Here is a 63,832-nt window from a genome sequence, read left to right as displayed (position 1 = left end):
ACAAGCTAATCTGAGACGACACAATGCACATGCATTAAACCCCGCTTTCCCAGAGCCAGTCCTTTATATTGTGCACTCACAACTAGTGTACATATTGTATATTAGACAGTTGAACGAAAGTGGTGCAGTTGTTGAATTTTAAACATTGGGACAAACAATCCAGGGATGCCGGGTTCAATTCATGGCTAGCCAATAGAAATAACAAATACTAAAGGATTTTCCGGGAAAAAAACACAGACGAGTATAAGAAGCCCAAGAAGAGCTCCTGTGAGCAACGTTCTGGGGAAACAGGGCTTAATGCGTGATCGTGGCGTGTCCCAGATTAGGCTGTGCAGATCCAATCAGGGACACTTACTGCCTAGACTGGATATGCTATATAAGAAGAAACTTCTTTTAGACAAAAAAATGCATAAAAGCGAAAAGTGGCTTGAAAACGCTAATCAGCAGCAAATGCTTTTAGCCCAGTTTTCCCAGACCGTGGCTGGTGTGTATTGGTGGTTTATGCCATGCATTTGAAAGAGCAACGGCATCTATTCCTAAAGAGCTTGAATATTCATAGCCTTGTTTACCAATACTGTTTCTTCAACCTTCATAGCATTAGCAACAGTTATAAAGTCGTATACCCCGGACAGTTCTACCTGCCTACATGTCGCAAAGTGTGCCTTTGATCGTTATACATGTTGTTCCTCAAACATTTGGTAATACATATTGTACACCTGACAAGTAAATATTTAGAAACCCTTGCAGCTTTACACTTCTTAAATGGTATTAGTACGTCTGAAAATCATGGAAGAAGCGTGCATTTTATTTGCGTGTCTGTAATTTGTTGCGGAGAAAACTGCGCGTAATGCTCCTGGTTTTGGCCACAACTGCTTTACTCGGTTGTTACTGCATCAGAACGCGTGACAGATAAACTTGCACCAATCTGTACCAACCAAACAAGACATGGCATGTCTCGCCCTAAATAACAATACTTTATTTTAACATATATATCCAAATAAAATTTTTCTTTAATACACACTTATATAATCGCTAAAGAAATTTGAAATCGCACGCATTTCCTATACCCATAAAGCAGATATACAATGTACAGATAACCCGTCTTGTGTTATTTTATCAAATGTACAAAAATCGGTGTACATTTACTGTTTGTACAAATGTACAATTTTTGGTCTCGTTTTCTGCGAACTTAGCAAAGATGTGTCTTTGTTTGACGTGATCGCTTTGTGTCTCGTACTCTCAGGATTTCGCAGATGTGCCACGTGGCGGGCTCGTGCCTGGCACGTGCATTGCCAATTACGTCATCTATTTCTGAATCTGTGTTCATACGAGGACATAATAAAGCATATTTTATCCTTTTAACGACTGGGAAAGTAAAATATTGAAAGATATTTTTTATACAATTAACTATTCGACCCCAACAATAATCAAATTACCGTGGGTATAATAGATGGGCATAATGAGCAAAAGCAAACTGGTATATGCCATGGTTTGAAAGATTTGTTTAATGGTATGATGACTCACGCATTTCTGTGCTGAGCGGTTTTTCTTAATAAACATACGTATTCAAATTTAAAATTTTAGGTATTCGAGATCAAATTTGCGCATTGTACGTTAATCACAAATGAGAGCAATGACATCTTAGAATATGTATTTTATTTATTACACGTTCTCCGTTAGTTGACGAAGCCTCGAATAACGGAATCTATCTGAATTATAATATAGATGTTATTATGTTTATTATAAATAACGTCGTTTCGGCCAATATTTTTACAACGATGTCAACCCAAACGCCTTTGTTTCTGCAGCAGAAAAGTTTCCCGTCTGCACAGTCACGTGTCAGATTCTATGCGCACGCGCGGCAAAGAAATTTAATTGGGAAAGAAGTAAGGGACTCCGAATACTGTTCGGAGCATTTGAATATATCGATATTAAATTTCTACGATGAATATCAAGTTAATAGTAATTCATCCAAGTACTCTAGTCTTCTAAAGAACGGGGTTATTCATACCGAACAGATATTAAAACTTGTAAACATCGTTAATTCATATGCGCTATGCAGCACGTGATAAACGTGTGCCAAACATTTGCCGATTCCTGCGCGACAGTAATTAGTCCCGTTAGAGCGACCGATAGCCCGAAGTGGAGATAAAGTGACACGTGACCTGACCTTTTTATGATAATGTGTACCACCTGGCAGCCAAAAACTTCCCGACGCAAGGATGTTGCCCTGCCTTCTTGAACTGGCTTCCAAATATGACCACATTGCTGAGTATCGTTGTATACACAATACAGTACTCTTATTACCGATAAATACGAATAGAGGGTGAAGGTCAATATTTTATCAACAGAATTGGTGAAAAGACGGGTTTTGACATTTAAATACTGTGTGCAGATTTTTGTAAAAGCCTTCTTGTCAAGGTTTTTAAGCAAATGAAGAGCATTATTTTATGTTGTAAAATATTTGCATATATCGACCCATAGTTGTATATGGCAGCGATAAAGATCTATTTAATGAAGTTTATTGCTTTTTATGTGAGAAAAGTGCATCCACAAAATAGATTTAATGAAAAACAAACAAACTATTATTCTTTCAAATTTATGGAGCTTAAAGCGACATAAATGGTGTTCAAACGTAAATTAGCCGTGCAATTATATGATTAAATTACATTAAATTTCGATAGCGTCATTTGGAGTAGTATTAAATTTTACAAAATATTTAACGCCCAGATAATAGCGGGTGATGTCATTGTTCTGTTTAAAGCACTTTTTTCTTATTTAAAACTGAATTTTCCATTCGCATATAACGACAGCATTTTAATTATGCAACGACGCACACTTCCTTGTACTTTGTATTTTTCAAAAATCCTCGCTTTTTATAAAACTTTAAAACGCAAATCAAAAATGACCTTTCATCACACATATTGTTCGATAACAATACGGAATCCTATTGTTGTATTTACTTTAAAATTGCAATTTTAAAGCATCGTTTTAATGACGGAGATAATAAAACTTAACAAAAGATTCAAAACTTGGTGTCCCTAGCTGTATAATAGTTTCTAAACAATTGCTTTTTACTGTTGTTTCTGAATCTCAATAATTAATTAAACGTTAAATCGTCGTAGAATAATAATCGTACATGCATCTGTTTTGTATTTAGTGAAAATCTTCTAACAAATGCAGGTAATACAGATCTATACATTTATTGTTTTTAGGTCAGCGATCCTTTTTTGAGGATGAAAATAACGACTGGTTTCTTAAAAAAATACAGCGCTGGTAAAATATTATGGATTGGGTCATTGACTCACTGCATAATTGTATTGTTATTAGTTCTGATTGTGTGTGTGTGTGTGTTTTTAATTTCGGTTGCATCAAAATCCTTCTTTTACAGTCAAGCCTTGGCGTCCTTTAGACCTTCTGAAAGCCCTTCACGCCTATAATTGAAGCAGGGACGGGTTATTGTCTTGACTGGCGCGTTGATATTGCATTATCAAACGTGCTTTTTTCGCAAAATATATACGTGTAATTACAAGAGCCTTCGGCTCAAAGATGATAATTAGATTAATATTTAATAAGAGCGTCATCGATTACCTCGCAAGATAGTATAGTTACCTCACTAGTACTGCAAGAATTGTAATTAAAACTGACGGGGAGCAATGCATACCAATAGTTTAACGGCACAATTTGGTTTATTACGAAATAGACAAGCCAGTGGGGAAATTTGCGACACCCTTTTTTGCAACTTTATCGCATCAATATTTGATGCTGTTAATTTCCCAAACGTAACAATAACACATTATTGTTCTCGCTTAAACAGGATTCAATAAGAAATATGGGATTTTGGTACGATTTATCGTTGTAATCGAGCCGTACATTCATGATGAAATCTGACATCAACCGGAACTATCTCTGTTCAAATACATGTGTTCATAAAATACCAGCCTTGTATGTTAAAATAATAATATGATTATTTTAAATGACCTAATAATTGCTATCGCACATATAAAACTATTGAAAGCAAAGCTTAGCAACCGCTTTTCAGTAGGGAATGGGCCGTCCGCCAAGCAATTGAGAGGTCCCGGGTTCGATCGAAAACCGAGAAGCGTCGCAGAAGTTAAACAGAGAGTTTACTATTGAATACGATCAGATCCTTGACCAACATCTTTACTCATACATCGAAAGACTTGTCCAGTTTCTTAAGGTCATCATGTATTGACTCCTATTCGGCACGTGTTTCATGTTGACCTCTGAGAAGGTCACGTATTATCACGTGCTACCGGCGTACGGAGATACCACCAGTAAACTGCACGATATCTTGACGATCGACGAAGCTGCGTAGCTAGCGCTACCTCCATTTTCATCCATATTTAAAAAGAGCGTACATAACACGAGCAAACAAAATTCTACAAATATAAACATTCTCAGATGCTTATTAATTACCTAAATTCTACATTTTGTCTCGGCGTATCTCTGACCAATGTTGACCTTGACTTTTTGCGATAATGCATGCAACAGACAAAAAATGAATACAAATTATATTAGAGTTTTCCTAATTTTTCTAAATTTCGGGATTTCAAACTCCCTGTAATTGTAAAACGTATACCAATGATTATTGTATAATATTATTAAGAACTGTTGTATACCAATAACTGTTTTATACAAATAACAGTTGCATAGCAATAATTGTCGTATACTGATACCAATTTCTGTTGTATACTTATACCAATAACTGTTGTATAATTAGGCCTATACCAATAACTGTTGTATAGCAATAACGGTTATAAACAATTAACACTTTTATATAAATAACTGTACCAATGAAAGTAATATACTTATACCAATAATATTTATATACTGATACCAATAACTGTTGTATACCAATAACCGTTGTATACTTATATCAACAACTGTTGTATAATTAAACACAATTGTCAACATGTACGGTTCGTTTATATAACAAAATAATTGTTGTATTGGAGGTATATCCGCGACAGAATTCGCACTGGCACACAAGAGAACAGTGCTCGTACTTTGCACGATGCGAAATTGACTGCCTATCAAGGAAAATAGGGCTTTAGTGCACGTGCGTTAATTGTCATTACAGGTTAGCCTGTGCAGTTATTTTTATTAAGACTTAGTTCTAATTGCCTCTTAGAACTATATTTGAACAAAATCCGCACAGGCTCAATAGGGACAAAACTTTCCGCCTTTAGGCCAGCATTTTTTTATATTTGTTTTACGGGAAAATTAACCTTTACGTGTTTTATATATCTTATTACACTGTTGTAGAAGCTTTTTATAATAATAGAAAACATTTTTTTATATATATTTATATGAAAAAGCACCTTTCGCATGTATTATATTATATTGCTTCAATAGAGACCATTAACCACGCCAGGTGTGTAGTGTATTATAGTGATCGTTAAACTTTTGTTGAGTGTTAATCATATGTATGTTTATAACAAATATAGCATGCATTTGACTTAAATAAAAAAAGAATTGAAAACTTTTTAAATTGTTTAATAGCTTTAAATAACAACCAACTTTGTAACTTTCATCCATGGGTGGAATATGCACGCTAAAAAATACTATTTAATATACAACAGACTTGCTTTATATCATGATAATTTGTATCAATCATGAGAAAAAATGAGCCACATAACAGGAAATTGGACCTTAAGGCGATTGCGACCATTTTGGCTCCAAAAGAGAAGTCTGATCAGGTTCCAAACTGTTCAACATAATTGTCATTCAGTCAGTACTTCTAAAGATGATAAAACACTTTGGATCCTGATCCGACTGCGCTTGAATTGATCTTGATCCAAACTTTGTGTAGTGAAAGTTCTAGTACATAAAATGTGAATATTTTATTTAAGAAACCTTGAGTTACAGACTTATAAAAACATGTGCTGCATTTCATTTTATATTCAGAGAGAGTTATAGTGATTATATATGTAAAGTGAACACAAGAGGCATGACTACAATATTTGGTGTGTAACATCGTTATGAGGTTCTCTTTGAAGTTTGTTCAAATCATGCAGAAAATTTGCCCTCCCTAGGGGTTACTGTTTTGCTTATAAATATAAATAATATAATCATTTTCTGAAACCGCAAGGCCCTTTGGTTTGTTGCGTTGCATGCCAACCATATAGTGGTTCTTTGCTAAGTTTCCTCAAAGCATGTCTCCGTGGTCAAAACTGTTTGCGCTTCAGGGGTCAACTGATTTATATAGATTTATGTCTTTGATAATCCCTAACAACACAGACACCGCAAGGGTCAGGGGTTCAATATTTGGTGTGTAACATGTTAATGTTTTCTTCTTCTAGGTGTGATCAAATCATACATTTGGAGTTAAAAATAGCCCGTCCTTGTTTCACATGCTTAATATTTACTTATATAATAAAGAGTTAAACAATATTATTCTCTCAAAACGCATGGGTTAGGTGATAATTATTTTGTATGTGACATTGTATGGCGGTAATCTTCGTAGGTTTTGTATCATGTCCATTGGCTTCACATTAGCCCCAACAAAATATTGAGGTAAAAGATACCTAGTAGAAACCTAGATTTATTTCATTGAACATTTTCTTAAGTGAAAGCCGTATAAAGAATTAAATAGCACATGTAGCAGGGATTTATATTGTTCTAGTAGAATGACTCTGCTGACTGTATATAACTTACTCGCAAGATTAATTATATATAGAACACAACTTTTGAACTATGTAATTTTATATTTTAAAATAGTATTTTATTTTAAAAATTTCGTAAAAGACTCACAGTATTGTCAAAATAAAATGGTGTAAACTTTTGCACATATTATTTTGTTATTCTCTTATTCACAGTTTAAGTTCAAATGAAAATTTCTATGGAATGTGTTGTCTGTATTATTTTAAGGAGAAACAGCAATAACATGTTTTGGATATATAATAAACAGAGAGAGCTATATAAATGTGAAGATAATAATAACCCTTGGAACAAATACATAGAGCCGATTGAGCACCAGGGCCCTTGCTACACTTTGGGGAATTGGGGCCGGGGCCCTTAGAGGGGGAATTTCACGTCGTTTTAGGCGAAAAGGGGAATTTTACAAGATCTTTTCACCAATCATTCAACACTTCATATTGCTCTATTTTAATATAATTTACATAAATATACATTTAATCAAAGGTTTATAGCAAGATACCAGCTGGCAACATAGGTATAAAAGCAAAAAAAAAAAAAAAAAAAAATTTGTTTTGGAGGGGGGGAGGGGGGGAATTTTTAGGTGAAATAGGGGACAAAAAGTATACTATTTTAAGATGGGAACGGGGCCGAATTTCGGCCCCAAAAACGACCAAACGAGGGCCCTGAGCACATTTATCAACAGAGCCTGAAGTGTGATAAATTTATTTGCATTCCTTGCAGTACAAATCTTGCAGTATGAAAACATTATTTACAGTTGACAGAACATCATATTTCGGCTAAATAATAACTCATTTTTGAAAAATAATGTCAAGAAAAATAAATAAAACTTTCTTGTGACTTTGACTGACATACGAACATCGGGACCCAATGTTATTTTCTTCAGAAGCTGTGTTGCATACTTTTTTCTAAATAAAGAATATATATGTGTGGTTGGGGAATGGGATTATTGATGCAAGTACCTGTGGTTCAGTCCTCATGTTCATTATAAAGAAACGTAAAGTGGTACTTCTTGGACATTTTCGGAATGTTGATTTTTATCTATACAAATATTACAGGATATGCATTTTAATAAATACGCATATTTATTAAACCTACCCAGAACTTTTTAACACACCGAAAGTTATCGATGGTGAAACCTCTGCATCATCTGCAAAAACTCATTATTATTTTGAATTTCGTATCACATAATATGGGCATGATGTCAACAATAGTGTTCTGAAGATTATCTTTTCTAATTGAACTTGTTTCTGCTCCGTTTTTAATTAATTTGATTTTAAAATATGCTACATTTGTCTCGTTGATGTTAATGTCCGCCATTTCGGAAATGCAATATGAAAATCATTTGTTAAATACTCACCGATTGGCTAATAGCGTGTGATATTGGCTGCAAAAGTCAATGAAAATCGCTGACGCTTTACAAGTCGAATTGGCACAACGAAAAAACCCGTATTATAAACAAATTTTGAACAACACTTTCGGCAATCTGTGCAATTTGTTTTCTAGTTTTGGATAAAATACTAGGTCGGCGGGTGAAATGTAAATAAAAAAAAAAAAGAAAGTGACTTTTATTTTTATTTGTATTTGTCGAAAAATAGGGTCGGTCGCTCCCGTAAAACAGATAATAAAAAAAATGCTGGCCTTATTTATTGTTTCGTTTAAAATAAGTTCTTTTCTTAGCGAAAACCGAATTTAGGCGGAAAGTGTCGCCCGCACAGGTTAATCTGGGACGACACTCCACGCACATGCATTAAGCCCGGTTTTCGCAGACCGAGGCTCATTTTAATTTCAGTGGTTAGGGTTAGGGTTAGACATTGGCTGTGTTGCGCAGTTGGTACAATAAACTTCGAAATATTCACACTTTTAAGAAATATTATTGTTTATGATAACTCAAGCACAACATAGCAATCACCGGCATATGCATTGTTTTGAGAAGTCGTGCTTTAATGAGTCGCGTTCTGGGAAAACTGGACTTAATGCATGTTTATAGAATGTGAAGTCCGCTCATGCTAATATGGAACGACACGTATATGCATACAACCCCGTTTTCCCAGCGCGAGGCTCATGCGTATAATGACTGACGATTCGTTTTTATTTTCGTCTACAAACACTCAAAAACGCACACATGTAGTCCTGCCAACCAAGAGCTGCAAAGTTAAATTAGCTTAGATGTGCTATTTGTTCATAACATGTTCATCGCAACAGTATATACTCTAGGCGGTTACGCGTTAAGCTACGCACATGCTCACATTTGATACGGAATCCCCTTCGCCCTGTAACATGATATCACCTCTACACTACCTCCCGTTAAAAGATAAATTCGTTAGCTTTTATTACATTATGTGCGCCCTTCTTTTTGTTTGACTGTTTAACATATTGTTTAACATCAACAGATGCGTCAACTCAAGGCATGTACAAAAATAATTAGACGTAAACATGGTTAAAATAAACGAAAACAACTTTGAACTGTCTTGAATGAAATTTAATAAATAGTATTATTGCATTTAAGATATGATTTGCATTTTTGTGCATTTCATCGGTGTACGAAGCGTAAGGAAGATAACGCCTGATTGGTATAAACGCCATCGGCGTGAACGTTATACGGCACGTTACGCAAAGTCGATGCGGGTGAATTCCGCAGACCACCGGTAAATACGACAATGCCTCGCGTAAAAATCGATTAAGGACAACGACTTCCTACAGTGTGTATTCCATCTCTCCACTTATGGAAATATTTCCTATTTCCTCCTGCTTTTCGTGTACCCGTCTGCACCAAATCTGCCCCGTGGTTTAGTAGACGACAAACAACGGTTAAGATACTACATATCATGGGGTGCAACAAAAGAAATAGATCCAGAACATTTATAATGCAATAATCAACCTCCTTTGATTCAAATTGTTCAATGACCGAGCGTCTAAAATCCACCACAGGACCCAATATTTGCTATCAAATTTCAACATTCGTCGGATAAATGCACATAAATAAATTACAAGAACATTTCGACGCAATAACAAATGAAAAACTAATTGGTCAATGCGGGTGTTAACCTCCCGTTTCGGAATTTTTGCGAGCGCGTGAAAATCCTCACACGACAAACACAGGGGACATCCGAATGTCACTTCGTCTGCTGCCCCACAATTCCCTAGGCGCATGCGCGTCGTGGGATCTTCTTTTTGGGAGTTCGTGGACGCATACGAAAAGACAATGTGAAAATAAACTCGTAAAGCGATTACGACAATTGATCCCAATTACCATAACACCAATGCGATTAGCGCTAATTAAATGCAATTGCCGTTATAGCCTTGTTACAATACGATGTGAAACATGGAGTTTCCCAGAAATCTGACGCTCCTTAAGTCGCTAGATACTTCCCGGAAAAAGTAAGCGTTTGAGAGTCGCAGAGTTCGCTTGAAAGAGACGCTATCCTAAATTCAAAGTTTGAATTATATATAAAACACAAGAATGATGATGAACAGCAATAAATGATGAGAAAGTTATTTACATTGAACCATGATCAGACAAAAGTTTTGTAACTGAAAGTTGGTATTACTAATGTGTAGTTGTACACTTATATTTTTATAGAACGACCAGTGAATATAAATTATTATTATTATTATTATCATTATCATTATCATTATTATTATTATTATTATTATTATTATTTTTATTATTATTATTATTATTATTATCATCATTATTATTATTATTATTATTATTATTATTATTATTATTATTATTATTATTATTATTATTATAACCGTACTCTTTTTATGTCCCCCAGTCTATGTTTTGCCCTGTCTGTTTTTTTTTGGTTTGTTGGTTTGCGTCAAACTTTAACATTGGCCATAACTTTTGCAAAATTGAAGATAGCAAGTTGATATTTGGCATGCGTGTGTATCTCGTGGAGCTGCACATTTTGAGTAATGAAAGGTCAAGGTCATCCTTCAAGGTCAAAGGTCAAATATATGGGGGACTAAATGTTTCACAAACACATCTTCTTCTTCTTCTTCTTCTTCTTCTTATTATTATTATTATTAATGCGCTCCGTTCTGTCAAGTTATCAGATTTAAATATACCGAAACTCCAGTGTGTTTGTGTTATTTACAGAGTCAAGTATTATTATTATCATCATATAAAAAATTATGGAGCCCTTGGACCATCATGTTTTAGGCCGTATGAAAGCCGCAAGGTTTTTGTCTCCATAAAAAGGCATAAATATAAAACAAGCCGTTCAGCGGCGGTAACAAAAGCGATCACTACAGTATGCGTCCCTACAAATACTGTTAAGGCCGTACTAGCTATCGTCCGTATAAAGTTTCAACCGCTCGGCCTCCATTTCAAATGTTACTGAAGTGTAAACTCGATTGTTTTCCGGCAATGACACCATTCTCTTTGCATGGAGGATTGGAGTTCAAAAAAAGATATCTTTGAAATTGAAGTGAATGCACGTTGGGATCAAGGTTTTTAGCGAAGGCAGTACAATGTTCGCATGGAAGCCGCAGATGAATATTCCCGGCGAGTTGTTTTTTCTCCATATATTTTACAAATTACACCGCACGGCGGCCGTACATAAATGAAGCCACTATAGTTTAAGTCAATATACATTCATCTGAGGACGTAAACATGTTATTGTCTGTAGAAAGTTAAAAGCGTGCGGAATCTGTGTCAAATGTGACTGAGACTTAACCAACCATTGTCTTAAAGGGTTCTTTTCACGGTTTGGTAAATTGACAAAATTGAAAAAAGTTGTTTCAGATTCGCATATTTTCGTTTTAGTTATGATATTTGCGAGGAAACAGTATTACTGAACATTTACCATAGTCCAATATAGCCATTATATGTATCTTTTGACGATTTGAAAACCTAAAAATTATAAAGCGTTGCAACGCGAAACGATTGAATAATTTGGAGAGTTCTGTTGTCGTTTTAATTTACGAAACTACGAAGATTGCTCATATAAGGTATAAAATACTTCATGTGTGTATACCCGGCGGAATAGCCGAGAGGGCTTTTGCGTTTTTACTTCAGACTAGCTCCAGGACTCCGGGGGTCACTGGTTCGAGCTCTGGTACCGGCTACTTTTTTTTCCTTTATTTAAGTTTATTCTTGATATTTTACTGGAGCTTTTAAGATCCAATGTTTACATTTATCAATATAAAGCATTTAATGACAAACTTCAAAATATGCCAAAATCTGTGAAAAGGCCCCTTTAATAATATTTGTCGACTTAAATTTAATCCTCGCTCTGGGAAAACGGGCTTTAGCGCATGCGTGTAGGGTCGTCTCACACTAGCATGTAAATTCTGCACAGGCTAATCAGGGACGACACTTTCCGCCTAAAGTGGATGTTCTCTTAGATTTTACTACCTGTTAACGAAAAATATAATAAAAGCGGAAAGTATCCCGCTTGCATGGCATGCTAATATGGGATAACACTGATGCAAGACGAGTCTGGATTTTTGTTCAGAAGAAACTTTCATTAAACCAACATTTCCGTAAAGCGGAAAGTGTCGTCCCTTATTAGCATGTGTGGACTTCACAGCATTATCTGGGGTGACAGTTTACGCACATGCATTAAGCCCCGATTTCCCAGAGCGAGGCTTATTTAAGAGTGTATCAGTCGGGTACCTGTATCGTTATCTTTAAGCCAGTCATTGTCTGCGTGTACTCGAAATATTATAACTGCAAACAAATTCGTAAAATCGTGAGAAAAATCGTCATTGCTTATGAATCATCAATAATTCACAATGTTACAATGCTTCAGGAAATTAACCACGTTTTTGAACGTTTAAAGTAAATATTGGAGCAAGTAAGAATCAACAGCGTGAGCAAATCGCTCGAGACTGTTCTCACGCCATCTACATTCAATATCTTGAATCCTATTACAAACCAAACGTACAAACATTGAAAAAAAAGTCCTAGGTTTTCTTTCTGTATAACGCACCATACAAATACTATGGTTCTTTCTTTACGTTAAACGCCCTGCATGAATATTGTTGTATTTTCTTAACGTATAACCCGCCGTAAGGACAGCGGTGCTTATTACTTACCTACAACGTATTTACGTATATTGTTTTAATAAATAATTAAACCAACTTAATGAATATTGGTGTACACGTACTAATATCTATACTATCCGGATATTAATGCATTTTCTTTACGTATTACTCTTTATACGGATGTTGTCGTACTTTCCTTTTACGTAAAACGCACTACCGGTATACGGATATTTTTGTATTTTCTTTACGTATAACCCACTGTACGGGTTTAGTTGTATTTTCTTCATGCACAACGCACCAAACAATATAGTGCTTTATTTTCGCTACGTATTAAACGGAAATTATTTTATTTTCTCGGCGTATAACGAACTATACTGATTTTGTTGTGTTTTCTTCACGTATAGCGCACCATACATATAGTGTAATTATTCAATACGAATTTTTTCAACATATTTTAAGGATGTTGTTAAATTTTCTCTACGTATTACGCACTTAACGGATGTTGTTCTTTTTTCTATATGAATAATGCGCCATACTTAAAGTATTGTATTTTCTTTACGTATAACTCACTTTATGGACATTGTTGTATTTTCTTTATGAAGAACACTCACAGCAGATTGTGTTTTATCTTCTCACGTATAAGACACTATACGGATAATGTTGTATTATATTTTATTAAAAAAAGATACCTTTTGGATAAACAAGCGCGAGGTAATAATATATAACTGAAATCGAACGTCAAGAACAAGTAAGTGCGATTTAAAAAATAAAATAATCGTGCTAAAATCTTTTTCAACTCGTATAAACTCACAAAATGTAACAGATGCGCCACCTGTTTCCACACGCGGCCACGCTTCATGACACTGAAGTTATCCCCGCACATTTTTGTGACATGTAGAAAATGTAAAATTATAACGGTAAATATTAATTCCATGTCCCCATATCTCTTCCAATAAACTTCCTTATAAGGTCTGTTCATTCTGGCCAGTGTCGTCAATTTGCGGTGTCACACAGGCGATTGTATTAATGATGCAGACGAGAATCAAAATGCCACGCGCCAAATAATAGAAACATCTTCACGGTCGCGTGGTTGGCACGCGACACGAGCAGGTGTGCCTGTTACTAAAAATAGCATCTCGCTGGCGCGTGAAGGCAACTCACTATGAGGGAAAACCCCATATTTTATTCGGAGCTTGAATTTATCAAGCGCGTATCGATTATTTGTCGAGTTTGAACGCTGAGTGTCGCCGTAGCCAGAGTGTCACAGTTATTGTTTATTGCCGATCATTTGTTGGTGTTTACATCTCAAATTCGGATGACACTTGTCAATATTAAATATGAACGCTACTACTGGCAGTTAACGAAATAGTAAGTCTTAATACGGGAATTGACAGGTTGTGGTCCAGATGTTTGATCAAGGACTGCGTTTGTGATATCTTTGGCTTCAATCATTGATTTTATACGTATGAACGAATATACGAAAATCTTATTGTTTCGTTGTTTGTTCGCCATGTCGGATTTAAGCACATGTCTTATGCAAGCAGTGAATGTAAGATCTTCATGCATTTGGTGTCAAGATGATGATATATTTCATTCGTTATAATAATCGAAAAATAATTAAATGATACAAAAATTTGGTAATATTTGTAAAACACAAAACAGTTAGTTATAATATTTTTTAGACAACGTAGAATTAAGAAACATGAAACGGGTTAAATCCTCCTTCAATGAAATTTGAACATGTGAATAATATGTTACATTGAAACTTGTAAGACAATATCACACTTTATATTCTTGATATCTATTAAAGAATGGAAGCTATTTGTAGGGTTCGGTAGATATACGATTTTAATTCACGCAAAATCGATAATCTATCGAAATAAATGTATTTTCTCTTAATTGAAATCTTTTAAACCAATGTTTGCATTTTCGGGGTTACACTACATAATTTCTCGGGAATAATAACATTATAACGACAATATAACGCCGTCATTTAGAAGTAATTCAGGCAAAATGGTCCTACTTAAACTGAACATCAATTAAATTTAATGAAACATTTCCTGGTTTAGTGGAAATGGTCAACCAAATACATTCAATACGATCGAGTAAAATTATTACAATGAAACACTCCAATTCGCCAATATGGTAAAGCGATAAAATTAGCGCGAGTTATGGTGAAATGTTAGCGCAAAAAGTTCAACAAAAGCAGTTCATCCAGTATGTCTCAGAAAGACCAAGTCAACATCACGATGAATGCTCACGACTCCCTCAATGAAATTGACCCCAGCCCGCCCGACACTGTACATTTATCTATGAGAACACTCAGCCGGCCCGTGTATATATTCATTTGATCAAATTCACACGGGAGTGAGTGCAACACACGACTCGACAACCGTGGGTAAAATATCAGCTAAACGTTCACTTCTGCTTTCCCACGGTCACGCGCGAATCGCACGTGCCATGCAGTGGATTGTCGTCTGATAGTGGTTTTTTACTACAAAATGTGTAAATCTATATTTCGGTTTACGTCGAATATACGCAAACATTGTTTATGTATTTCTGTGAACGAACGATAAACGATAACGCAATATTACCGATACACGTAGGATTTAATAACCTGACTCCAAGTGTCAAAACTAAACTTAAAAGGCGTGCATCACTATAATTGATTTTGGGGAAATGTCAAACGAAAGATTTCCATATCGATTAGTTGCCATAACAGCGTCTACCGATGGCTGCGGGATCAATGGACGAAGATCGGGAACCAATGAGCGCGCGCGGGAGAACGCGCCAGCAGCCAATTAAAGAATAGCAAGCGTGTTGTCGTCTGCAGTTAATACGGAACTAACAATAGAAGGGCGGTGCGTGATTCGCTGAACGAGGGTCTTTAATTTTCAGCATCGCTACGACACAAGTCATACATACTTGGAACCGTCGTTCGTATAAGTCGGACATCCGGACTTCTTGTGCGATATAGATTAAATAATTGTTTTGTTTCTGTGCATCGGTATAAATTCGTACGGTCATTATGAAGCGGAGTATAAGTCATTCGGACGATGATGAGGACGATGTGTTCGACGAGAGGATTAAATCAGGGTAAATATTATAAATAACATTTGTTTTAATTTCAGTTCTGCATTCACGTGTCATGTTTTTATTGAATTGTTTGTGTATTTACAACTTATTGATTCATGCACTTAGTATAGAGAAAATACTTGTACAGTAAAATAAGCAATACGCACTTGGATTTTATTTTAGAGCGACATCATTTATATGAATAAATATTAAAATCGAAATAAAATAACTTTAATAAATTTAAATAGTTTCAAGGTCGGCGTCAGCGTCATACGTTGCGTGTGCGCGTGTTTCAGCGACGCGCGTGTTTAATGTTCGTTCCACGTTCACACGTGTTTGCGTTTTCGCACTGTTCTTTCCTACATGCCTGTTGACGTATTTTTTTAACGTATTGCACGTTCTTCATGTACAACATTTACGTGCGTTTGTGGACAAATTTTGACGACGGCGCGTTTGTTTACGCGGCCAACGTTCCGATGTGTTTGTGGGCGTAAAATTAATAGCAAAATCAGCGTGTTAGTTCACTATTACGCTTTACAAGTACGTGTAAAAGTATGCGTGATTGTACAACGAAGTACGTGTTTTTTTACGTGTACGTGTTTGTTTATGTGTACGTGTTTCTGACTTCAGGTCGCCGTCCCAAAGCTGTCAGATCACGGACAGAAAAAAGCGGCGCGGGGTAAGATCCGTACGTCAATCTTTAATTTTATTATAATTAATACATGTAATCAATCTTCAAAGGGACTTGCTCACAAATTTTCGTATTAAAAAAGCACCGTCCTTATATATGTTTACTTTCAAATCTTATATATGTTGCATATTACTATATCCGGTACTTGAACCCGGGACCTCTGCAGGCGAAAACTAATGCGTTTCGTCTGGGTCACGCAGACTTGATCATTTCCCAGTGACATATAATATCTATCTGAGTAATCAAGGTATTTTCCTAAATATCGAGGAAAAGCGTTACAAACGTTATGGTTTTACCAATTTTTTAGAATGAGGATAATCCTTAAATAAACCAATATTATAAACATTTCATTAGTCAGGAGAGTTATTTTGCTTTTTTAAACATAATGTATGTATTCTTTTTGGAATCTATGAAAATCATTTTGAAAATCGCCATTTTACCAAACTGTGAACAAGTCGCTTTAAAGTAATTACTCATTCACATGACGTCAATATTATTTCCGTAACAGTATACGTTGGCAGAATATTTATTTAATGACATATAAATGTAGACTATTTAATAGTGCACGTGTCGCTAGCCCGAATACTATGTTAGCTTCGGCAGACAATCTACCCTAACGGCATGGGGCGGAATACTAGTCAGTTATTAATGTTCATAGGTACAAACTTCATAGAAAACTTCGTTATAATCTAAAATATAAGATCGAAATGTAAGTTGTTTATAAACAGTGCTACTTATTAATGATTTTAAAGCATCAACGAATAACGAATACTACGAAGAAATCATTTATTTCAATACTTTTATAAAAACAGTGCATTTCTTTTCAGGTCATTGAGAAACGTCGTCGGGACCGAATAAACAACAGTCTTTCCGAACTTCGTCGGCTCGTTCCGTCTGCATTCGAAAAGCAGGGCTCGGCTAAACTCGAGAAGGCCGAGATCCTACAGATGACGGTGGACCATCTGAAAATGCTGCACTCCAAAGGTGAGAGCTGCATGATAAGCGTTTGTAATTCTCAGTTTTCGTCAATATTTAACATGAGATTAACACTGTCGTCCATCGCGAGGATATTTATGCAGCTGATATAATTTTCATACACATACATGTATACATAAATAATAATAATAATATGTATATAAATAATAAATATGATGATGATAATAATAATTATAATAATAATTATAATAATAATACATATATAAAACTGACGGTTATTTAAACGGCATATTGTCTGTTCCAGGCGTCAACGGCTACAACTTCCCGGATCCGCACAGTCTCGCTCTGGACTACCGCAGTATCGGCTTCCGGGAATGCCTGGCGGAAGTGGCGCGCTATCTGATGACGGTGGAGGGGATGGACTTGCAGGACCCGCTGCGGCTGCGCCTGCTCAGTCACCTGCAGTGTTTCGCCACGCAGCGGATGTCGTCTGTGAAGTCAACTTTCCAAAACTCAACGTGGAACTCGCTAAATTCTATGACGTCACACACGACCATGAACACACTCAACGCGGCGAATCAGTACGCCGGAAACGGAATGTCGACCATGACGTCAATGCTCCAACATTCCAACCCTGCGGATCAGATCGCCATGTCGACGCACGACTCTATTCCCGGTGTGTCCTCGGTTTCATTCAGTGACTCTCGTATCAGCCAATCAGACAGTTCGTTACATAACTCAATGCGGCTGCCGCTGCAGTCGACAATGGGGTCTCACGCGCACATGACCTCGAATTCCGGACAGTTGCTCAATCAGCAGTTTCACTCGGGGTTCCCGATGTTGAACATGAACTCTATGATGTCTCCAAACAGCGCGCAGTCGTACAATGCGGCAGCGGGAAACCTCAACCAACTGGGATCAGTAAAGCCATATCGACCGTGGGGCTCCGAAATAGCGTACTAGTGACATTCGGAGAATGCGTTCTTGTGACGCCGAGCCCAAATATCGAATACCAGCGATACTGGGACCGGAGATTCCCTATTTAAGCGACCTTGGCTTAAGGATCCAATGCAGGTTATACTTGTTCGGCGATTGCGTTCGAATGAAACTCGTACCTACGAATAGTGATATTTTGCTGTCTTTGGATCGCGGAATTGTCACTTTGGGACATGCGATCCCGTATAAGTCTGCGAAATCATATATAACATGTAATAGTGTGTGTTTGCTATATGCACGTATATCAACACAGGAGCTATTTGAAACTTGCGGTCAAGTGTTCACAATGAACGCTTTAACGATGCGCTGTGAACGCATGAACAAATGTGTAAATTGTATAGTGACTCTATACATGACTCATTTTTAAAGCAAGACTTTGCTCACCTCGACCAAATGACATTCAACAGAGCGGATCAGTTCGTCACGTAGATTCGTTATTGTTAATCATTCTATGGATTGCACAACAACCAGAAGTAAAGTTTTCATGATCGGAATCATTTTACCCACTTTCTGGGAAAACCGGGCTTAAAACATTATTTAATGTATCGTCGCATATAAGCTTGTGCCAACTGCTCAGCTTATCTGAGGCGACACTTCACGCACATGCATTAAGCCCAGTTGTCCCAGAACGTGGCTCGTTTTTTACTCCTACGTCATGTTTTTCGAGTATATATACTAAGTGACGCCGGAACCGTTTTTCAGAAAAAGGAATGTATGCAAATTGAGGACACATCGAATTGTTTTATCTCGAAGAAATAACAATCGGCTTTTCGAATTCCGCTGTTTGCATATTTGTGTAGAACACTATCTTATTACAGTGAATTGTGTTACAAAGAATAACTATGCAATTTTGTATTTCATTCAATATCAATCTTTTTTCCACTTTATATGTTTTATGCAGAACTCACTGATAATTATACTTGTCAACTCCAACGGGCTTTAAAGTGCAATATTTGTCATCATGCTTTGTTGTTTATATATGAATTCGAAACTACTGAATGAAACAACATTGTTGACAATTCTTTGTATACAGTTATATGTTAATTAACGGGATATGCTTACTGGTAATTTCCCGCGTTTTGAAAGTGCTTTTTCCGAATTTGTATGTGCTTATTTTCATTATTTATTTTCTATTTTGTTCGTTTATTTTATTATTTTTGTTTTGTTACTTTTTACACAACTGTACATGATTGTAATCAAATATTTGACAGAAGTGCTTTTTAAATACATGTGATAGAAATAAAATGTGCGTTTTTCTGAGTGGTTAATTCATGCAATAACCGTTTTGGTTTTTAAGCAATATTAAACAACTCCGTGCACAAATAAATAAAGCTAAAAGGAAAGTATTTACTCATACGGCTCAAATATGTCTGTCCGACATCAGTTTAGAATTGTTTAAAGGGGCCTTTTCACAGATTTTGGCATGTATTGAAGTTTGACATTAAGTGCTTTATATTGATAAATTTAAACGTTGGACATAAAAATCACCAGTAAAAAAAACACAATAATCCAATTTAAAAAAGAAGAAAAAAGTAACCCTTAACTGGGCGAAAACCACTGACCCTTGGAGTGCTGGATCTTAAAGTTTTCCGCTTAGACCACTCGGCCATCCGTGCTCTAGCTATGTGGAAGTGTATGTTTTATTCTATATAAGCAATCCTCGTAGTTTCACAAAATATAACGACAACAACAGAACTTTCCAAATTATTCAATCGTTTCGTGTTGCAACGCTTTATAATTTTCAGGTTTTCAAATCGTCAAAAGATGCATATAATGGATATTTTAGAGCAAAGTAAATGTTCTGCAGTATTACTGTTTCCTCACACATATCATAACTAAAACGAAAATTGGCGAATCTGGAACAACTTTTTATTATTTTGTCAATTTACCAAAACGTGAAAATGACCTTTTTAAAGGGATAATTGCATAAAAAAACGTAGGGGACGTCGTGTTTTATCTGTAATAAAATATTTACGCCCTGGTATTAAGGCGACCTTATCAGGTTTATGTAAATTGACAAAATTAGAAAAAAAAATGTTTCAGAATCGCAAAATTCTGTTGTTGTCGTTATATTTTGTGACACTACGAAAATACATCTCTCATTCTGTGCGAACGGGTGGCCGAGTGGTCTAAGCGTTAGACTTCTACTCCAAAGGTCAGTGGTTCGAGCCCAGTTTAGGGTTACATTTCTTTCTTTCTCTAATTGTATTCTTGTTTTTACATGAGCTTTTTAGATCAAATGTTTACATTTATCAATATAAAGCATTGAATGACAAACTCTAATACATGCCAAAATCCTTGAAAAGGTCCCTTTAATTCATGTGCGCAAAGTGTCGTCCCAGATTAGCCTCTGCAGTCCGTTGGAATTGCGTTATGAAGATACCTCATTTAATCGAAAAGTATCATAACAGCAGAAAGTTTCGTCCCTGGTTAGCCTATGCGTACTTCAAGGGTTAATCTGGGACGACATTTTACGCTTCTGCAGTAAACACGGTTTTCTAAGAGGGATGATCATTTAATTTAGTTCTAACGTTTGCAACGTGTGACACATAATTACGCTGGTCACCCCAGATGTGCGAGAAAACGAGTGTATGCAACACCTATACGAATCGGACATGTCCAAACGTTTTTGCACTAATCAAATAACTATCTAATCTTACATTTCACAGAACTGTTTGTTTTCAAGACATATACAAAAAAACGATGACAATTCTCAAAATGATATTACTCGTACTAGCGGTCACTTACTCGTACTAGCGGTCACAAGTCAGGACATAGAATAGTATTAGGCTCGCTCTGGGACACGGGGCTTAATGTACGTGCGATAGGTTTAGTCCCAGATAAGCCTGTGCAGTGCGCATAGGCTGTCGTGGACGACCTTTTCCTCTTGAACTTGCGGAAGGAAGAAAATTCCTTTAAACGAAACAAACTATTAAAGCAGAAGGTGTAAGCAGAAGGAGGGAGACATGGGTATGCTGAATCTACTAAATCTGCAACTGATGTCTTACCCTTTTTGAATGAATTAAACCACGAAAGCGAAAGAATATCAATCATTTTAAAGTTTATTCGTTGAAATATATTTGCGCACAAAGAGCGGTAAGAAGAGTTGGTGCATAGGAATAATTCACAACGGTTAACTCCCCTCTTCTTTCAATGCGAGTTTGCGCGAAACGATGGCAAGATGCTCTCTACCATAACTAGGCAACTAGCCCGTATGGACGGGCGATCATTATCAAAGTATATGCACACATTCCATAGAAAATATCTCTGCTTCTCAATTAGAAGTGCTCTTGATTTCATCTTTGGTTGTTCATCTGACTTCATTCAGTTTATGTTGCTAGTTTAAAGAGAAGACACGCGGAAACGTGTCTATATAAGAATATTAGTCAACTTGGTTACGGGCGGAGACACATGGGCACACACACGGTTAAGCTTATTACAATAACGTCAATGAAGTTAATATATTTTGAGACCAAGCACACTCACAAGGGTATCATGTAAACCGTCTACGCAGTACGCACAATACAAAGAGAACGCTTTTAGTATAAATTACTATTTCGTTCAGTTTTCTTGAGGGAAGGATTTCCCCTATCAATTTTGAGATCACATTTCAAGGTAACTAGGACAAACGATACATGTATTACAAAATCTCATAACAGTTTCACATATTGATGACTTTGATTCATGTTAGAGAAGGGTGGGGGTAATACAAACATGTTTTTATGTAATTCTGGGACTAGTGGTACGATGCTGGTCTAAGAATCGATGCTGGTCTAAGAATCCGAAGGTCCCTGGTTCGAATCCCGCACAGCCACCATAATTTTCATGAGAAAAAAAAGCACACACTTGCTCCTCTCCACCAAGGAGTATAAATGGGTACCTGTGAGGGAAATAAGCCAGTGTGCAGACTGCATACTGCGCCAAATGAAAACGGACTACTTGTATCACATTGATCTGGGGGTGGGGGGGGGGGGGTATATGCCAATGTCGAGAAGACTATTAACCCATGCATTTACCATTTATGGTAAATTAAGAGTGCACAATTGTACAGGACTGTTTCATTCAAGGTATTATAATTACATAAAGTGTGTTTTGGTGCCAACACTTTATTGAAGGCGAGAATTAATCAAAGATTTGCTGTGTATCTTACGAAATATAAATGTGACAGTTGTAAAAACACAATGTATATTATAACATTAACCTTACAAAATGTTTGCCTCGCCATCGCTGCCATTGTCAGAGAATACACATGTACCAAGCATGTTGCAGTCAAACATGGCGATATCTAACGAGGCTCGATTGGTCATTGGCGGCTCCGGTACTACTTACATGTACCTCGGGTAAGTATACTTAAATGTTCCCATGGTACATGAAAATATACTAATACGTACCCGGCCAGTTAAGACAATACTCGAGTTTTATTCCCGCCTCAAATCCGTTGTCTTAAAACGCGCTACGGAAAACGAAACAAAATTCTCTTTGATAAAAAAACTTCCTCATGCTTTTTTGAGCAGGAGTTTTGATAATATAGAGGCCATTTTACAAATTATTGACCTTGACATAATTAATTTGAAAAAAAAGCCACCAACAACCAATATAACGTTAGAATTCCCTGGTACGTTTCAGTATATTTTCCGTAATCGGGGTACATTTAAGTATACTAAGAGTACCTGATGTACATTTAAGTAGTACCCTGGCCGAAAATGACATATCAAGCTCTAATGAGCCCTTGGCCTGTATTCACCAAGCAATTCTTAGACTTAAGTCTAACAATAAAGAATATTCTTTAAATTGATATATTCAAGAATTTCTTTAATTTTGATTAAAACTTGTTATTAAACACCTCTATCTATGGCATTCTTCATGTAGAGCAGTACCAGTGGAGGCAAATATATTCAAACACTGCATGCATTTTTCTTGGTTCCAAATCTTTCTTTTTTCTTAATTAAGTCTAAGAATGGGTTGGTGAATACAGGCCCTGTTTGGGGAAACTGGACTTAATGCATGTCCATAAAGTGTCATCCAAGATAAGCCTGTACAGACCACACAGGCTAATAAGGGAGAAAAGGCATGTTCGTTAAGTGTCATCAAAGATAAGCCTGTACAGACCACACAGGCTAATAAGGGACACCACTTTCCGCAAAAACTGGATTTTTGTCAACAAGGGATTTTCTTTAAGAAGAAAAATTAATATAAAAGCGCACGTGTCGTCCCATATTAGCCTGTGCGGACTTAAAAGACTTTAACAAGTAATCGTTACATGTATGTACAAAGACTGTTTCCGCTTTTACAAGCAATCGGTATGTAGATTTTGAGATTAGTGCACACATTCCTTTAACCAATTCCATGTCCCATTATTAACCTAACAGACTTGCATAGTAGCAGAAAACTTTACATGTATTTATATAAATGTGTAGGTTTCCTATTTGTCAAACAATTCACTTATTTAGATTTAGCCTCGATCTGGACAAACGGGGCTTAATGCATGTGCTTAAAGCGTTGTTCCATATCAGCCTGTGCAGTCAGGAACAGGCTAATCATCGTCAACTCTTTTTGCTTTTACGTTTTTTTTTTCTTTTAAGGAAATCTCTTCTTAGCAAAAAACCCAGTTTAAGCGAAGAGTGTGGTGACGGATTAGATTGCACAGTCTAATCTTGGATGCACATGGATTAAACATAGTTTTCCCAATGAGAGGCTCACTTTCATTTTGATAAAACAATAACTTCTTATGTTCATGGTCAAGGTTGCACTTGGCCATAACTTTGGACAATTGTTGTCCAGCATCTTACAATGTCTTACAAGTGTTGCAACAGGCCTTCGGTCAATCCGAACACATTATATGCGTCATGAAAGCAAACATCTAGTTGTTTAAATGTCACCGGGTGTCTGCATATGTTTTTTAACCGCATGCTTTTCAGTTGTTTTGATGCACACATTATGATGCTATACTACTTACATTTTTCATTATTATCAATGCATGAGGCTCATGATTGTGTCTTAAGTACAGGGAGCAACTTCCACTTTTTAAAAAGGAGGATATACTTATGTAACAATAATGTATAAGGAGACACAAAAGGTAAGTATACATTTTTATTAGCAATGTTATCAATACCACACATTTTATTACTTTTTTTCATCGCCCCCTGATTTATCCCCCTGCACACTCGGATTGCCAAACAGCACATTGTCACTATTTATCTTCTGGAGTTTGTCCAGTTTTGTAAGTACTTCATAATACTCTTCCACATCCTCATCTTGCTCCGCACTAAAAATGTCATCCACGTCAAAGTTCATCCTATCGCTAGCCTCCATTCGGAGCACCTGTTTCTGTCTGTCTGTTGCGCCGTCCCGACCGGTGGACTTTTCTGTTGCACCGTCCTGACCAGTGGACTGACTCTCCTGTGATGTACTCAACTTCTCACGTGGCATTGGATCAAACAGGCCTGAAAGATAAGGTAAGACAGAAATGTGCCTCATTCTGAGAAAACTCGCCTTAATGCATGTTTGAAAAGTGTCATCCCAGATTAGCCTCTGCAATCTGCACAGGCTAATCAGCGACGACACTTTTCTCATTTCACTGGAATTTTGATAAAAAGAGAATATCTTTTGAACACCAAATACCATAATAGTGAAACTATCCATGATCAATTCAGCCGCTTTGCTACAGACCATATCAAACACGGCACAGACAATAATCAATGTAAAAAAACTGTAAAATCCTGCATGTGGAATGTTTTGAGTTAGATTGATGTCCAGTCATTAATACTAGTATATAAATATTATATCCTGGTTACCCAAGAGTGTACAATCAGCCTCCAGGAGGGTCACTGCCTTGTTACTGCCCATAAATTTGGATGCCATTTCAAAAGACTGTAGGTACAGACGCACACGCTTTCCACGAACATAGTCCCTAAAATAGATGACATTTACATGAACATAGCCCCTACAATAGATAACATGTACATACTCAGTCAATACAATAGATGACATGTACATGAACATAGTCCCTACAATAGATGACATGTATACTAACATAGTCTCTACAATAGATGACATGTACATGAACATAGTCCCTACAATAGATGACATGTATACTAACATAGTACCTACAATAGATGACATGTATACTAACATAGTACCTACAATAGATGACATGTATACTAACATAACCCCGACAATAGATGACATGTATACTAACATAGTACCTACAATAGATGACATGTATACTAACATAGCCCCTACAATAGATGACATGTACATGAACATAGTCCCTACAATAGATGACATGTTCATGAACATAGTCCCTACAATAGATGACATGGACATGAACATAGTCCCTACAATAGATGACATGTTCATGAACATAGTCCCTGCAATAGATGACATGTATAATTACATAGTCCCTACAATAGATGACATGTTCATGACCATAGTCTCTACAATAGATAACATGTATAATTACATAGTCCCTACAATAGATGACATGTTCATGAACATAGTCTCTACAATAGATAACATGTATAATTACATAGTCCCTACAATAGATGACATGTTCATGAACATAGTCTCTACAATAGATAACATGTATAATTACATAGTCCCTACAATAGATGACATGTTCATGAACATAGTCTCTACAATAGATAACATGTATAATTACATAGTCCCTAAAATAGATGATATGTACACGAACATAGTTCCTACAATAGATGACATGGACATGAACATAGTCTCTACAATAGATAACATGTTTACGAACATAGTCCCTACAATAGATGACATGGACATGAACATAGTCTCTACAATAGATAACATGGACATAAACATAGTCCCTACAATAGATGACATGTACATGAACATAGTCTCTACAATAGATGACATGTATACTAACATAGTCCCTACAATAGATGACATGGACATGAACATAGTCCCTACAATAGATGACATGTATACTAACATAGTCCCTACAATAGATGACATGTACATGAACATAGTCTCTACAATAGATGACATGTACATGAATATAGTCCCTATAATAGATGACATGTACATAGTCCCTACAATTGATGACATGTACATGAACATAGTCCCTACAATTGATGACATGTACATAGTCCCTACAATTGATGACATGTACATGAACATAGTCCCTACAATTGATGACATGTACATAGTCCCTACAATTGATGACATGTACATGAACATAGTCCCTACAATTGATGACATGTACATAGTCCCTACAATAGATGACATGTATACGAACATAGTCCCTACAATAGATGACATGTATACGAACATAGTCCCTACAATAGATGACATGTACATGAACATAGTCCCTACAATAGATGACATGTATACGAACATAGTCCCTACAATAGATGACATGTACATGAACATAATCCCTACAATTGATGACATGTACATAGTCCCTACAATAGATGACATGTATACGAACATAGTCCCTACAATTGATGACATGTACATAGTCCCTACAATTGATGACATGTACATAAACATAGTCCCTACAATTGATGACATGTACATAGTCCCTACAATAGATGACATGTATACGAACATAGTCCCTACAATAGATGACATGTACATGAACATAGTCCCTACAATAGATGACATGTATACGAACATAGTCCCTACAATAGATGACATGGACATGAACATAGTCCCTACAATAGATGACATGTATACGAACATAGTCCCTACAATAGATGACATGGACATGAACATAGTCCCTACAATAGATGACATATACATGAACATAGTCCCTACAATAGATGACATGTATACGAACATAGTCCCTACAATAGATGACATGTACATGAACATAGTCCCTACAATAGATGACATGTACATGAACATAGTCCCTACAATAGATGACATGTATACGAACATAGTCCCTACAATAGATGACATGGACATGAACATAGTCCCTACAATAGATGACATGTACATAGTCCCTACAATAGATGACATGTACTAGAGCTTAATGCATGTGCATAAAGTATTGTCACAGATTAGCCTATGCAGTCTGCACAGGCTTATCAGCAACGACACTTTCTGTTTGTATGGTATTTTTCATTTAAACACAGTCCCTTAAGGGAATTTCAGTTCAGTTTAAGGGGAAAGTGTTGTCCCTGAATTAGCCTGAGCATACTTATCTGGGTTAACACTTTAAGCACATGCATTAAGCCCACATTTCCTGAAGCAAGGCTCATGTTCCTGTGAATGCTAGTCAATAAGTCATGCAGCCGTTTAAATACATTAACATGGAAGAAAGCATAGACTATTGGTCTTGCTTACATCAAGTTTCCAAATCACTGATCTAATTGTTGTTACAAGATAGTTGTGTTAAAGAACAGCACAATAAATTTGATGGCATAGAAATTTTCCTGTCCCATTTTCTAGTTATTGTGACCTGATGTATGAAGTTTACACACACATAATGGTAAATTTTTGTTCCATTTTTATATCTCAGGACGCATAAGCGGGTAGACATATAACTTAGGTTTTTACGGTACAAATTCTTGCATTTGGCATAAATCCTTGCTTTAAGAATAACCAGGTCTTAAACAAACATTCTTGGGAACATAGCTGTTATCCACCACAAACATTGAACTTACTCGGCTTTGTAACTCGGCCGCTGACATACACACATGAACTTGCCACCAAAGTCTATATATAGGTCGTCGCCAACCACACTGTTAATAATACCAATTACGACCTTGTCACGCAGGTCACCCAGTTGCACGAATGGAGAGTTACGAAACAACGTTGCAAAGCTTTTTTTTGGCTCAGGTTCCACGTCTTCTTCTGTCTTCGTTTCTCCAGTATCCAAATCTGAAATAAAATATCCATGTAGATATACAAACAAGAGGGCCATGATGGCCCTGTATCGCTCCACTGCTGAAAAAAGGCTATTCAAATATTCTCTGCATGTGCAAATACTTAAATATAGGCCCTATTTAAGCACATGTACACTTTTGTGACCCCCTGGGCTTGGCCAAATTTAACCCCAGAAGCATAATTTGAGCAAACTTTGTAGAGGACTACTATATCTCAATACATGTACATACAAAATATGGTAGCCCTAGGTCCTAGAGTTAAGGACACGAATATTTAAAAAGTTTTCACAAAATAAGCATGATATAAGCGTATATAATGTTCAATTTTGTGACCCGCGGGTCAGGGTCAAATGTGACCCAAAGGGCATAATTTGAACAAACTTGGTAGAGGACTATAAGATGTTACTGCATACCAAATTTGGTAGCCATAGTCTGAATGGTTTTCAACAAGAAGATTTTTAAAGATTTCACAAAATAGGCGCTTTATAAGCGTTTATTCAATTTTGTGACCCCCCAAGGCAGGGTCAAAGTTGACCCCAGAGGCATAATTTGAACAAATTTGGTAGAGATTTATGAGATGTCACTACATACCAAATTTGGTAGCCCTAGGCCCAATGGTTATGGACAAGAAGATTTTTTAAGTTTTCACAAAATAGGCCCCATATAAGCGTATGTTCAGTTTTGTGACCCCCTGGGCAGGGTCAAATTTGACCCCAGGGGCATAATGAACAAACTTGGTAGAGAACTGTTAGATGTCACTACATACCAAATTTGGTAGCCCTATGCCTTATAGTTAAGGACAAGAGAATTTTTTAAGTTTTCACAAAATAGGCACTTTAGTTTATAAGCATATAATCGATTTTGTGGCCCCCAGGGCAGGGTCAAATTTGACTCATGGGGCATAGTTTGAACAAACTCAGTGGAGGACTATACAATGTCACTACATACCAAATTGTGTAGCCCTAGGCCTACTGGTTATGGACGTTGTTTTTTTTAAGGTTTCACAAAATAGGCAATATATAAGCATATGTTCAATTTTGTGACCTCCAGGGCAGGTTCAAATTTGACCCCAGGGATAAAATTTGAACAAATTTGGTAGAGCACTATAAGATGTCACTTCATACCAAATTTGATAGCCCTAGGCTGGATGGTTATGGACAGAAAGATTTTCGAAGTTTTTACAAAATAGGCCTTATATAAGCATATGTTCAATTTTGTGATCCCCCGGGGCAGGGTCAAATTTGACCCCAGGGGCACACTTTGAACAAACTTGATAGAGAACTATAAGATTTCAATACATACCAAATTTGGTAGCCCTAGGCCCAATTTTTATGGACAAGAAGATTTTTAAAGTTTTCACAAAAAAAGCCTTATATAAGCGACTGTTCAATTTTGTGACCCTCAGGGCAGGGTCAAATTTGACCCCAGGGACAAAATTTGAACAAACTTGGTAGAGAACTATAAGATGTCACTACATACCAAATTTGGTAGCCCTAGACCCAATGGTTATGGAAAAAAAGTTTTTAAAGTTTTCACAAAATAAGCCCTTTATAATATATATTCAATTTTGTGACCCCCCCGGGCAGTTTCAAATTTGACCCCAGGGGCATAATTTGAACAAACTAAGAAGAGAACTATTACATGTCACTACATAACAAATTTGGTAGCCCTATTCCATACGGTTATGGAAAAGAAGATTTTTGAAAGTGTTCCCACAATAAGCCTTATATAAGCATATGTTCAATTTTGTGACCCCCGGGGCAGGGTCAAACTTGACCCCAAGGGCATAATTTGAACAAACTTGGTAGAGGACTATAAGATGTCACTACATACCAAATTCAGTAGCCCTAGGCCCAATGGTTATGGACAGAAAGATTTGAAAAGTTTTCACAAAATAGACCCTATATAAGCATTATGTTCAATTTTGTGACCCCCGGGGCAGGGTCAAATTTGACCCCAGGTGCATAATTTGAAAAAATTTGGTAGAGGACTATAAGATGTCTCTATATACTAAATTTATTAACCCTAGGCCCAATGGTTATGGACGAGTAGATTTTAAAAGTTTTCACAAAATAGGCCTTATATAAGCATATGTTCAATTTTGTGACCCCCGGGGCAGCGTCAAATTTGACCCCAGGGGCATAATTTGAAAAAATTTGTTAGAGGACTATTAGATGTTTCTACAAACCAAATTTGATAGCCCTAGACCCAATGGTTATGGACGAGAAGATTTTGAAAGCTTTCACAAAATAGGCCTTATATAAGCATATGTTCAATTTTGTGACCCAGGGGCAGGGTCAAATTTGACCCCAGGGGCATAATTTGACGAAATTTGGTAGAGGACTATTAGATGTCTCTGCATACCAAGTTTGATAGCCCTAGGCCCAATAGTTATGGACGAGAAGATTTTGAAAGTTTTCACAAAATAGGCCTTATATAAGCATATGTTCAATTTTGTGACCCCCGGGGCAGGGTCAAATTTGACCCCAGGGGCATAATTTGAAGAAATTTGGAAAAGGACTATTAGATGTCTCTACATACCAAATTTGATAGCCCTAGGCCCAATGGTTACGGACGAGAAGATTTTGAAAGTTTTCACAAAATAGGCCTTATATAAGCATATGTTAAGTTTTGTGACCCCCGGAGCAGGGTCAAATTTGACCCCAGGGGCATAATTTGAAGAAATTTGGTAGAGGACTAATAGATGTCTCTACATACCAAATTTGATAGACTTAGGCCCAATGGTTAGAGACGAGAAGATTTTGAAAGTTTTCACAAAATAGGCCTTATATAAGCATATGTTCAATTTTGTAACCCCCGGGGCAGGGTCAAATTTGACCCTGGGAGCATAATTTGACGAAATTTGGTAGAAGACTATAAGATGTCTCTACATACATAATTTGATAGCCCTAGGCCCAATGGTTACGAATGAGAAGATTTTGAAAGCTTTCACAAAATAGGCCTTATATAAGCATATGTTCAATTTTGTGACCCCCGGGGCAGGGTCAAATTTGACCCCAGGGGCATAATTTGAAGAAATTTGGTAGAGGACTATTAGATGTCTCTACATAACAAATTTGATAGCCCTAGGCCCAATGATTATGGACGAGAAGATTTTGAAAGTTTTTACAAAATAGGCCTTATATAAGCAAATTTTCATTTTTGTGACCCCCGGGGCAGGGTCAAATTTGACCCCAGGGGCATTATTTGAACAAATTTGAAAGAGGTTCACCCCAGGAACATTCCTGTGAAATTTCATCAGAATTGGACCAGTAGTTTAGGAGAAGAAGATGTTTTAAGGAAACGTAAACGCATGCACGGACGCACGCACGACGGACGCAGGACCATGACATAAGCCCCGATGGTCTCTGGCCAGTGGAGCTAAAAACAAACATTTCTAAACTTATTAATTACACATACACTCAAAATGCGCTGTTCAAAACAAAAGCTACATGCATTGTTAAATTTTGATAGTATAATGTCCATTTTCTGTAAGTAACATGATACAATAGCCACAAAGAGATTTTTTGTTGAAAATTTGTTATAGTTGTATAACATATGTTAACCTTAAGCTAATAATTTATAAACTAAAACAAGGAATATTAAAATGCCAAGAAACTAGATTTTTTATTATTTACAAATTATTTTAGTTGAAATTAACCAAGTTTGAAGCAAAGTCTGCATGCAAGCTGGACCAAAATAAAATGCCTCAGTGGATCAGACTGTAAACTACAGACACAATTTTTGCATAATATCTCCATCCAAACTGAAGTTATTGCGCGCAAACATTTGTGATCTATTTTTAGCAACAGCAACCTTGACCTTGACCCAACTTGCCCCAAATACAAGCTGCTGGTAGGTCTGAATGGCAGCTAGTCTAGAGATAGTCTTTATTGCACAATAATACTAACCTGAATTTCCCCAAGTACAGAAAGTACAATAAGAATCTTTATTCTGCATAATTGCAGGTCAGTTATGGGCCTTGGTGACTGACCTCGCATGATGATCCCAAAGACATGAATATCTGTAGTAGTTACACAAGGCTGATATCTTCTTGTTAAAATGAAATTAAACTGCATGTAACCATATGACCAGATTTTTCTATTAAGAACAAAAGGAGGCATAAAAGATACAGTAAGAGTGCTTAATTGCAGTCTTGGTCGTTGATCTCACATTATGATTCTAAAGGAATGAGTGAAATTTCAATTCAATATATGTAGTTGTTACAGTACATGGTTAAATAATTGTACCATACACCTTATTTTAATGAGACTTTTCTGAGTACAAAAAGGTACATATTCATGCTAACAAGCAAATTCGTTGAATTGATATCCACCGCCTATATGCTTCTGGACACAAAAGTATTACATTTGACACTAAAAAAAAGCAGTTTTTCAAGATACAAAGGGCCATTAGTCTGTTATTCACAGATGGTGTACAATGCCATTGGGCATGCATCATCCTCTTATCCATATATATACTCATACCAAGTTTCAATGAAATCTGCCAAAGCACTTCCAAGATATGGCTCCGGACGAAAAAGGGACAGACGGACAGCCAGACAACGCCAAAACAATTATCCCTCCGCCTCTGGTCTCTGGCGGGGGATATATACTCATACCAAGTTTCAATTAAATCCGCCAAAGCACTTTCAAGATATGGCTCCCGACACAAAAGTGCCTATATTAAAAAGCATTTTTTCAAGATACAAAGGGCCATAACTCTGGTTTTAACAGATGGTGTACAATGCCATTTGGCATGAATCATCCTCTTATGCATATATATACTCTGAGAAGTTTCAATGAAATACGCCAAAGCACTTCCAAGATATGGCTCCGTACACAAAAGTGACGGACGGACGGACAGCTGGACAACGTGAAAACAATATCCCTCCGCTTCTGGCGGGGGAATATATACTCATACCAAGTTTCAATTAAATCCGCCAAAGCACTTTCAAGATATGGCTCCCGACACAAAAGTGCCTATAGTAAAAAGCATTTTTCAAGATACAAAGGGCCATAACTCTGGTTTTAACAGGTGGTGTACAATGCCATTTGGCATGAATCATCCTCTTATGCATATATATACTCTGAGAAGTTTCAATGAAATACGCCAAAGCACTTCCAAGATATGGCTCCGTACACAAAAGTGACGGACGGACGGACAGCCGGACGGACAGCTGGACAACGTGAAAACAATATCCCTCCGCCTCTGGCGGGGGATATATACTCATACCAAGTTTCAATGAAATCCACCAAAGCACTTCCAAGATATGGCTCCGGACACAAAAGAGCTTATAGTAAAAAGCAATTGTTCAAGATACAAAGGGCCATAACTCTGTTTTTAACCGATGGTATACAATGCCATTTGGCGTTCGTCATCCTCTTATGCATATATATACTCATACCAAGTTTCAATGAAATCCGCAAAAGCACTTCCAAGATATGGCTTCGGACACAAAAGTGCCTATAGTAAAAAGCATTTTTTCAAGATACAAAGAGCCATAACTCTGTTTTTAACAGATGGTGTACAATGCCATTTGGCTTGCATCATCCTCTTATGCATATATATACTCATACGAAGTTTCAATGAAATCCGCCAAAGCACTTCCAAGATATGGCTCCGGACACAAAAGTGCCGGACGGACGGACAACGCCAAAACAATATCCCTCTGCCTCTGGAGGGGGATAAAAAGCTGGGAAGTCAGGTCTTGGACAGTGAAGACAATAAACACGTATATAAAGTTTTATTTCATTATCTTTAGGAAAAATAGATATGAAGTAGTTGCATACACCAGTCAAGTACAAACGGTCGTTGGCATTCATTATACATTTTTAGCACATGTCATACCCTGTTTCCCATGTAATATAACCATTACATATATTTTTATCTTAGACATATGTAATATACTTTTTAAGCGTTTTCATTGCCTTAGTTTTCGTTCATTGACCAATCGCATTTTGTTATTTTGCTGAAATGACGTTGCAACGTCAAATGACGTCACAAAATGAATATAACATTCAGGATTTATCATTATGTTTGCGTAAGTATTTATTAAATTTGCTCATTTAAAAGCATGTGATAAATAAGATCTGACACTCGTTGTCATATCATACCATATTTTATTAAACTCGTCAAGGAAATTAGTTAGTAAGCTCGCCAAAGGCTCGCTTACTAACAAAATTCATGAACTCTTTTAATAAAATATGGTATGATATGACAACTCTCGCCAGATCCTATATGTACAAGAAATAAGTTAAAGTGTCCTTTATAAATACAATTTGGTAAAATCTCTTTAAAAAGATCGTCATAAACAGTAGCTGCTAAAGGTTTTTCACATAAAATTAGTTAAAGAAAAAGTCTCTACACTAATAAATCACTGCCATGGGTGCATGTAATACATATCAATTACAGGGGTTATTTTAATTTTTTCAAAAAAGAAAGAATTGTGTTCATTAATGTATGGAATTGGTGAGAAAATTATAATTTTTCATGGTAGGTAATACACACTGATGTGCATGTAATGTAACTTTTTTACTGGAAGCGTGTCTGTTGAACATATTGGTCATTCAAGGCATAATATAATAGCAAAGGAAACTGAGCGAATCAATTGGCTGATATTGATTTTATTGTCAGACAAAACTCTGCCTACATGTACATGTTACTACACAGTGATTGATTATGGCTAAGGACTTACTGGTAATTGTCAGAATTTTTGGCAATTTTACAATTGCTTTAGTTTTAAGTTAACCAACTTGAGTGGCTGTACCTGTTTACCAAGTGAAAAAAAAACATGGTTAAGTCAGAGATGAGATTGAACAGCAAATTAATGGTAATCTGCTGCAGTCATCACAATAAATAAAATATGCGTGCACTGGAGATTGTTTAAAAACAGGAAAATGTCACATTTCAAACACCCAGCAGATCTCATAGGCTGGAGAAGGCCCTGAATAGCTTTGCATAACTATGGCCATGTTTGGGTGAGACAGCACTTTAAATAGGTTTTATAAACTTAGTTGCAATAATTCAACTCTCAGCTTCATAACCCAAAAGGTTGCTGAAAGTTTCAATGCGCTGTCTATTGTCCTCAGTTGCAAAATTTGATCTGCACTGCAAGGGCGAAAGAACACAGATACTGCACAAACGTATCAACGCTTACCTGTCTAAAGCACAAACTCTTGCTAATGGTACCATAATAGCAAGAAATAAGTGCTTTAAATTTACTTTGTTATTCTTTCGCACACTTTATCTACCATATTGAACAAAAGATGTGTTTGTCAGAAACACAATGCCCCCTATTGCGCAGCTTTGAAGCCATAAATTTGACCTTTGACCATGAAGGATGACATTGACCTTTAGCCACTCAAAATGTGCAGCTCCATAAGATACACATGCATGCCAAATATCAAGTTGCTATCTTCAATATTCAAAAAGTTATGACAAAATGACCAAATTTTAACGAAGGTTAAAGTTTTAGGAACGAAAAATACAATGATATTTGACCTTGAAGGATGACCTTGACCTTGACTTTTCACCACTCAAAATGTGCAGCTCCATGAAAAAAACATGCATGCCAAATATGAATTATTTGCTATCTTCAATATTGCAAAAGTTATAAAACTTTAACCAATGTAATAGTTTGTGACACACACATACAATGACTGACTGACACAATGACAGACAGACAGACAGGCCAAATACAATATATCCCCGATCTTTCGATCCGGGGGCATAAAAACTGTTGCTATGTTGCAGACTTTAAGTGTAGCTATCGGTAAGGGCGCAGTACACCAATGTATTGCACATCAAGATGTTTGATGTAGCCTAAGTAGATAACGATGTTGATTATATGTCACATAAAAATGTCAGCAAGAATAGTGTGTTGAAACATCCTCATGTCATTTAGGTTTCATGCAAAGGATAAATTTATTTTCTGAAGTTTATTCATCGCTTTCCTTAATTGAAAACCAACGACATGATCTGTTTAAGCCTCTGACCTTGAAATGAAATACATGTCAATCAATACATATAGATGCAATTTGAAAGTGTGAAAAATTGTCATTAAATCTATAGCCTAGTTAGCAAGTCATTTATTATTTTTCAAACGGTACCACTTTTGAAACCGAAAGTAGGATTTCTTTACGCATACTTCAATTTCGCCAAATGCGATTATTTATATGTTTTAAAGCGCAAAAAAGACGGAATTCTACCTTGTTACCACCAGATATATATTCTAATTGGCATACAATGTAGATAAAATTAAATCTATAGCCTAGTTAGCAATTAATTAATTATTTTTCAAACGGTACTGCTTTTAAAACCGAAAGTAGGATTTTTAGACGTATACATCCATTTCGACAAACGCGATTATTTTGAGGTTTTAAAGCGCAAAAGACAGATTTTTACCAGATATATTCTAATTGGCATAAATAAAATATGCTTATTTATACTTAAATTTACTATGCCAAATGTGTGGTTTTAGTGATGCCAGTGGTTTTTTTTCACTTATAGGGGAATGGTGGCGGGGCCCGTCCAAAGGGGAAAAAATGCGTTGTTTTTTAAGAAAAGGGGAAAATTAAAAATTCACTTGTTTATATGTTATGATATTTATGATATTAATACACATGTTTGTATAAATATAATATTCACAGCCGATTGTCTTTGTCCTTTTTCTTAAAATTAAAATATATATCAATGATTTTTTCAACCTTAGTTTCAGACAGTTCAGCCTTCATGCACAGTCTCAGTTTTCTTAGCCATTTTGAGTCTAATTGGGATCTTTTAAATCGATAAATGGCAAATTTAAGCATTTTTTATCAATAAAATGAACCAAATTGGAATGATTTTATCAACTAATATTGACACAATTAGGATACATCAGGCTTTTTCCTGGCGATTTTGGGAGAAAAATGCAATTAATATGAAAAAAGATTTGGGAAAAACTATTTAATATAACTCTTTATAATAATTCAAAATAATTTAAATCAGAGTTATATACTTTGTTAGTTGTTTATGAACTAAATTTGAGATGTATTTATCATGATTATGAGACAGTTCTTTAAAAAAAAAAATAAAAAAAATGTTAACTTCTGGAGGGGATTTTTTTTTTACAAAATGTGGGAAAAATATATACTCTTTTTTGAGGGGAATGGGGCCGAATATCGGCCCCGAAATTGCCATAAAAAACACTGGATGCGCACGGCAATTTTGTGCAGAACTGCGATTGCGTTCATGTAGGGATGCATATGGACTCCCAGAGCTGTCATAGCAAAAATTATCAAAGACTCTTCGAGTCCGTTTTTAAGGACTTATAATAACTGTGAAACACTGGCAGCAATAATCCTATTATTGGATGAGGTCTTCTAACATGAAATGTGTGTACATGGTGTGACTCAGGGCTCGCGCTGTCGTTCGCCATTTGAGCCATTTGCGAAAATATTGAGAAATTGGCTCATGAAAATTCTGATTTGCGAAAATTCTACAATCTTGCAAATCGTCATTGAAATTATCCGCCATTTAAATTCAGACTGGTTTTCTCTTTGTTTTATTAAAAGTGTTCGCAAATTGAATAATAAACGAAAACCGGTCTGCACCAGAACAAGAGACATCGCTTGACCTTATTGTTATTGAAGCGCACGTGGTAGCTGGCCAATCAACATTGAGTTCGCTCACACATAATATTGGGTCAATCATGCGTAGACACTTGGAATACACAGTTGATATTGTCGTCTGCCAACAATTTATCAGCCGATGGCAAACGTCGTATTTAAAGATAAACAAATGACAAGAGCAACAATAAATAATTTCCCAGCTGATCACTTTAGATCTGTCTACCGACTATCGATCTGAATTAAAGAATGATCATTAAATAATTAGTTCTATGTTGATGATGTTACACCTTTCTGACGATTATCGACATTATCGTTTGAAATAAAAGGTGATAATAAAGTTGTTTTACCCACAAGCTATGCTATTGTAAAGAAAAATGTCAACCAAATGGTATATTTATAACGTATTTGCTATGCTACCGATTTTCATTTTCTGCAATCAAACGATATGCAAAATTTATTTCAAGTGCAGAACGCGTAAATTTTTCGGACTGTCGTTTTCGGATACATTATTTTTCGCTGATTTAAATTTATTTTCGGAGTTCTTTATAGAAGAAATAGAATGCCGAATACACATGCGGTAATACAGACGATGTGGTTTATATCATTTAGAATTGTATTCACTTGAAATTGCAATTGGAAAGACTATAACAAAGAACAATTTGTAAGTCTCTGTGTGGGGTGGGTGGCTTTGCTCTTTATTCCTGTTGGGTTCCTGGTTCTAAGACCTCCAGCCTAATTTTCAGGATTTCAAATTTAGGACAACATACTCCACTGTTAAGTGTACATGTACACATTAAATTATGTTTATACTTTGAAAAGTAACATAATAATTATTTCTATATTGAAAACTGCATGTTATATTATATGTGATATGCCCTTGTTGTCATAAAAAGAAATGTGAACAAGTTGATAGTATATATTATTATTTCAAAACCACTTTTTGCGTGGCGAAAGACGAAAATTGGTTGGCTCAAAGAAATTTTGGGCCAGCGCTAGCCCTGTGACTGCTATTGTCAATATACAGCTGATTATATCAGATATTTAAATCTCATAAGATGATATTTTTAACATGATACAAATAGTTCGCCAAAGAGGCGCTTTTATCTGCGGTAATATATAATTTAAACCATTTGCAATGATTTGGGTTACGAATTAGTCCAAATAATAAGACGTAAGCTACCCCGATGTAAATCGACCTCATATTTATAGGAGTAGGTTACGAATCTACCTGTGTACGGGTTCAACTCAGTATTATTCGCATTTGGTTTATCTGATATTACGTTCTCAGTACGGCTCTCCAGTGTTTGTGATGATGAATGTCTTTTAATGCAATTTCTACAATTGAAAACATTAGGAAACACTGAAATACGCGTCATATTTATGGTTCGCATAACCTTCCACATGGAGGCAGCCATCTTGGTTGGGGATTCTGGTATTACCCAATGAAAACGCCCGTAACATATGATATTACAAATGATTGGTCAATTATTTTCAGCGTACTTACTCCAAAATGTCAGGGCAGAATTTGTCAAAGCTTTTTGAGTTCTTTTCTCTTATCGGACAATTAAAGGTAAAAGTGATTTAAGTAAAGAATCATGTTCCAATTAAATCATATAAGCGGTTTAACACCTACTATTTATAATCAATTCGCCGAACCGGTGTTTCGCCGAAACCTCCAGTAACCGTACAGAAAGCCAATTAATCTGTTACTTTTGCAATTTTTATTAATTTTAAACATGCTGAAAACATTCTATCCTAGAGAATACAAAGGACAGGATGGGTTTTACGGAAAGTCAATCACCCAGAGAGTGTTGCTGATCATATGTACAGAATGTCTGTGTTATCTATGCTGATTGACGAGAAATCAGGGCTCAATAAGGAAAGGTATCACAGATAGAGATTATTTTAAGATAGTAAAAGTAAAATAACTGCTACATTTATGCAGATTGTAGTAACCAATATAAAGCTGCACATCCCAAGTCTCGTGTAGGATTCTTCAGTTATTAGCTCATCTATTTTTTGAAAAAAAATTATGAGCTATTGTCATCACCTTGGCGTCGGCGTTGGCGTCCGGTTAAGTTTTGCGTTTAGGTCCACTTTTCTCAGAAAGTATCAATGCTTTTGCATTCAAACTTGGTACACTTACTTACTATCATGAGGGGACTGGGCAGACAAAGTTAGATAACTCTGGCGTGCATTTTGACTGAATTATGTGCCCTTTTTATACTTAGAAAATTGAAAAATTTGGTTAAGTTTTTAGTTTAGGTCCACTTTTTTCAGAAAGTATCAATGCTATTGCATTCAAACTTGGTACACTTACTTACTATCATGAGGGGACTGAGCAGGCAAACTTAGATAACTCTGGCGTGCATTTTGACAGAATTATGTGCCCTTTTTTCCGAAGGAAAAAACTGGTTATTAGATTGGCGAATGCGGGCGGGCTGGCTGGCGGGCTGGCGGAACAAGCTTGTCCGGGCCATAACTATGTCGTTCATTGTCAGATTTTGAAATCATTTGGCACATTTGTTCACCATCATTGGACGGTGTGTCGCGCGAAATAATTACGTCGATATCTCCAAGGACAAGGTCACACTTTGAGTTCAAAGGTCAAAAATGGCCATAAATTAGCTTGTCCTGGCCATAACTATGTCATTCATTGTGAGATTTTAAAATCATTTGGCACATTTGTTCACCATCATGGGACGGTGTGTCGCACGAAAGAATCACGTCAATATCTCCAATGTCAAGGTCGCCACGACTAAAAATAGATTTTTTTAAAAAACAAACTTACAAAGGGGGTTAATTTTGTTTGTTCATTTCAAAAGTTCAGTTTGAGTTTTCTCCCTTTATCTGATTTTTTTTCACAATGAAAACCTGGTTTTGTGACAATTTTGTCCCTTGTTATACTTAAAAAAATTGAAAATTTTGGTTAAGTTTTGTGTTTAGGTCCATTTTATTCCTTAAGTATCAAAGCTATTGCTTTCATACTTGCAACACTTACTAACTATCATAAGGGGACTGTGCAGGCAAAGTAATGTAACTCTGACTGGCATTTTGACAGAATTATGTGCCCTTTTTATACTTAGAAAATTGAAAATTTGGTTATGTTTTGTGTTTAGGTCCACTTTATTCCTACAGTATCAAAGCTATTGCTTTCATACTTGCAACACTTATTAACTATCGTAAGGGGACTGTGCAGGCAAAGTTATGTAACTCTGACTGGCATTTGGACGGAATTATGGGCCCTTTATACTTAGAAAATTGAAAGTTTGGTTAAGTTTTGTGTTTTGGTCCACTTTACCCCTAAAGTATCATAGATATTGCTTTCATACTTGGAACACTCGCAAACTATCATAAGGGTACAGTAAAAGGACAAGTTGCATAACTCTGGATGTCATTTTTACGGAATTATGGCCCTTTTTTGACTTAGTAACTTTGAATATATGGTTAAATTTTGTGTTTCGATCCACTTTACTTCTTAAGTATCAAGGCTATTGCTTTCAAACTTCAAATACTTTCATGCTATCATGAGGTTACTGTACCTGGCAAGTTGAATTTTACCTTGACCTTTGAATGACCTTGACTCTCAAGGTCAAATTATTAAATTTTGCTAAAATTGCCATAACTTCTTTATTTATGATTAGAATTGATTGATACTTTGACAAAACTACTCTTACCTGACATACCACAATAGACTCCACCCAAACCATCGCCCGTGACACCCCCTTCCCCCCCCCCCCTATTTTTTTTTTTTTTTTAAGATCATCTCACAAATGACCACCACACCCTCACACTATACCCCCCACCCCACCCCACCCCACCCCCTCCCCAAATTATTTTGTTAAACGGTTAAAAAACAAAACTATTTATTTTGATTATTTTATGTTTGAAATACCGTCCAACCATCGCACCCAAGAATCCCCCCCACCCCCCCCTCCCCCCACCCGAATCTCCCCCCCCTAAATTTTTTTTTTTTTTTTTTAAGATCATCTCACAAATTACCACTAACACCCTCACACTATACCCCCCCACCTCACCCCCCATTTTTTTTTTGAAACGGTTAAAAAACCGTTTTATTTTTAAAATACCGTCCAACCATCGCACCCAAGAATCCCCCCCACCACCACCCCCCCCCCCACCCCCCCTTTTTTTTCGCATTTTTGAAAGATAATGTAATAAATGTCCACACCCCCACGCAATGCACCCCTCTTCACTCCAACCCTCCCTCCTTTGTGATTGAAAATGAGAGTCCCTTCACCTTTAAAAAGAAAATAGATGAGCGGTCTGCACCTGCAAGGCGGTGCTCTTGTTTTTTATGTCATGATAATCCTTAAATTGGGGAATGTGAACCTTGTTTATTATTCTCATACATTATGTAGAGTGCGTGAGTATGTTTACTCCCAAATTTCCAGAAGCCCCCCCCCCCCCCCTCTCCCCCACCCCAGTACAATGATCTTTTACCATTTTACAGTACTAAGAAGTTAGGTCAGTAGGTCAGTACTGTACATAGTGTACTGTGTACTTACTATTTGACGTTGCTGTTAATTGCTGTCCTTATTTCCACAAGTTTTTCTAGGGTTTAGTCACTTGCATGTTTGTTTTTTTTAGATTTCAATGTAAATCTCTATACTTTCTGCAGGTGCATGAAGATGTCCCTGGTTCATGACATGGCAGAGTCCATAGTGGGAGACATCGCACCAACAGACTGTGTGGACAGGCAGGAAAAACACAGGAAGGAAAAGGTAGTGGTTAAAGGGACAGTGTATTGTTAAACGAGTCATAAATATTCTTAAGATTGGGTTTGAGCATCAAATTGTAAATATCGGAGAAAATTTTGACCATAATTGTGCTTTGATTTATTCATAGTTCATTGGTAACATTATTCATTTTGTAAGGTAAGACGAGGAATAATGTAATGTCCCCAATTTTTCTGGTCATTGCAGACTGCGATGACCCACATTTCCAGCCTGGTCAGTGAGGACGTGGGACTGGAGCTCCTGCAACTGTGGACTGTAAGTGAAGACGTGGGACTGTGGACTGTACAACTTTTGAGCCTCATTCTTGGAATACTTTGTTGAACCCTTTACCACTTAGATAATATATTTTTACGCCTTTGTAGTTTTTGCGGTATCCATAGAAGTTAAATTTAATTAAAGATCATTCTTATTAGATTCAAGTTTTAAAGGCTCCGATTCCCACCCCTAGATACTGATGGGCAGCAAACAGCATACAACCTGAACAGGCTGTGAATAACTTGCAGGCTGTTCTGGTTATATGCTGTTTGCAAATAGCATGTGTATTTGTCATCCCAGATTAGCCTGTGCAGTCTTCAAAGGCTAATCAGAAACGCCCCTTTATGCCTAGACTGGGTTTTCATTAAGAGACTTCCTTTAAACAAAAAATTCCATTAATTGTGTAAAACTTACAATAATGTCCCCTTTAAAATGTCATTAACCAGGTTTTCTGTAGGAAAAAACTGGTTATTAGATTGGCGAATGTCGGCTGGCGGGGGGAACAAGCTGGTCCGGGCCATAACTTTGTCGTTCATTGTGAGATTTTAATATCATTTAGCACATTTGTTCACCATCATTAGACGGTGTGTCGCGCGAAAGACTTTCGTCGATATCTCCAAGGTCAAGGTCACAATTTGAGTTCAAAGGTAAAAAATGGCAATAAATGAGCTTGTCTGGGCCATAACTATGTCATTCATAGTGAGATTTTAAAATAATTTGGCACATTTGTTCACCATCATGGGACGGTGTGTTGCACGAAAGAATTACGTCAATTTCTCCAAGGTCAAGGTCGCCACGACTAAAAATAGATTTATTTTGAAACAAAGGGGAGTAATTATAAACAATCAGTTCAGTTTGAGTTGTCTCCCTTTATCAGACTTTTTTTCACATTTAAAACCTGGTTTTGTGACAATTTTGTTCCTTGTTTTAATTGGGGAAAGACACAACATTATACAAATGACATCACATAAAAGTCAATATGATGATAATAAGTAAAAGATATATTAATAAAAAATGTTCAATAATACATGTATGTTTGGAAATACCCGCACCTGTTCTATATACACACCCATTTTTTCACTCAGAGCTTTTTGCGCATGATTTACACATGTTCGTTCTATACATTGTCTTCAATTTTGAAGTATGAAAAAAGTCCTTAAACGGACTTGTTCACAGATTTTCCTACTTTTCAAAAAATGTCATAAAATATGTTAACTAACAAATCTGAAATGTATGTAATAGTTTTAACTTATAATAATAGCAAGAAAAAAGTGTAATAAAAACAGGGGTGCAACAGTTTACAAAACACATTAACCGGGTAACCTTTTATTGTAACTGGTTATTAACCGCTTAACCGAACAACATAAAAAAGTTTAAAAAAAAAATATATATATATATATATATATATAATGTCATATTGCTTATACATGTGCTCTTTATAAACGAAAGTGATTTAAAATCTCTTGAGTTGATTACATATCATATCATTTTACTAATAAAATGTATTTTAGTTCATTTTAATTGATTTGCAAATTTACCTTTGAAGTTTTATTTATTTATCCTGCGTACAAGCATACAAGAAAGATGTTCTAACAACTGCACAATGTTCATTTTCACATTTCATTATTATATTTTTAGTGGAGTCCCTAATCTTACATTTGCATAGTATTGCTTACAACTTCTGTTTTAAACATTCAGTACTGCGCAATCAAGTAATGATAACATAATTGTGATATTTAATGATTTTATTTTTAACAATTGTTTGTTTGTATTTGTTTTTGAATTAATTTAATTAACTTTGTTTGTTGTTATGTGATTGATTCCTGTAGTTGGTGTGGCCTGTTGATCTGAGTAGGTGCCAGAGTTAGTTGACAGTCTGTCACGTGCTAACAATTAAATCCTACAGTTTATTTCATGAAAACACAATTTAGGTTAAATTTTACAAAAATGTATCTGGTTAACTTATCCTTTCATTAGGTTAACTGGTAAACCTTTTGCATCCCTAATGATAAATAACACACCCATTCATATTGAGAAGCCAATCATATTTATACTCAATATTTTTCCAAATCCTCAAGGAAAGGTTTTACAAACAATTAATTATTATACCTATTGCCAATGATGATTATCCATTAATGAACCAATCTTTAAAAAAAATTCCTAGGTAAAAAGTGCTACTTTTTTATTGAAACATAATGCATGCTTTTTATGCCCCCGGTAGGAGGGCATATAGTGATCGGACTGTCCATCTGTCTGTCCTTCTTTCCGTCACACTTAAGGTTTAGGTTTCGAAAAATGCTCATAACTTCTATGTCCCTTGAGATGTAACCTTCATATTTGGAATGCATGTGTATATGGACAAGGCCTTTCCATACGCACATAATTTTGACCCCTGTGACCTTGACGTTGAACTTAGGGTCCGCGTTTAGGTTTTGAAATCTGTGTTTAGGTTTTGAAAAATGCTCATAACTTCTATGTCCCTTGAGATGTAACCTTCACATTTGGTATGCATGTATATATGGACAAGGCCTTTCCATACGCACACAAATTTTGACCCCTGTGACCTTGACGTTGAACTTAGGGTCCGCGTTTAGGTTTCGAAATCTGCGTTTAGGTTTCGAAAAATGCTCATTACTTCTATGTCCCTTGAGATATAACCTTCATATTTGGTATGCATGTGTATATGGACAAGGCCTTTCCATACGCAAAAAAAATGTTGACCCGTGTGACCTTGAACTTAGGGTCCGTGTTTAGGTTTCGAAATCTGCGTTAAGTTTCGAAAAAAGCTCATAACTTCTATCAAGCGTTTATAGAGGGCATAAGTCATCCTATGGTGACAGCTCTTGGTTTAAAAGACAATTATTTTGAAATTCTTAATTTTATCAAATTGTAAACGAAGCATACATGGAAAATTGGCAGATATCATGTGTTGTTGTGGTCTTTATTTTGTGTAGGAGTATGAAGAACAGAAGACAGCCGAGGCACAGTTTGTAAAGGACCTCGACTGCTTTGACATGGTCTTCCAGGCCTTTGAATACGAACAGACGGACAAACGACCAGGCAGTCTGCAGGAATTCTTTGACTCCACTGAAGGTGTGTCCGTTCTCCTCCTCCTTCCCTCCTGCCCCTTTCTCTTTAAATCATTCCATCAAATAAACTAATAAATAATCTGTGTGCATTTTCTCATTCAACTTCTCAATTCTGTCTTTACTTTATATCCTCTCCTTTCCCTTCAATTTTCTATATTGGTATAAAACAATTTAATCTTAGACTTGTACTGGTATTTAAATAAATTATATACTAGTAGTTAAAACATGACACTTTCACGAAAGTGGGAAAACAGTACCAGATAACATTTTTCCTTTAAACAGTTTAAGATAAATTACCAGTAAATCCTGTTGATGATATTAGTTTATGACTTGTTGACCACTTGCAGGGAAGTTCAAATCTCAGACTGTGCAGGGCTGGGTCAGTGAACTGTACAGAATTAGAGACCAGTCAAATGTACCGACACATTCGAGTCCCCATGTGACACACGCAGGTGCCATGAACACCAAAACCTCAGCCACTGTGAGGCCATTTTGTGTTGATCGAAAGGAGCAAGACAGCTAGCAGGAGAATTGTGACATCCTTAGAAAATCTTGCGACAAAAGCCATTCAACTGCGTTTTCGCTTGTCGCATGCATTTCACGGGGCCTTTAAGCACCGTTGTGCCTGAATTTACAAAATAAGAGTATTCTTGTGCTTAAAACAAGAAACCATCGGAGACGGGTGATGCTCCCCAAAGGTTTTTTTTGTCACAATATTGCACTATATATTCAGATGAAAGGAAATGTCTTGAGGGGCATTACTTTGGACAAAATAATACGATGGATTGTTTAGCAATTTAAAAATTTCAAAGGGCCATAACTCTCTAAATAAATCATCTAACCAGAACCCACTAATAACATGCGCATCTCCTCAAGGTAGTTAAGCTTCCCATAAAGCTTCATTGAAGTTCAGTCTGTAGTTGGGGAGAAATAGCCCGGACAAGAATTGCACTATATGTACTGAGTTTATAGAAAATTTCAACGGGCCATAACTCTGTGAAAAATCATCCGACCATAACTGGCTGATAATATGCACATCTCCTGTTGGTAGTGAAGCTTCCCATAAAATTTAATTGAATTCCGGTCATTTGTTGCTGAGAAATAGCCCGGACAAGAATTGCACTATATGTACAGTTAATGGAAAATTTCAAAGGGCCATAACCATGTAGAAAATCATCCGACTAGAACCGGCTGATAATATGCACATCTCCTCTTGGTAGTGAAGCTTCCCATAAAGTTTCATCGAATTCCGGTCATTAGTTGCTGAGAAATAGCCCGGACAAAAATTGTGCATGGACAAAGCGGCGACTATTTGCTCCCCCCCAAATTTTTTTAGGGAGAGCATAAAAAAGGGTACCCCTGTGCTTGAATTTTCAATTCAGGTATACCGCTGCACCCAAACTTCAAATAGTTATCTGTGTGTGCTTGTATTAGATCAGGAGTAATGTAGAAATTAATGTGGGACAATTCAATTAAGAAAACGATCGAACCAATACCAAGTATCAGTCTGCACCCATGTGCCTTAGAAAATCTTGGGAAAAGGCTCGAGTGCCATGAACAGCAAAACCTCAACAACTGAAAGGCAATTTTGTGTTGATCAAAAGGAAAAAGACAGCTAGCTGGAGGATTGTCTCACCTTTGAAAATCCGGTGAAATTAGCCATTCTACTGCATTCTCAAAGAAGGTTGTGGGTATGGATATGTGATTAAGTGCTTTCCAACTCTTGGTGATCATGTTGTTATACCTTGGTGTCCTGAGATCTTAAGTTATTGTGGTGTGTTATGTGAGCCTTGTTCTTGGAAAAGGGCTTAATGCATGTACATAAAGTGCAGTCTCACATTAGCCTGTGCAGTCCACACAGGCTTATCAATGACCACACATTCCGTATTAACTTAATTTTCGTTAAGAACAAACAAAAAATACCATAAAAGCAATAAGTGTTTTCCCTAATTTTGGATGACACTTTATGCACATGCATTGAGTCCTGTTTTCCGAGAGCTCCGCTGATATATTTTTGTGCAGTATTCTTTTAATGAGTATTTTCTTATTGTGCATCACTCTCCATGTGTTCCAGGTCAGAGATGCAGGTCAACACTATATTCATGGCATGATAAGTACAATTCAATATGTTGAAGCAGTGTATTAACAAACAAAAACTGGACAGCTATACACTAAAGCTTGCTCCACTTTTAGTCACATTTTTTGCCAAATCATACAGTAATCAAACTTGGTCAGAACATTCGTCCCAATGATATTTCAGCTTAGATCAAAACTGAGTTAAGGCCCAGACTCACTATGATGCCGGTGGAGCCCTGGTGTGTGATCTGGGATCTACCGGGATGAACCGGGTACAACCGGGAACAATAGGGGCTCCACCGGAAAAGTATAAAAATGTTTTATACCTCGGGGATGAACCGGGAAGGACCAGCGTGGCACCTGCAACAACCGGGACAGAACCGTAGCTCCACCGGGCACAAACAGACCCCGGCAAAGATATGGCAACGCCCCTGTTGTCGCTGGTGTTGCCCTTGTGGAGCCCCGGTGAATGCCAGCAGAGTCCCGTTTTAGCTACGGTACATGGGTAAACCGGCGCTCTGAAGGGACGCCACCTGCATTCACCATCGCTCCGGCTTGGCATTACCAGCGACGACCAGGGTTGAACTGGGGCATTGCTGTAGCTCTGTCAGGGTCTGATGCAGGTATAGCCCGGGTGAGTGCCGCTGGAGTTACGGTATACCCGGGCGCTGCCGGCTTTCTCCTGGGCTCCACCTGGGCATTACCGATGACAACCAGGGCTCTGCCGGGGCTTCACTGGGATAAACCGAAGCTAGTCCGGGTTTGACCGGGACTCTGCCGGGTTGTTGTCAGGCTTCAACCGGGGCGGAACTGGGAAATAGTGTGACTGCGTTAAAAAATTTCTACTAATCATCCCGGTTCTTGCCGGTCGACCAGCGTCAGCAAACCGGGATGGACCGGGGCTCTACCGGAAATAGTGAAACTTGGGCTTTCCATGGGTCAAACATTAGGTCATTAAGTCAAATTTTTTAAAAAGCATGTAAAGTCCCTTTAGTTTTCAAATCTTCATGAAACTTGCTCAGAACATTAAAAAAAGGCTGTACATATGTATTGTCATGATATCTGGACTGAGTTTCAAAATGATTGTAGTTTCTTATAAAATGGTGTTGGTACAGTTTTCTATAAAACGTATTTGGTGAAATGTTGTGAACACTTCCTTGTAAGAACAGTTTAGTTGATTGTGGTTTCCGGTGAGCACCATTAGGCCTTGGCCCTCTTGTTTTAGTTAAATCACCTGTCCTTAAAGTTTGGTTGTTTTTTGTCCACAAACTGGTCCCCTTTGTGTGTGTTTTTCAAAGTTTCCTCTGACCTTCTGAGCCTGAAGCTGCATTATGTGGGGACTCGAATGTGCTTCAACCTAATCAAATTACTAGACTCACCACAGTTGGGACGAATTTTGAATTAACGCTGCAATTTCCAGCTATTTCTAGTTGTAACTTTTTTTCAATGTTGGTATGGACTTATGTTGTGGGGGGATATTGGGGAGTCTGGTATGGTGACCACCAACCAAACTCACATGCTTCCGGGAACTGTTAATGGACCAGGGCCTAGGTGAGAAGCAAGTGAACCAACCACTGTGCAAACCGGACAGCCCTGGTCACCCTAATTCATTTAGCTCTTTGCTGAACACTGTCCTGTTATTGTAAAATTTGGGCTGAAATATCTAAAAATTTTTTTGCTTCTTACCACTCTTATTGTGTGTGTTTATTACTCTTAAGAAATTCTTAAATATCAATTCCCAATGTTTAAGATGATCGCATTCTCTCGGGCCCTTTAAGATCCCACCCATTTACCAATTTTTCAGGCATCACATTGACAGCCTAAATTAGGTGATTTTTCTCTAGTTATAAGATAGTTGGTGATTTCTAAGTCTAGCTGTATATGTACTGATGTGTTTTCCATTTTTGTGAAAAAAGTAATTATTTTTCAATTGATTTTTTGTGTACTCCGGATTTTGTTAAGACTATGTTTTTTGTTTACAAAGAAGAACTATCGTGAGGTATTGTTTTACTGGAAATTCATACCTGTATTACCTGTATGTTCTGCTGCTTTAACATTTTATTGTCCATTTTGTTTAAAACTTTTTATACAGTATGATATTGTACATATAATTATATAGAATAAAACAGAATCAGTACCGAAGATTTGCAAAATTGCTGATGGATAATTATGTAGAATTAAAATGCCTTTGCAACATACATGTAATAGGATAAGGATAACACAAAAAGAGTTAATGAATCTGTATACTTATAACTAGCATTTAATCATTTTGTTTTTGCATTTTTTGTTGGTTTATCAAATGTTGTATAAGCCGATTATTTGTGAAAAAAAGATAAAAATAATTCAGGAGAAACATGAACAAGAGTTTCGTTTTTCCATTAAGAAACATTTTATAGAAAAAGAATATGCGCATAGTAACAAACCTTTACAACTAACCAGAAGGGCCGATACTATGAGAAACGATGTAGAAGATACTGATTACTACATGGAGCTTAGTTTTATGCAGCTTTTGTTGTTAAGTCCAAGAATACTCCTCAAACTATTAATTGACATTTATTTCAGGTATTTTTCAATCTTTTCACTTAAAATATTAATATGTTTTTATAAAGAGGGCCGACACTACGGATACACATGCTACTAGTAATTGAAATAACTTCGATTAAAAGTGTAACAAAAGGATTTTTATTTCTTAAATTATGATTGATTATTACCGATACCTAGAAACAAAACAGATATTTCAAACAGTATTCTTAATCAGGGATGTTCTTTTGCTTGTCTGAATAGAATGCAATTTTTTTCTTGACTGTTGTTGCAAAGACGTATAGAATACACATAGGTCTTTGTTTGTTGTTACATATATCTATCAAGAAACATGTGTTTTTCTAGATCTTTGGTTGTCATTTCCCTAACTGTAAACAAGTGCATAGAGGATCATAATAGTTTCAGATAGTATCACACATTTTATGTCTTAGATGCAACAAAATGTGAATCTAATTAAAGTATCGTCTGAAAAAACATTTACAGCAGACACTTGTATACCAAACATATTGGAAAATAACCTCGATATGATTGCGCAATCAAATGTCCTTAGGAATGTGCAAGAAAACCGAGTGTGTTCGAAAATCCTTTCTATATTTAGACATGACCTCTATTTTCGACCAACCAAAACGCGTAAACACGATCATGTGCGGATGACGTTTAATTTGCATAATCATGAAAACATCAACAAAGCCAAGTGTTATGTGTTTATGACTAGCGAAATGTATCGCTTTTGGTGACTTATGAATATCAAAGACGACACAGAGAACTGTTTACGGATTGACGAATCTCCAGAATACACGGAACTCAAGGTATTTCAGATCTTTGTTGTATATTTATCAGTTTTTCTTTTTTATCTCACGCGAATAGTTTGGCAAGATGGCGCGATCTGTCAAATCAAGAGTTCGACTGAGTAACTGGTGTTGGCAAACTACGGTAATTACATCTCGAAAAAGGAACATGACAATACGTATCTAGTCTTTTAAAGTGACTCTGCGATAGTTCCATTTATATGAAACAAATGATAAATTTCGGGCATTGTATAAATGTACACCAGTTTTGCTTTGAAGAAATATCACACGCAATTGATACCCTTTATATAGTTGTCCATCCTGTCATTCTTCACTTGTATTGGGCGCAATTAATGTATTAGCATAATACAGCTGACTGATCAAGACTGTGTATCTTGCTTATAATGACTTTAAGAGTCGCTAAACTTAACAACAATATGTTGCTATATGATGTCAATACACAGCAGTTTTATGCCCTGGACTTAGTGTGGGGTCAAATAAAGATTGAGCTAAAAAGGCCTATTTCGTGACAAAAGCGCCATCTATTACCTGCGTTATGGACAGTTTGTATTACATAATATGATTAACGAACTCGACTTATCGTGGATAAAAAATCAAGGTTTCAAAAAAACTTTTTTAATTTTTAAAAGTGTCTAACTGAAATTGTTCATTGGTCAAAATAATTAACTATCAAAATGCTTCATTCTGCAGTCTTTAGCCAATGATGAGATAATACAAATCATGAGCGAATATAAATAGTAACTTAAAAGAAAGTTGCTCTGAGATATTATTCGGGATAAACATTAAGTCACATTTCATAATTAAATGCTAAACGTTTGCACATAATATATAATGGAAACGGGGCGTCATGCATGTGTGTAAAGTGTCGTCCCTAGTTAGCACTGCAATCCACACAGACCAATCAGGGACAGCACTTTTCACATAAACTGGATTTTCGTTTAGAAAATACTTTTTATAAACAAAAATATCATATAACCGAAAAGTGTCGTTCCTGATAAGCCTGTAAGGACTGCACAGGCTGATATGTGACGACAGTTTACGCTCACGAATTACTAGTAATCCCCGTTTTCTTATATCGAGGCTCATGATATACATGTATATTCGCTAGCAAGAGGAGGAGGCCAGTACAAGCGGCATGTCGGGGGACCGCCCGTCGCGCAAAGCTGGGCGCCGTGTGGGCAGAAAGAGCTCCAAAATGGACGTCAGGTATTGACGACCATGTTATCATAAGCATAATATGACGATGTTTTCAAGGTTTGTTGTCAGTTGTATGACCAATATATGGCAAACAGTAATTATTAGTATTTCAATAATAAAACACTAAATACTGACTTATTGTACGATAATTTCTATTGAATGTTAAGTAAATAATGTTTTTGGAGGCATGACGATGATAGCCCGATGCGACCAAACATGTGCTTGCTCAGGGTTGTTTGTCAGGATGCGAAGTAGATAAGCCTTGCATATCAATTGGAGGACGCACTCATGTGTACAAAACTTATTGTTCACCTCTGAAATATCAACCTTTTTCTGGACGCGCATTAACCAACCAATTCTTAGACTTAAGTCTAAGAATTATTCATTCATTCAATCCTCTCTGCGCAGTCTGGTGCTAGAGGCGACGGCAAGGGAGCATCACTTTGGTCTGTCAGCTGTTGTTGCGGGTGCTGTCTGCAGAGTGAGGCCTCTGTTCTTAAGCTCTTGCTCCACGGTTCGGCGCCACGTCTCTATTGGTCGTCCATGGTTTCTTTTCCCCTGTGGAGTTCATCTCAGTGCAACCCTGGGTAGTGAGTCGGGTGGCATTCTGCAGACGTGGCCTAGCCATCTCCATCTCCTCAAAGCGATGGTCTTAGCGATGCTGTTTGCGCCAGCTCTTCCACGCAGTTCCATGTTCGTGATCATGTTTGGCCAGAAGACTTTCATGATCCGTCGTAGGCACTTGTTCTGGAAGACTTCCAGTTTGCGCTCGATGGTAGCAGTCGTCTTCCAGCACTCAGACCTATATAAAAAGACGCTCAGCACGTTGCTCTTGAAGATGCGGAGCTTGGTGTGCATGCTAAGACTTGTGGTCCTCCAGATGGGCTTCAGCATTGCGAAGGCTTGGTTTGCTTTGCTGATTCTTGTGTTGATCTCCCTTGCACAGCCTCCATCTGTGGTAACCTAGCTGCCCAGGTAAATGAACTCTTCCACATCTTGTAGAGGCTGGTCATTGATGGTGATTGGGTCGCCCACTCTGGTGTTCTTCCTCATGACCTGAGTCTTTCCATTGTTGACCCTGAGACCTATGGTGCTTGCTGACAGTGCCAACTGTTGTGTCTTCTGCTGGATGTCCTGGTTCCTGCTAGCAAGTAGCCCGATATTGTCGGCGTAGTCCAGGTCATCTAGCAGCGAGGTCAGTGTCCACTGTATTCCTTGCCTCCTTCCCTCTGTGGTGCGGCGCATGATCCAGTCAATTGCCATTGAAAAAAGGAGCGGCAAGAGGATACATCCTTGCTTCACCCCAGTTTCCACCTTGAATGGTTCAGTGAGGTGGCTGTTGTGGAAGACTCTGCACTCAAAGTTTTCGTACAGGGACCTGGTGACGTTGACAAGTTTCTGAGGGATGTCATAATGTCGCAGAATCTTCCAGAGGGAGTCTCTGTGTGATGGCTGTCGAAGGCCTTCTCAAAGTCCACAAAAACCACGTAGAGGGATCCATTCCATTCATGGGACTGCTCAAGGATCTGCCTAAGGACGAAGATGTGGTCGATGCAGGACTTGCCTATCCTGAAGCCGGCCTGTTCCTGGCAAAGCATACCGTCCACTGCTGTTGTGATGCGTTGGAGGATGATGCGGCTGAAGATCCTACTGCTGAGCGATAGTAAAGTGATGCCACGCCAGTTGTTACATTTCCCAGGTCTCCTTTCTTGGGCAGTTTGACGATGGTGCCTGTCTTCCATTCGCTTGGCACTTCTTCACTGTCCCAAATCTTTTGAAGAATCTGACAAAGAAGCTGCGGCGTCACTGTGTCTTCTGCCTTCAGCATCTCATGGCACACTCCATCGTCGCCAGGCGCCTTCCCATTCTTCAGCTTATGGATGGCTTCATTGACTTCCGTTACAGTGATGTTGCCGAGGTTGATGTGAAGGTCCTCTTCAGCTTTAGGAATGTCAGCTAGGGTTGGTTGGTCTGGGCGGTTTAGGTAGGACTCGAAGTGTTGCTTCCATCTCTTCAGCCTCTTCTCTTCCACAGTGACATGAGTTCCGTCTTCAGCTCTCACAGGAAGGTCATGGTGCTGGCCGTAGTCGCCCTTCAGCTTCCTGGTGTTCTGGTACACTGTCTTCATGTCATTGTGCTCGGCTGCTGTCTCCGCCTCCTCTGCCAGCCTCTCTATGTACCTCCTCTTGTCTCTTCTGGCTGATGTCTTCACCACCTTGCCTTTCTCACTATATTCCTTTGAGATTCTTTTCTTAAGTCTTAGGGATTTTTTATCTTTCTTTTTTCTTCTATACGAGACCACGTTTCTTCTGAGATCCATTCTGTCTTCTTGCTCTTTCTGAAGCCCAGAACTTCCTCTCCTGTCTCTTTCATTACTCTGTTGAAGCCTTCGATGGTCAGTGCTGCCTCATCTGCCAAAATACTAAATCTATTCCTGAGGGTTAACCTAAACTCTTCTTTCAGTTTTGGGTCTTTCAACTTGACGACATCGTAGCGTTAGTTCTTGATGTCTCCCGTCTTGGCTTTCCTGAGCTTCAAAGTCACCTTGGCCACCAGAAGACTATGGTCGCTGCCGATGTCTGCATTTCGCATCACACGCACGTCCTGCAGAGAGTGCCTCCACCGACCGTTGATGATGATACGGTCGATCTGGTTCTGGGTCCTGTCGTCTGGTGATGTCCATGTTAGTTTGTGGATCTCCTTGTGCGCGAACAGGGTCCCTTCTATGACCAAGTCGTTCTGTTGACAGAAGATGACTAGTCTCCCCCCGTTGTCGGTGATCACACCCATTCCATGTTGTACCATGGTCCTCTCTCTGTCTTTGTTGTCGCAGCCAACCTTAGCATTGAAGTCGCCGAGCAACATCAGCACGTCGTGTTGGGGGATGTCCTCTAAAACACTTTGAAGGGCGTCGTAGAATGCATCCTTCGCCTCTTCTTCCGCATCGTCTATCGGTGCGTAGTTCATCCTGAGGTACAACAGGCGCTCGTTCACAGGTTTCCACTGTAGCACGGTGTTGGCCTTGCTCTTGCTGATGATGACGGCAACTCTTTCCCGGTGGTCGTTGTCAGTTCTTCCTGACCAGATGATGACCTCCGGAACTCACCTTCTGCTTGCCAAAGCCATTCCATCTTGCTTCTGTTACTCCCAAGAGTCAGGTTGTATGGGTTCAGCTCACTCACCAATTGCGCTAGCTTTCCAGTCTGGTAGAGTGTTCGCACGTTCCAACATCCAACTCTGATCCATCGCTTTGGCGTCAAGAGTTCCGCTATCGGGGTGGGGACGTCCTTGCGGCTTTGATCCTCATCCTTCATAAGTCCAGTTTCCTGGTCTGCTTCACTCCCGGCGCCGTTTGTCGCTTGTTCCCTTGTTGTCGTTTCCGTAGCAAGCATGTCGGTCGGTCCGTCCACCAGGTGGTTTTCGGATGATAACTCAAGAACGCTTGGGGCTAGGATCATGAAACCTCATAGGTACATTGATCATGACTTGCAGATGACCCCTATTGATTTTGAGGTCACTAGGTCAAAGGTCAAGGTCACATTGACCCGAAATAATAAAATGGTTTCCGGATGATAACTCAAGAACGCATACGCCTAGGATCATGAAACTTCATGGGTAGATTGATCATGACTCGCAGATGACCCCTATTGATTTTGAGGTCACTAGGTCAAAGGTCAAGGTCACGGTGACCCAAAATAGTAAAATGGTTTTCGCATGATAACTCAAGAACGCATATGCCTAGGATCATGAAACTTCAAAGGTAGATTGATCATGACTCGCAGATGACACCTATTGATTTTGAGGTCACAAGGTCAAAGGTCAAGGTCACGGTGACCCAAAATAGTAAAATGATTTTCGGATGATAACTCAAGAACGCTTTTGCCTAGGATCATGACACTTCATAGGTACACTGATCGTGACTCGCAGATGACCCCTATTGATTTTCAGGTCACTAGGTCAAAGGTCAAGGTCACAGTGACAAAAACGTATTCACACAATGGCTGCCACTACAACGGACAGCCCATATGGGGGGCATGCATGCTTTACAAACAGCCCTTGTTCATACTTGGAATTAAGATTTAAGGGCGAAGCTAGAACGCAGTGTTCCTGATTGACGAGTATCTATTATCTTAAGGGCAAAGCTAAAACGCATTGTTTCTGATTGACGAGCATCTAGTATCCTTAGGGCGAAACTAGAACGCAGTGTTCCTGATTGACTAGTATGTAGTATCCTGAGGGCGAAACTAGAACGCAGTGTTCCTGATTGACTAGTATGTAGTATCCTGAGGGCGAAACTAGAACGCAGTGTTCCTGATTGACTAGTATGTAGTATCCTGAGGGCGAAACTAGAACGCAGTGTTCCTGATTGACTAGTATGTAGTATCCTGAGGGCGAAACTAGAACGCAGTGTTCCTGATGGACTAGTATGTAGTATCCTGATGGCGAAACTTGAACGCAGTGTTCCTGATGGACTAGTATGTAGTATCCTGAGGGCGAAACTAGAACGCAGTGTTCCTGATTGACTAGTATGTAGTATCATGAGGGCGAAACTAGAACGCAGTGTTCCTGATTGACTAGTATGTAGTATCCTGAGGGCGAAACTAGAACGCAGTGTTCCTGATCGACGAGTATCTATTATCTTTAGGGCGAAGCTAGAACGCAGTGTTCCTGATCGACGAGTATCTATTATCTTTAGGGCGAAGCTAGAACGCAGTGTTCCTGACCGACGAGTATCTATTATCTTTAGGGCGAAGCTAGAACGCAGTGTTCCTGATCGACGAGTATCTTTTATCTTTAGGGCGAAGCTAGAACGCAGTGTTCCTGATCGACGAGTACTTATTATCTTTAGGGCGAAGCTAGAACGCAGTGTTCCTGATCGACGAGTATCTATTATCTTTAGGGCGAAGCTAGAACGCAGTGTTCCTCATCGACGAGTATCTATTATCTTTAGGGCGAAGCTAGAACGCAGTGTTCCTCATCGACGAGTATCTATTATCTTTAGGGCGAAGCTAGAACGCAGTCGACAGAGTGCACGTGAGTGTCGTGCGAGGAAGAAGCTGCGGTACCAGTATCTAGAGGACCTCGTGGCTAACAGGGAGAAGGCTGTATTTGCTCTACGAGACGAGCTTGAAATGGTGAGTTGGAAAACTGCACGGGCTGGCATGTGTAGCAGCACACATACAGTGTTTAGCTCAATATTACTATATACAACCATGAAAACATTACATTACAGTATACATGTAGTTTTTCAGCAGCACTGTATCCAAAGCATTCTATGCAAAAACTAAATGATACATCTATACAACAAGTCCAGTTATAAATCAGTTATAGAAGCCATATAGCATGTTATTGATATATGCTTGCGTAGATACCATAATTTATCCGCGTTCTGGGAATACCGGGCTAAATGCATGTGCGTATATTGTAATCCCAGATTAGCCTTTGCTGTCCGCACAGGCTAATCAGGGACTACACTTTTCCGCTTTTATGGATTGTGTCTTTTAAAGGCAGTCTCTTAATAGCAAAAATCTAGTTTAGGCTAAACGTGTCGTCCCTGATTAGCCTGTGCGCACTCAGCTTTCCCAGAACGAGGCTAAACGTATTAAAATGTCATGTCTGCAATAGTGGAGTGAGGAAAATACTTGAGTTGTGTCCCTTTGACTGCTGTTTTATCGCATCAATGTATTATTATTGAATAAGATATACATTTTACTTGCAATAACAACATACTATTTCATAATGGTATTAATGAATACACACATAATATACGTGCATGGGCTTATTCCTTTCAGAGTTTGACTCGCGCACCTTAAGTTAATATGATCGTTTGTGACCAGAGAAGTAATTTGATATTTGAGCCGCATTCTGAGAAAACGAGGCTTCATGCATGTTTGTAATGTGTCGTCCATGATTAGCCTGTGCAGTACGCACAGGCCAATCTGTTATGACACTTTCCGTGGATTTTCGCAAAGAAGATACTTCCTTTAGACGAAAAATTTCGTTAAAGCTTTAAGCCCGTGTTCCCCAGAGCGCAGCACATTTATTGTCAATTATCGACCGAAATCCTGTTCGTATTTTAGTGGAAGACGCTGTGTCGGGAGGTGGATGATGGGAAGGTATCAACTGCCTTGAAGGACCAACTCCTACCCGACCTTGACCCCGTGAAAGCGGAGCCCCAAGATTAAGCATCGCCCCAATATTTACCCAGCTCCCTAAGGCCAAATGAGCAAAGTTAATTGTTTCGGGTAGTTCGAGTCGTGTGAGAGCGCCCCGACCGAAATTTTAATGTTTTGGGGGACGCTTGTTTCCGATGATTTTGCCATTTTATGAAAGGCGAGTGTACCTTAATTAGACAACCGTTCAAATTCCAAGGGCCTCATCAATTAATAGATGAACAGAATTGCAGTAAATTCTCGATATGCTCCGCCTTTGTGACAACACGTTGATCAAAATAAACGACAACACACCGATACCCCTAGCCGTACCTACTCTTTTGGGAAAACATTGCAGAGTGTATGAACAAATGTGAACGTAAATGAGGCCGTGATTGATGACGACTTCATCAGCCTTTTATGAGTATTTCACATCGACTACTGTACATTAGAGCCTCGTTCTGGGAAACCAGGGCTTAATGCACGTGCGTTAAGTGTAATGCCCGATGAGCACGTGCAGTCCGCACAGACTAATCAGGGACGACACTTTCCACATTGACTGCAGTTTCGGTTAGAAGAACATTTCTTTAAACAAAACATTCAATAACAGCGTAAAGTGTCGTCCCTGATTAGCTTGTGCGGACCGCACAGGCTAAACTGGGAAGACACTTAGCGCACATGCACAAATCCTGTTTTCCCAGAGCAAGTCTCATTGATTGAATGATAAGATAATGACACTGGTATGGTTTGATAATATACCATTCCCGAATGAGCAGTAGCCTGTGCGTTTGTGAATTTATATCGTCCACTAGTCGTTAAGTTTATTATGACATGAATAATGACAGTGATTGTAACGATCTACTTTTGACAGGATATTCGATTTAATGTTCTTAAATACTTTATATTCCATACTTTGCTTATCATTTTGCATACCTCGTGTAAATATTGTTACATAAGTAAATCGATCTTTAAGTGTAAATAGTGTTTATTATATAGTGAAACCTCTTTTTATGCTCCGGATCGAATGATCGGGGGTATATTGTTTTTGGCCTGTCTGTCTGTCATTCTGTCCCAAAACTTTAACCTTGGTTTAAGTTTGATAACATATGCTTTATTGAAAATAGCAACTTCAAATTTGGCATGCATGTGTATCTCATTGAGCTACACAATTAGAGTGGTGAAAAGTCAAGGTCAAGGTCATTCTTCAAGGTCAAAGGTCAAATATCATTGTATTTTTCTTTCCTAAAACTTTACCAATCGTTAAGGTTTGGTGATAACTTTTTGAATATTGGAGATAGCAACTTGATATTTCGCATGCATGTGTATCTCATGGAGATGCACATTTTGAGTGGTGAACGGTCAAAGTCATTCCTCAAGGTCAAAAGAAAAAAAAATACAATCCAAGGGAAGTAATAAGCTTTAAAGGGGAGATAATTGCTAAACCTGCCAAATGATATATTTTGAAATTTTATTTCAAAGCGGCGCAATAGTGGGCATGGTGTTTCTGACAAACACATCGCTTGTTGTACATACAAATCATGTTGCGTTATATTTGTTAAAAAATATGTTAATAGTCAAGAGTGAAAATATATGATGATCATGAACTGAAAATGCAATTGTTTACATATGTATCATATATGTGTAGAATTTGATGAAAGCACATGTGACCTTATTGTCTGGTGTTATGATGAACTCTCGATTAATCTCCCTAGTTACAAGGCCCGTATATATTACACAGTTTCTGATAGAATTCCGAAGGCAACTGCTTAAATTCATAAAATTCTTATGTGTCTGATTGTTTCGTCTATATATTTTTTAAAATAAGAATTTGATTTAATGTTTTACAATTTTAAACAAAGAAAACATTGTTTTTTGTATAGATTTGATGTGAAAGGTTCAGTACACTTGAGTAAAGAATTCCAGGGTCAGATTTCACGAACCCAAACTATGAGGTATGATTAAGGATAAGACCTTTCTTACACTTGTGATGTTGTATGTAAGCGCTTTAACATTTGTGGAGTCTTCCGTAGAATAAACCGCCTAAAGCTAAACCAATCTTCGCATAACGATTTTGAACAAGGAACATTTGAAGCCAATATTTCTTGTTCGTGGGTGTCAGTCTATTCTTTGTTCTCAGTGTACGATAGGGTATGGTAAAGCATCATTCCCGTGCTATGCAAAGATCTTTTTGCAACTGTTTTGTAATTTAGTTTAAGTTTGGGTTAGACAAATGTGATGTTTGTTTTGATTTGGTTTTTATCTGAAATTGTTTGTGATTTTATTTGTTGACATAAGTTTGTTATGTTGTTGATTGACTTTGAAGTTCGTTATCTTGTTTATTGACTTAAAAGTTTGTTATTTTGTTTATTTACTTATTAGCTCCGCGTTGATAGTGGTCTATATGGAGAGATATTTTATTTATTGTCCAATCTTCATGAAACTTTGACAAAACATGTGTCCCAAGGATATATTGGACTAGTTCGAAACTGGGTCACTTGTTCAAAAACTAGGTGTTTAGGTCAAATTAAAGAAAAAGGTTGTTAACTTCTAGAAGACACACTTATTGTTGAATCTTCATGAAATTTTGTCAGAACATTTTGTTCTTATAATATCTCAGCTGAGTTCAAAAATGGTTCCGGTCCGTTGAAAAGCATGGTCGCCTGTAGGCCGGGCAGTTTTCCTTAAAGGGCTTATTTAAATTTTGTTAACACTCGAAGTCACATTTATAGTCACATCTTCATGAAATTTTGTCAAAAGATTTGTTCCAATGATATCTTGGATGAGTCCGTTAAAAAACATAGCCGCCAGCGGGCTGGACAGTTTTCCGAATTTGGCTATAGTAAAACCTTGTTAATACTCTAGAAGTCACATTTTAGTCAAATCTTCATGAAACTTGGTCAGAACATTTGCTCTTATTATATATGTTCTGAACTCGAAAACGTAACGGGTCCGTTGAAAAGCAACTGATATTCCCGATTAGGTTGGCTCCTGTCATACCTGTAAGCTCGGAAACCAAAATAATTGGATGCAGGTCAAACCGGCCACACGTCAATCGATTTAAAAAGTAAAATCAGAAAAAAGTGCAACCGTCCACGCAATTATAATGAAGATGAACTTTTAAAGAATTATTTATTCCGTTTCACTCCTCTTCTGATACCAATTGTATTGTGTATTTTGGACTTTTGATGTACAATATACTTGCAAAAAGAAATACCTATGTTTACTAACTAAGTATCGAAAATGCAATTCGTAAACTTAATGATTTAAGTAATGTGTTATGTTTATTAGTCTTTTGTTTATTAAATGAAATAACGAGGTAACACTTACTATGTGAGATATTGTTTTGCCGTTTGCTATTGACTATAATAAAATCGTGCATGCTCAGATTTGGGTTGTTGTACAGACAGAAAATGATGTGATTATCAGATTGTTTTATTGGTTGATTTGTCTGACATATTTCGGGTGACATTTCTCGTGGGGAATGGAGTGAAAAGAGTTTTTTGTTGCCTATTTCGCGCAGTTAAATTTCTCAACACTCGAGTATATACAACTTTTTTAAATTGTTAATAAAATGTTTTTGCAAATATGATGCTTGTTTTGTTTTCATATTTCTAAATTTTGTGAACAATTCATGGATAAGATACAATTTGTTTGCTAACATTGTCTTTTAGTACGTCCTTTTTCCAAGGTCACGTGGGTGAAATCAAATGTGTGTGCGCCCAATACTTTTCATCCGCGTAAAGGGTTCTCGAATTACTTTGCAGATATAGAGCTTATTGGAGTACGAGGTGATGTTTTATTTCACTATTTGTACTAAATCCATGATGCTGACCACATTACTGCGGTTTTCAGTTCCCACCTAAAATAATGTAGCAAAAAGAAGAAGTGTTGTACATGTATATCAGTGATTATTTAATTTAACTGACTGCATTTGCCTCGAAAAAGTACACTTCAAGTGCTTTCGTTTTTACTTTCCTGTCTTTCAGCTTTTTACTAATTTTTTTTTTCAAAATGAGTAACGCAACATGTGTTTCGTTGAGAGACAATGCTCACGCTTTATTGACTTTCGTCGCTGTACAAACTTTAAACGGCGCCCCTTTGGTGCTTCTCAAAAATGGCTTTCTGTAAAGTAAGGTTATGAGTCGTTGATCTATATTATGCATAGGTATTTTAGCATTTTGACCACTTAATTGTGTTGAATATATTTAATAGTATTAAATTCATAAACAACATTAAATGAGATGTAATGAGTTTTACCCATGGATTAGCCGATTATCTTACACCGGATTACGCCGGTTTATTCCGACTGATCGGATATTGGTTAATCCTGGCTTCAAAATTATGCCAAATATGTGATGGTACTTTGTAAGACATAATATAATAAGTTCGTGAATTCATACCATTTTACGTTATATCTAAAATGGGTTAAATTTGGAAGGAATAATCCGCTATTTATTATATTAGTCTCAAAGACTTAAGTATCACACAATACAATGTCACTTTGTGCAAAATACAGGTTTAAACGTTTGCCGGTTTGTGACGGACTTCCATGTTTTCAGGGCACCAATAGGTCAAAATGTCATTTTCGTAATTCATATAAATTTGATGAGATAATTGGGGTGGGGGGATGCACACGTCAAAGCAACTATAGATATTGCCGAATGTTTTTTAAATTGTATATATTAAAAGAGCTGCACGTTCGATTAATAAAAGTACCCGAATGAGAAGCCGTTCCTTACATGATGATCAGCGAGACAAATAAAGTTATATATCCGTTTACGACATTGTGGAACCATTTACGGCAAACGAGGGCAAGAAAATTAAAACAGTTTCTTTTCGAAATAAAAATAATCAAAAGATGACGTTTCTTGATCCGAGTTAAAGCACAAAGGTGCTAGAATCGGATTTAAATAATAAATGGCGATGGGATTGGTTGTCTGAAATAGATGAACGTGTCATTAAATTTGACGAATGGCTAAAAACGGAACACCTCTGGTGTGTGTTTCTTTTTTGTGTTTGTGAGGAAAAAATGTTTCAAATCGTCCCGACAGACGGCAGTTAAAGCCCATGCTACCGACAAAGCACAATCACGCAATGACGAAATCGTCA

General features: G+C 37.4%; 4 protein-coding genes across 9 annotated transcripts; 3 read left to right on the top strand and 1 right to left on the bottom strand.

The window, feature by feature from the left end:
* Positions 1-15,019: 15,019 nt before the first annotated feature.
* On the top strand, positions 15,020-19,636 carry LOC127867816 (hairy/enhancer-of-split related with YRPW motif protein 1-like). 2 transcript variants are annotated; one of them, XM_052409300.1, is made up of 4 exons: positions 15,020-15,777; positions 16,387-16,435; positions 17,275-17,431; positions 17,688-19,636. In XM_052409300.1, exons 1-4 carry the CDS (start codon positions 15,710-15,712, stop codon positions 18,344-18,346), a joined length of 933 nt encoding a protein of 310 aa, XP_052265260.1. In that variant the 5' UTR covers positions 15,020-15,709; the 3' UTR covers positions 18,347-19,636. The 2 variants fall into 2 exon arrangements, with proteins under 2 accessions (XP_052265260.1, XP_052265251.1); XM_052409291.1 differs by having other exon boundaries at positions 16,387-16,444.
* Positions 19,637-24,456: 4,820 nt separating this feature from the next.
* Positions 24,457-39,285, bottom strand: LOC127864533 (28S ribosomal protein S28, mitochondrial-like). Of its 5 annotated transcripts, none has more exons than XM_052404200.1 (4): positions 39,076-39,285; positions 28,015-28,231; positions 25,174-25,289; positions 24,457-24,822 (listed from the first exon to the last, which is right to left on the bottom strand). In XM_052404200.1, exons 1-4 carry the CDS (start codon positions 39,260-39,262, stop codon positions 24,503-24,505), a joined length of 840 nt encoding a protein of 279 aa, XP_052260160.1. In that variant the 5' UTR covers positions 39,263-39,285; the 3' UTR covers positions 24,457-24,502. The 5 variants fall into 5 exon arrangements, with proteins under 5 accessions (XP_052260160.1, XP_052260157.1, XP_052260156.1 ...); XM_052404197.1 differs by lacking the exons at positions 24,457-24,822; positions 25,174-25,289 and adding exons at positions 25,314-25,485; positions 25,519-26,145; XM_052404198.1 differs by lacking the exons at positions 24,457-24,822; positions 25,174-25,289 and adding exons at positions 25,315-25,518; positions 25,585-26,145.
* A 23-nt stretch (positions 39,286-39,308) lies between these two features.
* LOC127864535 (5'-deoxynucleotidase HDDC2-like) lies at positions 39,309-50,856 on the top strand. Its single transcript, XM_052404201.1, has 6 exons — positions 39,309-39,417; positions 39,607-39,731; positions 42,487-42,589; positions 42,791-42,859; positions 45,814-45,952; positions 46,296-50,856. Exons 1-6 carry the CDS (start codon positions 39,358-39,360, stop codon positions 46,469-46,471), a joined length of 672 nt encoding a protein of 223 aa, XP_052260161.1. The 5' UTR covers positions 39,309-39,357; the 3' UTR covers positions 46,472-50,856.
* Positions 50,857-51,174: 318 nt separating this feature from the next.
* Positions 51,175-62,310, top strand: LOC127864536 (cAMP-responsive element-binding protein-like 2). The gene is made up of 4 exons (XM_052404202.1): positions 51,175-51,374; positions 52,483-52,580; positions 57,574-57,706; positions 58,652-62,310. Exons 1-4 carry the CDS (start codon positions 51,306-51,308, stop codon positions 58,754-58,756), a joined length of 405 nt encoding a protein of 134 aa, XP_052260162.1. The 5' UTR covers positions 51,175-51,305; the 3' UTR covers positions 58,757-62,310.
* The last annotated feature ends 1,522 nt before the right edge of the window (positions 62,311-63,832 follow it).

This window comes from Dreissena polymorpha, chromosome 1, assembly GCF_020536995.1.
Source record: "Dreissena polymorpha isolate Duluth1 chromosome 1, UMN_Dpol_1.0, whole genome shotgun sequence".
In the NCBI taxonomy this organism is placed as follows: Eukaryota; Metazoa; Mollusca; class Bivalvia; order Myida; family Dreissenidae; genus Dreissena; species Dreissena polymorpha.
The sequence above is the reverse complement of the archived record's forward strand: the minus strand, read 5'-3'. Positions and strand labels throughout refer to the sequence as shown.

Bases quoted from the DNA above. Each gene is read 5' to 3' on its own strand.
- LOC127867816 (XM_052409291.1), top strand. From the start codon at position 15,710: ATGAAGCGGAGTATAAGTCATTCGGACGATGATGAGGACGATGTGTTC. The intron at 15,778-16,386 runs GTAAATATTATA...TTCTGACTTCAG, and splicing joins GACGAGAGGATTAAATCAGG to GTCGCCGTCCCAAAGCTGTC. The intron at 17,432-17,687 runs GTGAGAGCTGCA...TGTCTGTTCCAG, and splicing joins GAAAATGCTGCACTCCAAAG to GCGTCAACGGCTACAACTTC.
- LOC127864533 (XM_052404196.1), bottom strand. From the start codon at position 39,262: ATGGCTGCCTCCATGTGGAAGGTTATGCGAACCATAAATATGACGCGT. The intron at 28,232-39,075 runs GTAGATTCGTAA...ATTTTATTTCAG, and splicing joins TGAGTTGAACCCGTACACAG to ATTTGGATACTGGAGAAACG. The intron at 26,146-28,014 runs GTAAGTTCAATG...CATCTATTGTAG, and splicing joins CGGCCGAGTTACAAAGCCGA to GGACTATGTTCGTAAACATG.
- LOC127864535 (XM_052404201.1), top strand. From the start codon at position 39,358: ATGTCAGGGCAGAATTTGTCAAAGCTTTTTGAGTTCTTTTCTCTTATC. The intron at 39,418-39,606 runs GTAAAAGTGATT...ATTCTATCCTAG, and splicing joins CTCTTATCGGACAATTAAAG to AGAATACAAAGGACAGGATG. The intron at 42,590-42,790 runs GTAGTGGTTAAA...TGGTCATTGCAG, and splicing joins AAAAACACAGGAAGGAAAAG to ACTGCGATGACCCACATTTC.
- LOC127864536 (XM_052404202.1), top strand. From the start codon at position 51,306: ATGAATATCAAAGACGACACAGAGAACTGTTTACGGATTGACGAATCT. The intron at 52,581-57,573 runs GTATTGACGACC...TATTATCTTTAG, and splicing joins AGCTCCAAAATGGACGTCAG to GGCGAAGCTAGAACGCAGTC. The intron at 57,707-58,651 runs GTGAGTTGGAAA...TTCGTATTTTAG, and splicing joins TACGAGACGAGCTTGAAATG to TGGAAGACGCTGTGTCGGGA.